Below are 72,089 nucleotides of genomic sequence, written 5' to 3' on the forward strand. Positions count from 1 at the left end.
AATTTCAAATTCAAGGGGTTGGATTTATAGTTAAATTCCTGTTTCTTTTTTTTTTGGTTTTGGGGGTAAATGTAGTGAGTAGCGACAGCAGATCACTACACCACTACATGGTAAAAAAAAGTAATTAACTACTCAAAACACTACTAAGATTTGAATTAAGTTTAGCTACCACCAAGCTACTGCAAAATGTATTTAAATTAATTGCATGTGATGTAGTGGAACTACTTCCCAACATTGCCAACAGAACATTTTCCAGATGAAAACACCACCAAATGGTCAGGTACATTGCAACTGGACACATTTCGACAGATATGACAATTGGCAATACAATGCCATACTGTGACTTGAAATGTATACTGGTGCTTCACAAATCATATGAGCCAAGAAGCTCTCAGCAGGCAGCACCCCAAACATCATGACAACAAACCATCAGTCATCTCCACACAAGCTGCTTTGCACACTTCTGTGTTTCCGGTTCTTACTGTGGGAAATGAGCAGGGCTAAACATGAAACAGGAGGAAATGTTCATCATTGCAGCAAACTGCCATATGTCTCTTCAAACATCAGACAAGACAGACACTAGCACTTTATGCTTTTAGCTCTTATATGCTCATCCAGCAACCAAATCTCTCAAATGTTCAGTGCATAAATGAATATGGTTAAAAGATTATTGTAGCGTAAGGCCTGGTTTAATTTGCATCTTGTTTGTCAGCATAGATTAACCAAAATACACCAAAGAATGTATTGATTTCGAGCTGCATAATGAAGTCATCGGGTGTTCTATCCTTCTTGAACAATCAATGCTGATCAACATGTGACATTTACGTTGATGACTACTGTGATTATAACTTCATTCATTAATTCGATGTGTTCCAGATGCAGAGGTGCAGTAGGTGACTCCCAGCAGGGATCTCCATTGCCAAGACACTTTCATCAGTGGCTTACCTTTTTTATTGTCACCGATCATCCTTAACTGGAATGCATTTAAAATGCAATAGATCTTGATAATGTAATGCTGTAATATGACAGTAACAGTTGTATAGGATTCAGGTAGTCAAATTTCCAAGATGGATGACTTGTAGCAGGTGAGTTATAATCCATCTACCTGAGTGATGCTCAAGCTCTGTTCCACTTGAGTGAGCGGACAAATAAATAAAACCCATAAAGGTGACACAGGAAATTGATACTTAAGAAGCCTCTTGAGCAACAAGCACCTGGAAAGAGCCATGAACAGTGGGATTACTGCTGTGGAGAAGTGAGTAGAGGTTTATAAGGTTAACAGTTATAAAATGCACAAGATTAGCTAAAGGCCACCTGTGAAGTTTAGCATCTTGTTTATCATTGAAAGAGCAGAGTACAATACAGTATATACAGTATACTTACACAAATACATACAATGGTCTAAAATCAGCCTAAAGCAAATCTAAGAACATTATGGGCAGGGAGAGTCACCAAACAGGATCTCAATGGGAGCTTTATGGTCTGTTAAAAAGTTTCTGTATTGATGTAATGATAATGAGGAAATAGCTGTATAACATTGTATAACACAAGCATAAAGCATAATTCTGTGTTATCTTGAATAACTGAATGTTTAGGTAGGCCATGGAGCATCCTATTCTCCCCTCTCTGATCGTGGGCCAAGCCTCATGTAATGCTCTGTATTACTACCATAAATCAAGTCTGCTCAGCCGGCACACTCAAGAAGTAAAGAATCCAATGCTGCCTGCATCTAGTCTCTCAATCTCTCTCTCTCTCTCTCTCTCTCTCTCGTTCTTTCTTTCAAGTCCCTGTGAAGAAACTTTCTTCCTGATCAATAGCTAGTGTTTGCATCTTTGAGGTTAAATGTAGGACAGACAGGCATACTGCAATATCCGTGGGGGTTAAAGGGATAGTTGATTATCTTTTGTGACTATTTGTGTCTAACCTGTTGTTGGTAAATCCAGACATTTTGTAAATCCATTAATATTAAGCAATGTACTGCATCTCCCTGTTAGGATTTTAGCAATGCTATCAAAACCAGTATGGAACAGCTTGTGTGCAAACTGCCCCCTACTGTTTCCACTAGCACTGCCAACTGGTAGAGAGGAGGGGACATTGCTAAATATCTATCCAATGGATTTGAATTGTCTGGATGAATTGATAACATCCTATAAGTCACAAAACCCCATATAGAGTGAACTAAGCTATGCTACTCTTTAACTTTTCCATTGAAGGGTCATTACTGTTTCATGCCAAGTCATCTTTACGTGTGAGGCAACTGACATACAATAACCAACCAATGCAAAACAGTACTGTACAGGTTTTGGTTGAACTTAATCATGTCATGGGTCAGAACACTTGTTTGTTACCAATGTTTAATGACTGTGACGTTATCTGTTAAGACAAAATTTCATTTTAATAGCAATGTTCTATGAGAGCAATTAGCACTTAGGAATTTGAAACCAGACCAAAGTACAGTACTAAGCAATACATTACATATTTCCATTGCCTTCTCATAACAGTGACATTATTCAGCGCCAGAATTACAAAAAAAGTTGTTCTCATAGCCTGAACAACCTTTATGCTTTACAATAATGTTGGTTAGTATAATAGAAACCTATTAGCTTACACCACTGGTGCCCTGGCTTGAAATTACACATCTAACCTGCTAGTCCCAAAAAGAAGACTCTCTAACCTGCTAGACCCAAAAAGAAGACTCTCTAACCTGCTAGTCCCAAAAAGAAGACTCTCTAACCTGCTAGTCCCAAAAAGAAGACTCTCTAACCTGTTAGTCCCAGTTTGCAATTCTTGGATTTGCCAACTGAAAAGCAGAGGGTTAAGAAGGAGGCGGTAAGAGCTCTTGTTATGCGCCCAATGAGATGAGAGCTTGTGGTTGGATCGCTGGAAAGACTGCCTTGTCTGAATGATTAATGTTGGTTAACTTGGAGGCTGGAGCCAGGGAGAGGCTTGTGTGGCGAGATTGTGTAACATGAATACACAATATTGCAGAGATATATTGAATCTAGAGTGTGGGATTGTTCCAGAGATCTTATTCAGTTGTTGCTGGAAGATAATGTAATTATGGTAAGAAATGAGTAAGATAAACATGAAACAGATACATTTTCCAAAAATGCATTTATTAAGCATGTACTGTTAAGCATATGTTAAGCATGTACATCTCAATTAATCAAGAACAGTATCAAAGAGCTATTTTATGGGTTAATGCCTATGACAAAATATAACATCATTCAATATGAACATATGGCTTTGTGTTTCTCACACTTACAGTACACAGATTACACAACTGATCACAACATACAGTGCCTTCATGAAGTATTCAGACCCCTTCACTTTTTCCACATTTTGTTATGTTACAGTCTTATTCTAAAATGGATTAAATTATTTTTTTCCCTTATCAATCTACACACAATACCCCATAATGACAAAGCCCATTTTTGGGGGGGGGAAATCTTTGTTAATTTATTAAAAATAAAAAACTGATATATCACATTTACATAAGTATTCAGACCCTTTGCTATGACACTCGAAATTGAGCTCAGGTGCATCCTGTTTCCATTGATCATCCTTGAGATGTTTCTACGACTTGATTGGAGTCCATCTGTGGTAAATTCAATTGATTGGATATGATTTGGAACGGCACACACCTGTCTATATAAGGTCCCACAGTTGACAGTGCATGTCAGAGCAAAAACCAGGCCACAAGGTCGAAGGAATTGTCTGTAGACCTCCGAGACAGGATTGTGTCGAGGCACCGATCTGGGGAAGGGTACAAAAACATTTCTGCAGTATTGAAGGTCCCCAAGAACACAGTAGCCTCCATCATTCTTAAATGGAATAAGTTTGGAACCACCAAGACTCTTCCTAGAGCTGGCCGGGGGGAGAATGGGGAGAAGGGCCATCATCAAGGAGGTGACCAAGAACCCAAAGGTCACTCTGACAGAGCTCCAGAGTTCCTCTGTGGAGATGGGAGAACCTTCCAGAAGGACAAGCATCTCTGCAGCACTCCACCAATCAGGCCTTTATGGTAGAGTGGCCAGACGGAAGCAACTCCTCAGTAAAAAGCACATGACAGTGGAGTTTGCCAAAAGGCACCTAAAGGACTCCCAGAATATGAGAAACAAGATTCTCTTGTCTGATGAAACCAAGATTGAATTCTTTGGCCTGAATGCCAAGCGTCACGTCTGGAGGAAACCAGGCACCGCTCATCACCTGGCCAATACCATCCTTACAAGTGAAGCATGGTGGTGGCAGCATCATGCTGTGGGGATGTTTTTCAGCGGCAAGGACTGGGAGACTAGTCAGAATCGAGGGATAGATGAACGGAGCAAAGTACAGAGAGATCCTTGATGAAAACCTGCTCCAGAGCACTCAGGACCTCAAACTGGAGCAAAGGTTCACCTTCCAACAGGACAATGACCATAAGCACAAAGCCAAGACAATGCAGGAGTGGCTTCGGGACAAGTCTCTGAATGTCCTTGAGTGGCCAGCCAGAGCTCAGACTTGAACCCGATTGAACATCTCTGGAGAGACCTGAAAATAGCTGTGCACCGACCTTCCCCATCCAACCTGACAGAGCTTGAGAGGATCTGCAAAGAAGAATGGGAGAAACCCCCCAAATACAGGTGTGCCAAGCTTGGAGCGTCATCCCAAGAAGACTTGAGGCTGTAATCGCTGCCAAAGGTGCTTCAACGAAGTACTGAGTAAAGGGTCTAAATGTGATATTTCAGTTTTTTATTTTTAATAAATTAACATTTCAAAAACCTGTTTTGGCTTTGTCATTATCAGGTATTGTGTGTAGATTGATGAGGGGAAAAAATGAATTTAATCAATTTTAGAATAAGGCTGTAACATAACAAAATGTGGAAAAATTGAAGGGGCCTGAATATTTTCTGAATGCACTGTATACAAAGGAGGCCTAAATTGTGACATTTATAAACAAGTTAAATCATCTCCCTCTGTTTCATTTCAATAAGACATACTGTATGACAACCACCTGTCAATTAACACTTGAAAAGTTCTTAAAAATACAAAAAGGATAGCTAGTTTGTTTAAAACATGCATCAAACATGCAGAACAATACAACATTTATACATAACAGAATTTCTATGATGATTGTATTGCTCAATTACATAAATTATACACTAAATGGTGACTTGTGCGTGCATGGGGTATGTAATACCATGGCAAATGTGTCACATGGTGTAGCAGGCAGCCATGCTTTTTTCTTTGCACTATAGACCTAGATCCATAGTACCCAGTGATGGATAAGAATTGTCACTTCTTCAGTAAATCATAATCAAAATGTTGTATGAAACGCAGCCTCAAGTTGAGTTGATCTCATAGGATTATGCAACTCCTCTGACAGGATTTGAGGGGAGGCACACAGAAGATATGAAATAAAGTTATTGAGGAGAATCTTAGAACAGATGTGTTTTAGGGTTGTGTCATGCCCTCACAGGTGAGTAAGTGAATGGGGATCGAAGGGACAACTGTAACATTTGAAATGTGCATTGATGTCACCATAAGAGGTGAGGTGCGCATTATTGGGTTTGGAAAGACCAGTGGAATAATTACTGCTGTCTACAACAGTGAGGGATGACTGTGGACCATCTGCAACAGGTGCAGGTATGGTGGTCAGATGTGGGAGGTCCATGGGGGTAACACAAATATATTGACTGGTGGACTTACTGTGGGTACCCAGGTTAGAGGTATGATCATAACCCATGAAGAGGTTTGGGGAGGCAGTAGCTCTGACACCTCTGTATCCTTGGTATCCACCAGAGGAGCCGGGACTCAGGGAGTACATGAGTGTTTTAGAGCTGGGAGGTCCCTCCTTCACTTTGTCTTTGTGGTCCTTCTTGTACTTCATGCGGCGGTTCTGGAACCAGATCTTGATCTGGCGATCAGTAATCTTCAGCCCTGCTGCCATCTCCAGCCTCCGGGACCGACACAGGTAGGGGCTGAAATGGAACTCCTTCTCCAGCTCCACCAGTTGTGTGCTGGTGAATGCCGTCCGTTCTCGTCTCCCCGCGGCTTTGCCTCTACCTGGGAGAGTGGCCTCACCATGACTGCTGACTGGATTCCATAGGAAATTACATAAGGAACATGAGAAGGAACAGTCAGATGATATCTCATGAGGCTTGAGCTTCTCCTTTACTTTACATAATAGCTTCAATTGCTTTGGGTGTGACCAACCCAAGAGAAAACTATCCCTCCTCCAATTAGTCTAAGTGAAAAGACATTTAAGCCTGACTGTGTATGCAGACATGTATCTGCAAGTGTCTGAGCATCTTGTGTCACATCATTTTGTTTAGGGAAGCCCCCCCCCCCCCATTCCCCCTTTTAAAGACACAGTCTAGGGGAAACATCTGACACTGTGCATTAATCAAAGCCATACACTGCAGTGTACCTGTCAAATCCCCATCTCAGCCCCTTAAAGAGTATCTTGGGACCACCACTGAAAACAACCACCTCTACCTTTTACTGGTGACATACATATCAGTCCTCTTTCACATATTGAAAATAATCATGGAAAAGCTATTTTGGGGAGAGTTAACTAATACAATCATAGCTAATCTCTCTATGAACATGCAGTATTTCTTTTTTGGGATTGTTGCATGTGATCCATTTGAGAAATAGTTCATGTATATTTTAGGATTTATATGATGGACCTTGCATATATTGGGCTATTTTGCTTTAAGTAGGAGAACTGAAAAAGTTGCATTCACATTCCTGCATCTCAACTGAATAGACTGCCTCTTTCAAAGGTGAGAGTAGCATAATTTATCTGAAGTTAAAGTCAAAGAGGGGAGGGGGGCAATTATCCAATATATAAATGGATTAACTCACCAATATACTAAATCACTATTTCCAAATTGCAAAGCTGTAAAATGTGTATATAAATATGCAATCAGAACAGGGGCAAACATGCTTGTAAAAGTTTGAAAAGTTGTTTTTGGTTTTGTTCCGTCATACCGTCCACTTATTTTTGTAAACCGTCGTCTTTGGGTCATATAGAAAACTAAAAAATTATTATAAAATTATTATATACAATTATTAAATAAAATAAATTATATCTTACAATATCTTCATTATCATTTTGAAACTACATACATTCAACATCATATTTACCTAATTCGTTTGAAAAAGATGCCCTCTGGGTATGCCGCGATTCTCTCATCCAGGGGAAGAGTTGCTTCGATGAGAGGCAGAGGGTGGATGGACTGCAACTCTCACTTGTGATGACCGCTTTGCCCTTGCCATAGCCGGTATCCACAAGGTCCAGGTCGCTCCAAAATGCATCAGTCGGATATGACCTGCAAGTGACATGAGCAGAAGAGGTGACCGAAAAGTGGAAAAGTGGGCCTCCATTGTCTTCCGCGCTTAGTTTGGGGTCGTACCCAGGCTCGATAGCACGGCTGTCGCCCTGCAGATGGCATGTAAGGGATTGGTAGTGGTCCATAGACCTTGGGTGCTGTTCATCAATTACAGTTTTCTGGAAAATAATAACAATGAATGGGCCTATGCCCTAGGTGTTTCGAAGCTTCAGAATTAAGCTAAATGTAACGAATGCTTTGATGCAATAGACTTTGAGTAAACATTTACAATGTGTTCAATAACATTACAAGAGGGGTACCTTGGAGTCACGTGGGACCATCCTCCAATAATTGCACGCTTGAGTTCCCAACAGTCCTAACACAACTTAATGGCGCCCGAAGAACCCTCTCCGATTCTTCAGACAGCTTTGCAATGTGCATACACTTCTTCACCTACGGATAAAACAATTAGAATATGAATCGTGAGATAGGAATAGCATTACCTAATCAGTAGCTTATACCATTTTAGAGAGAAAGAACGAGACATGGAGAGCTGAAGAAAGGGACAGAGAGAGGTGGGGAGAGAGAAAGACTGAGCGCATCATCTGGAACTAAATGTTTATTTCTAATAATTGTTACAATGCACCTCATATGGTAGCATATTTGAAAGGAAGGTCCGGCGCTTGAATGTTACTTCGTCTTTTGAACTTTCATGGTAGGTTCTATGAAATACACTTCCCTATGGGGAGACTTTGTTGTGTCTTTAATTGAGTTCGGCTGTGATGCTATACCGGGATAGCATCGATGCTATCAGAAGAAAGACTGTTGTAAATATGTTTTTCGTGGATGTATTATTTGTACATACAGTGTAGTGTGTGTGCTGAAAATGTATCACGACATTAAACATAATGATGACTAATGATTCGAATGGTATTCTTATGTTCTGCACTTGGGCTTGGGTATACAACGCAATGTCTATACATTTGTTAATGAATTGTTGTTGTTGGTTTTTTTACGTGATAAAGCATTTAATTTACAGTGAGTGTATGCCCAGACTCTCAATAGAGGAATTACTTAAACTGGTCGGCTCCCGTACTTATTTAGCCTATGCCCAAAGTAAACGACTTCAAACACGATTCAATGGGAGTGGTCAAACAAAGGGTTTTGACAATCATTGCCACACAAAGACAATGAGAACATCACAAAAGAATCTTCCTCACCACGAACATACAGTATTTTTGAATCAGATATATAAGCTATCTCTAATCAACTAGTCAACACTGATGTGTTTACTTTGTCAAGCAACATTCGATTAATAAGTCATTATCGAGTAATTTTCGATAGAAAAAAATCCATCTGGTTATTCTAAGATATGGTCACACAAACAAAGACAAAGGGAAATGGCATTCTGTAAGCCCTATATGGACTGCGGCTGTTAAAATCCAACATGGACCGCAGGAACTTGTTAGTGTTAAGCTTGTAGGCGTGATATTGCAATAATAGCCTATAATAATAATATAATTGCCTTGCCTATATTTGTTTACGCGCTGCTGCCCCCCATCATGCATGGGACATGACAACGGACAGTTTCCGTACTAAGGCTGAAAAAATGAACTCTTATGGAAAAGTTCATCTGAAATATGACATGATTCACACAAGTATCAATTTTGACCATGTGTAACGATGTAATAACCAATTTCATTAAATGTGCATAAACACTTAATATATTCGCGCATTTTGGAAATAGTCAGCCCAAATGGGCCTGCCGAAATAACGTGTGGCTAATGGTGCCATTATTTAATTATATGCATTTCGAAATGATGAATGAATTATACCAAATAGGCCTTTACGTTTCTAGCAGTGTTTCTTTAAACCAATGCAACAAAGCTGTTGGGTGAATCCTCCATAGATGTCTTTCAGCAGTGATGGATGATGCACTCTGGATGGCATAGCTGGGACGACCCAGTTTCTTCTCTCTCAGACATAATCCCAATTCCGTTTACTCTCCCATTGCTGCCATAAGGGTAGACTTACACCCTCGATGAATATACTGCCACAAATAAATGATAATCCCATATAAATAATGTTCTCAATTGGCTTGGCTATCATCATAAAAGGAAATCCAGGACATCCATGTGATCCGTTTTTAAAAACTAGGAATAAAATGTGTGTTAGATGCTGTTTGAAGTTTTGTTTTGGTTAGCATGAAGTGATGATCAAGATAAACAAATTACTCCATCTTGAATTTCAGATAAATGAAGTTATGGGGCGCACAAGAGAGTTCAAGTAATATTGGAGCCTGGGAGGATTACCTGACGCGTCAGAATAAACATGCTTATTGCAGGCTTAGATTCCAGTGTAATATATAATAGCCTACAGCTAGTAGGCCTACGTTAAAACCACTTTTACGATAACACGTGTTAAAACAATAAACTACCAAGGAATACAGCTGCGTGCCTTTTAGTTACAACAATTATATTCCTACATTATATTCCATACAGCCTACTTCATTTGAAAAGCGGCAGGCTTACTGATTCACAATTAAATAGACAAATCATACAGCGTTAATCAAAGGATAGATTATCGAGAGGACACTCGTGCCCTCATACCCTTTCTAATTGTACTTCCGAAATCAATCTTATTTTAAGAACGATTTGTTATTTAGAGTTCAGTGAATTGCTGTCACAAAGCTTGTCAAACAGAGGCATTCCGTATGCATATTGTAGGTCCGGTATCAGCCCAGCTGCAGTGCCATTTACATGACATATTACTTCTTTTGAGTGTGCAGTGAATGCGATGAGATTCACTCTATAACCTGGAATAAATTAACACATGAGTAAATGATACTGGATGAACTCAATAGTCGATGTTCATGCATGTGAATATAAACTATTTGATGTTGAACTGTGATGTTTGATGATTATGTGTATTAGACATCATGCTCTTTCACTTCTTAAAACAAACAAAAACACATGTTTTGTCAATCAATGCATTGACAATCATGTTTAGTTATCCTTGTTATCATTATTAGCTATAATCATTCGCATATAGACTAGCCTGCCTGTAGCATTGGACACCCCTTTTAGCCTTGAAAGAAATGAAAGAAAGTAATTAAATTGAGTTTGTTTTCCTTGCCTCAAACCGTTGAACACACTCACTGAATTGGAGATAGAATCTATGATATACTAGCTCAGCAAGACCATAATTTAGCTCCTCCGCGCCTATACCACAATTCTCCGTGAACTCTGTTTGAACCGCCTCGGTGGCAATAAATCATTTTTCTCTCTCTCACAAAAGCGCGCCGGTCGCTCTGGGTGTCAACCCTTTTACAATTCCTCCTTACCTTCTGCGCTCTCTTGGTTGCTGACAAAGCTGAGGAAAACATCAATAAAATACACGCAAAACCGATGTTTAATATAAGATAAGCCTATCAATATGAGAGGCAAAATATGGGAATGTTATAATAAAGATAGTGAAAATGCAGAAAAAGACGAAACACAGCACTGCCATTTCCACTGATTTGGACTTTTTATATGCAGACCGCTCTGAGTTTTATTTTATTATTCTCTCCACTTTTTGCCAAAGCTACATTGGTTGGCTTTTCCTCCACGAAAGCATGGATCTGTTAATGTATTTTCAGGGGACAGAGCTGGACAGATAAGAGGAGTCCGAGAGAGCTCGGGAGAGGACGTTAATGGGCAGAGGATGTTGTCGGTTAAAACGGTGCATACAAATGGCCCTGTCTCGGCAGAGCAGGGAGAAGATTTATGGCCACAGTGCCCTATATTGCTGTAAACAATGCAGAGTGAAATGAAAGGACTGGAGTTTGCAGGCTGCACTTCATAAGTGAGGAAAAGACACACATTGTCAATTTCCCAAACGCATGTGTTCTCGTCTTGACCTTCGAATTAGGCCTATTTCGAAGTCAAAGGCCACATGAATGTTTACTTAACTCTCTACTACGATCGAGGAAGCTTTCAAAACAGAGGTCCACTTGAATTCTTGTCTCCTTTAGTCAATGATCAAATTGTATATGTTATCCAAACATATTAGCTTTCATTTGAAAAGATCGTTCACCAACAACTGAACACCAAGCAAGTGTTTGGTGTGAACTACATTATGTCCCACCTCTCAAAACGCACGTGTCAACGCAAACGCAAGTGTCAACGCAACACATTTACAGCACTGTCTGCAACAACTCTCCAGTTAGGCATATTAAATACATACTCATCGCACCGTCCCCGTGTTTCTCAGGAAGAGCAATACACATCAATAATGAGTCAACTGTTTCCTCGCTCTCTGAATATCTGAATATAATATTGTGGTCAATAGAACCCATCGGGTTGTGCGATGTCAGTGTGTATCATGCAGATATCAAACTTAGGTTTGTAGCATGCAAATAGTAATTCAGCAGGAGAAGATGAGGGACAATGAGATAGAATCAAACTGCATGGAATAAGACAGCAAGTATAGTCTTCAGCACACCTTCAGTTCCAGTCAAGACCTGATGGACGTCGTCGTAGCAAACAACACCTTGAATAAATGCGAACACATTGTTGCTGAAGCTGGTCAAATTCAATCAAATTCTATTCAAATTCGATATTTCCAAAATTATCTAAATACTGCAGACAATAACTTGTGAATAGTAAATAACTAACCAATCTCTCACCTCTACATCCCCTCACACTGACACTTGCGGCTTACAAAGCAGAGAAAATAAAGGTAACACTTTGTATAAAGGTACACGAAGTAGGCTATGCTTCATAAGAATGCAGTGCTAAATATGTACCGGTCATGAATGCAATATTTCTTTTTGAGTATCATTTTGGGAAGCACCACAATGTCAGACTAGCACCAAAATGTCAGTCTAGCAGTCAGGTCGTTTTCTACCTATTTTATTATATGTAGGCTAAATTATTTAGAAATAATTACGACATTGAATTATTGATCCTAGAAACTTGAAACTGTAGTGTACTGCGGATATTAACAACAGTATGTTCACCTAATCGTCATGCACTTTTGTGTTGGTGAATTTTGTGAATCTATTTTGGTGCCAATACAGGTGCCGAAGTTCTTCAGCAACATCTCTCTCGCTCTCTCTCTCTCTCTGTGTACACACACACGCACACACACACACACGCGCGCCCAGAAGCAGACATGGTGCATCTGCTCTCTCCTGGGGTGAACCGATGGGAGAGTAGATTTACGGGTTTATGACACACCCACCTCTGGTCAACGCGAGAGCCGCCCTGTCCCTGGAAAATAGCAATGTGACCCCTGTTTCAACTCAGCGCCTTTATGCAGCTGCCATGGTTGCCGTTTAAACAGACTAGGCCATAACAATGCTCTGATCTGAGAACTTTCGTTAAGAACCAAATTAGTTAAAGAAAACACTCATCTTAGACAATGGGAACATCTTATAACATAAACCTACAATTAGCAACACAGCATAGTTCACTGTATAAGTATAGCAGTATATGAAGGTCGTCTTCTCACGATTCGATGGGAGTTTGTATATGAGTTTATATCTCAACCAAGAGAGATTCATTGGCAGAGGCGAGCCATAGCCTAAATCAATGTACTAGAGTGGAATGTCAGCTGGAAGTGGAAACATTTTAAACAAATACTATTCTACAAGATGTATAAACTGTATTTGTTTGCAGATACATCACACCAAATGAAAATCACGATAAAGGATGAAAATAATACTGAGAGAAAACTCTCGCCTGACGCATGTCCGTATTGGCCTGGAGCGGCATGCAAGACACCTAAAATAACATATTTCAAATTGCCTTTAAGGGTCCTGATAATTCTCATACTTTGTATCTACATTCAGCACATACTATTTAGATTAGCAAGGCCTATTATATGTAGTATGAAATACTCCAAATATATTTTTTGCATGAAAATATAGTTTTGAAAAGTTGGAAGTGTAACCATCGATGTCAAAACGCACGTGCTGAAAGTCGTCATGACCAGGGGTGTAGTATTTCCACACTAGGGGTGCAATATTTCCTATTTGACTGTTCTGCAGCTAAACGATGATGCTGATGATTTCCTCTTACTGCAGTTCCCTTTTCAGCGAAAATAAACTATCCATGGGAAACGATATGGTCATAATTAATTAATTAGGCCTACATAAAATGAACTGTGTCTACCAGAAATAATATTTTTTTTGTAATTGTTAAGGCCAACTCATATAGAAGATGTTGGACAACCAATTAATGAATGACGAGTAGAAAGATCCTGTGCTTTGTATTTGTTTAGTTCCTAATATCTTCTGGAATGTCAGTGAGGTAACCAATGCTGTAACTCGCAAGTCTAATCGACGGTCACCTGCTTAATGGCAAATGCCACATATAAGAGCGGAACATTTCAGACGAGGAGATTAAGCATTGTATATTTTAACCCAATGCAGACGTAAAGCGATATAAAAATGAAAAAAAAATGAAAAATGAAAAAAATGACATTGTGTTTAATATCCACCCAAGGAATACAGGAAAGAAGGCCTCCTTCTTTTACCTTTCATTTTCGATTTCTGCTGACAGGTAAAATACAATGAAAAAGAAATCAGAAATGGGAACACATGCTACGACGGATTATCTTTCATTGTGGTGTTTGACTCCAGATTAAATGTGCATATTATGCCAACTGAAACTTGAATATTGGAGTTTTAAACAAACAATAGGTTATCATTGGAAAGTTTCCAAATGTTACCTTTTGCCACTTGATGTTATATATATATATGTTGTTGTGCTATAAAGTGTGCACCTGTAAGTAGGACATATGTGCAACAGACATTAGGCCTAGATTTTATATATCTCATATCTGAAAGCAGTGCATTATATCATCAAAACATATTTGGAACGTCATCTCAAGGAGTCCAAATACAGCTCGTATTAGCCTAATTACACACATACAGTATAATACTAACCAGGTGAATTACATAGATTAAGTAACAGATAAATCTGCGAAAATATGAAAAATATGTATATATCACCAAGGGGAACCCTGTAATATTTTATGGAACCCCCATGATATGTTGGTGGTGAGAGGGCTGAGTCAATTTTGTGGTCGAAAACTGTTATACGGCTACCTGTACAAAGGTGTTATATACAATAGGATTAAATCACATGATGCCGTCATTCAACTTTAGAGACTACACACTGTCTGTCCCTCGCAGTTCTGAAATAAACAACCACAAACAAATTCTGACATGAAAACCTTGTCCCAAGGAGCACCCAAATGATCCCCTCACTGGAGACGTGAAGTAAATCATAAAATACTGCCATAATGCGAAATGTATGCTTCAAAGCCAGTTGTGCTTTTTCTGAATCTGAATATCTGGTCAAGTCTCTTCATATTAGAAGACACTAAACAGGACACTAAACCAACCAAACACTTACACAGGCTTAAATGGATCTAATGTCGTGCTAAACACATTTCTAATAGGCTAACTGCTTTCTTGTTTTTAATTGTAAAAAAACAAAAACATCAAAATACATTTGAAATAGACTCAACTCGAATAGGCCCATAATCCGTAATCCTTGATTTTATTAATTTATTTATTTATTTATTAATTAATTCTGCTAATAGTCGACATGAGTAACACTCACATGCATATCAGTTGCTCCAATGCCACCAATTGGAAGTCCCTCAGATTTGTAGGATGTCCTACAAGGGGTTCAGGGCGCGCAATAGAAGAGAATTGCCCGACAGTTCACCGCTTTTTCGGGTCACCACAGAGAGCAACAAAGGAGTAACACATTCAGAGGTGCCCTTCCACAGGCCCATCAATAGGCCCATCGCAGAAAAACCCACAAAGAAAGCGAGAGCACTGACGAGGCCAAGGGGGACTTACGAGGGCACTCACAGAAGGTACACGCATAGAGAGCCAGTCAGGTCACGGGGTTGGAAAGGTCGGCCATCCCGACTGAAATGAACCTAATGGGACAGAAAATGTGCCCTCGGAGTGAACTCGGCCTTCTCGCGGTTCGCTCGAAACTTCAATAAAGTACCTTTTCAGCCTCGCGACATGGAGGCGACAGGACCTAGAAAGAGATCGGAGGGATGCTGCGACTGTGGCGTGCACATTCATTTCTCTCATCTGTCCAGCCACATAAAGGCTTCTGAGTTTTGTTCTCATCTTAGCGCCGTTTCAACGCCATTCCAACACTATACCAAAGTCATGTCCAAGTCAATGCAAAGTTTCACTTCTGGATCTGGTAATCCATACGCTCCCAGTTTTAACTTTTCGAATACAATTCTTTGTCAAAGGGGCTGTTGCTAAATTGATAGGCCTTAGCCTATTCAAGGCCAAATCATTCTTACTCTGCCGCACAAGATTAATGGTCTAGAATACCTCTCCCCTTTGTGCTCGTCTGCCCCCCACCTAGCAAGCCGTTTTATAATTTACATTCAAGTCACACCGTTTAATAATCTATCAAATTCATGCGCGCTTTTAAGACATGTTTTCATATAATGTTGAGCAAAATAAGAGTCAGATATTATTAGTACTAGGCCTACTGAGGCCTGTAATAAGATTGCATGGGAAAACGGTTGACTGAATAGTCTGTTTCATGCAGTTTGTAATAAGGATTCCATGAGAGTAAATACATTGTGTCATGTTTTCTTACACGTCTGGATGGTGACAAAACTTTTCGAAAAGCCTTTGCCATACCTCTGCAGGCAGTGTAGGCCTACCTACTTACCAAACGCAGAGGAGACGATGACGTTGCCTCGAGACATAATCGCGCGGCACTTTTTAAAAGCATGATGTTCAAAGAGGTCTCGGGTCTCTAGAGGATGACCCAAACCTGATCTTAAACTGACAACTTTGTGAACATCTGACATAACTACGATTTTTTAGATAGCATGTTTTCACTTAATGCAAATTGCTGCATAACACAGATTACCAATGTGATTTTAGCTCGTTAGTGGACTGCTGCAGGAAATGTTATTGATCTCCAGTAGGCTATGTGTAAAGCGGCAACACACCCTTAATAGCCTTGTCGTGGAATAAACGAGAAGTCCTAGGCCGAAATAAAAATATAGTTTTCATCTCCTTGCATGACAACAATGGTTCGTATATTACCCATAGAGATAGATGTGTTCAATATCTACGATATTCTCAATTATTATTCACTCTTTTGTGACATCTTTCATATCAACTTTGCATAAGACATAGACTACATTTGAAAAGTCGCATCGTGTTAAAGACTAAAGCAGAGCAACCAATTAGGATAAAATGAATTGAATATGTAGCAATATTTAATCAAAAGGGATGAAAGCCTTGTTATTCATTCTGACAACATTGATTTGAAAGGTATCCGCAGCTATAGGTTGGAGTCAGTTTGAGCAGGAAGCTGTAGCTGAGGGCCTTGCTTTTTAATTGAATGCCCTTGAGACTAATGAGGTAGCACGTAGGATACATGTTATATCTTAGCAATGTTTCATTCAGTCCGTGTTCTTATAATTGTGGATTATATAGGCTGTATAACAAGGGGCCCATTGCTCAAAAGAACCACAGGCCTTTATACTTCAAAAGATTCTGAAGGAACATTGCAAACAAACAGTGTCAGATTGGATATAATAAAACTCAAAAGCTCTTAACTCTGCCAGGCAGTGTATTTATATTCACATTGGTAAAGTAAAGATGATGAATGAGTTGCAACGATTCCGTAACATAAACATAGAAACGTAAACACTGTACTTGGCAAAATACCATCATTATATTTTAAGATACCCACACACTCCAAACGTGTATAAAACTAATGGACACTCACTGTTTTATTGATCAATATGATTATCACAAATACACTAAACTCCGTTTATTGCATTTCACAATAACCTGCTTTTAACAGCCTAAACACAACGTCAACACCACAAAACTAAATTTTAATTCAAAATCCGGTTTTGAAATATGCGAGGTAAGGTTATTCACATACTCCTTGTTATTATCCTAAACATACATGTTCAAGATCAATTTCTTATTGTATGCTCCATCTGTTTTACCAAAAATAACTATGATATAGGCTAATAATGATATCCTTCCAGTGTTGTTTGAAATAAATAAATTGTGCATTTCACCTTGGGCAACAGGGGCAAAAGAATGGCCCACAATAACATTTAGATAAAATGTACATCTTTTCCTTCATTCAAAACATTTTTTCATAAAAAAACATCATCTTGATTCAGTCTTAAATAAATTAAACCCTGTGTCGCGTAAAAATAATCCATCGGTATTCGCATTAATCCATGCTATATAACATGCATTTTATATAACTTTGGACTTAAAGGAAACCGCACAAGATACCTACGAAAACAAAATATATAATATTCTATAAATAATCAGTCATTTCTCTCTCCCCCATCTTGAAGTGATTTGTTCTTATAACCTTGTAATATCCTCTCCATGCTCTGCTCCGGAAAGTTCATCGGGAGAAGCCACAGCGTTTGTGGCCGAGGCAGCGGCGACAGTGCCGGCAGATGAGGTTGTGTTGGACCCGGAGGATATGCCCGTGGAGGAGGAAGAGGAGGATCTGACTTTGGTGTTAGGAAGCCTATGGTCTTTTTTCCACTTCATCCTGCGATTTTGAAACCAAATTTTGATTTGCCTTTCAGAGAGAACCAAAGTATGAGCTATCTCGATGCGCCTTCGCCGAGTTAAATAGCGATTATAGTGGAATTCCTTCTCCAATTCTAAGACCTGCTGTCGAGTGTATGCTGTCCTAGACCGCTTGGCATCCACTCCATTGTAATTCGGGTTAGCTGGAAAGAGGAGAAGTAAAGAGACAGGGGGAAAATGAGGAAATGAGGGGTAAACAAGAGCGTGCTCAACTGAGATATGCTGGCTAGGCTATGGGCAAGGAATTGTTAAATTATGGTGTTAGAATGATCTAAATTGGGATTTAAGAACTTGTCTATCTCTCCGTAATGAGGGGGACACTCACATCCAACTATTCGCTAAATTATTAATGCAAGATTACAAAGCGCAGTCTTTTTTGTTCATCTCTCCCCCTCTCTCCATCGCGCACATACATAACAGCAGAAGCCACATGGTGATACGGCTGCCCAGAGTATACCTCGGCTATAAAATTTATGGTGGGTGTAATTACCAATGCCGAGTCGTAAATCCGCCTCAATTGTGCCATTTCAAAGGCTTCTCCCCTATCGTAGCAGGGGCTGGGAAGGAGATGAGGGTAAGAGGGACTGATAAAGGGAGGGAACGGGAGAGAGGAGTAAGAGAGCAGGAGAGTGCAGAGAGACAAACACACAAGTTGCCTACCGGTGCTGACGTGAATTTTCTTCATCCATGGGTATACCACGGGCTGCTTGGAGGAGGTTGTGCTGTTCCTGTGATGCTCCGGTGTAGCTTGGTTGCAGGCGGATGATGCAGCCGGTGGTGTGGAGGGGGACATGGATAACTGTGGGGTCTCACATGAGGCAGGTTGCCCTTTCCCTGCAAGCAGGTGCGCAGAATGGGGTAGTCCATGTCCCCTTGGCGTGTCAGGTTCAGGGATGCTTGCACAGTTATATTGGCGCTCTTGGTAGCTCGCCCGCGGAGGATATAACTCCTGATGGTGATGCTGGTAGCCAGGGTCCCTTGCGCGGCTGTAATATTCGGGACTGTGTTCTGGGATGTAGCTATTTTGCGAATATTCCTCACATGGAGGAAATTTCGGATCAATGTAGCTAGAGTCCATCAAATACGAGCTCATGATCATTAATTTCTGGAGTGGAAAATAATTTTTCTAGCTTTGTCGTTTTTCTGCTTCATAAAGCCCTCCTACTTGCGAGCAACCCTGTAAAGTTACTTTTACCACGTGACCCCACGGCCCAATAGCAGAGTAAGAGGTAGTCCCCGGATAAGGAACCAAAGGTTTCAAACATAGCCTACCTTCAGTCGCCATTGTAGGCATTCTCTCTCTCTCTCTCTCTCTCTCTCTCTCTCTCTCTCTCTCTCTCTGTGTGTGTTAACAAGGCAAGTGATCTGAAAGCGCTAACTAAGCAAATAATGCAACCCAAACCCAGTATACTTAAATTATATAGTATCATAGTACTATTATTATTATTATTATTATTATTATTATTATTATTATTATCATCAGTGTTACATCAGTCTGTGACATTAATGAATATATTGATGCTACCATATCTCGATTAAAAAACAATTCAAGACTAAGTAGGGGCTAAATCCTAACCTGAAAAATGATGGGTAACTTGAACTTTCGTTTAAAGTAATGCATGTGCGTCAGAGTTCGAATTCCACGAGCGTTTCTGAAGTTAAAATGCAAGCTGAACACCAGATAAACAGCAGACCAGAGTTGAATAGCATTTGAGGACACTTGTAATATTCTTAATATTTTGGAGTCCATGTACAAAATAAATGAGTATTTCAGAGGCTTGCTTTCTTGAAAACATATCTCTTTTCAAAACTGGGTCAAACAGACATACTTTTCAACACATTTTGTAAATGTGTAGGCCTACAGGGATTTTTCAAATGCCTTCAACTACTTTGATCTTTAACTTGTTGTGTCAATGGCATTGTGAAGGCTAGCCTATTATTAACATTGTATATGAAATTAATAGCGATTCTTCCCCCTTCCATTTCTCTGAATGCCAATACCTAATCAGACTGAAATAGTGATCAACATATATAACAAATATTACATAGTTACTGTGATGTCTCAAGGGAATGATTTATTCAATTGGTTCATCTTATTCATCACAAGGGAATGTCTATAACTGCAATCATTTGACACCAAACATCATCAATCCTACTGCATTCAGAAAAGGAAGTAATTGCTGTCATTTCCGAATGGCATATCACTTGCTACAAATGTTTGCAATTGTAATACTACTACTACTGCTGCTACTGCTACTGTTACTGCTACTACTACTACTATTGCTACTACTACTAGGCCTACTAATAATAATAATAATAATAATAATAATGATAATAATAGACTAGGCTAATAACAATAATATTAATAATGTATATATATTTTATTTTTTATTTTTTATTTTTTTGTTAAGAAGGTACTGTGGCTAAAGCAGCAGTCATGATAGAAGTCAATCATCTGTCAGGCAGCACCAAAATTCGAGGTAGTGGTCATTTTTCTGTCATATGTCTCTATAATATTGTGAAAATGACATAAAAGGGCAGATGTTTATGGTTTGTTTATGTGTAGAGCACGCCCGCCATTTCTATTACTTTTGGCAAGGATGTTTGAGGCGTTTTATAGGGCAATAAAAGCTGTAAATCAGTCGGTTTAAACGACCGCTGGTCTCTTACATGTTTTACTGTTCCGACTAGTAGCCCCTTGCCAGATAGTGTATAATATACAATCATATGGGAGTCATGACAGTGCCTACTTCGAGATATTATCATTGCATTGTTTGTCTGTGGACACACATGTTCGACACTGCTAATTTTGTCCGTGTCCCTCTGCATGCAACACTTACAGGCTGTTACCCATTGGCCTACTGTATAGGCTATGGAATGGAAGCGAGAGAGAAAGCCGACGATTCACTTGACTGGCGTGGTATTTCAGTCGCCCATGTATTCCTGTAGAGACGTATTTGCGATTGTTAGTAATTAACACAAATTCGGTTCTACAGGGTACATATAGACGACTAATGAGTTTTGCATTAGGGCTGGAAAGGAGAGCTCTAACTAGGGCAACATTTTCTAAGTTGTAAATGAATGTCCGTAACGGAAATGCAAAGTAGGTTAATTACATCACCAGAAACTTAAAACAAGCCTGTAGAAGTAGCCTATACTTTGTATTGACTGAATGGAAAACAATCAAACTGCTTTTTGTTATTTCTTATCACCAACATTTCAAAACTTGCTTACAACTATTTGTAATCCAGTTTCTTTTTGAAATATAGGTTTCTGGAAGGCACAGATATTTGACATGTTATAGCAGCACATGAACATACGAGGAGGAGGTCTGTATGTATTCTGACAAGACTACTGACACACACACACACACACACACACACACACACACACACACACACGGACAGAGTAAGATCTCTTTCTCCATATTCTATCAAATCCTTGCCTTTGAGGTGGCGCCCAAACTATGAATATTCAGTCACAAACACGGTGGGTACAAAGCGCCCGCGTGACAGCATAGATGAAAAATAAGTTTGTATTGTTCCCAACGATTCCTTGTGCTCGACATTACCATACTGACCGCTCGGTAACCTTTCTGCCTGCCATTCTAGGAAGTTAATGAGAAGACCCTGGATGAAAAATGTAATATCATGCATGGTGTGACATGTTTCAATGTTATCAAAATGAGCTATCACACTGAAATGGTAAATATATTCAACTGAATAGTCTCGAAAATGCATTGAAATTTCACGATTGTATCCATATCTACTAAAAAATTAAATGTTCACCTAACCTTATATAAGGAAAGCCTAGTCTACGTATGTCATGCGTTTTGTTTATCTGTGATTATTTCGCCCTGATTGGAGAGCATACAAGATGAGAATTACCTTGGTACCCAGAGGAAACACACGAAGAAATACGTGAAATGAAACACTTGCTCATAGCATCTGCACATCTCAATGTGTGATTGGGATTTTTCTTCACCCCCACCGGCCTGAAAGAGCCCCACGCCCCCAACTCCCCTCTCACCCCAGCGCTAGTGTTGTGGACGCATTTTCATATTAGTTAGACAGCCTGACCTGCGTTTCACCTCTCGCGTTTGACTGGTTCCAATAGTTCACTGCCAAGGATTATTGATGGGGAAACAGCAATGAATTCTTTCCCCCCACAAATGGCTTTTGCACCTAGTTCAATAACTAGTTATAATGTAGAACTACCAAAAAATAAGGCCCGTAGGCGAACTAATTTTATGTTTCATTTGTTCCTAGGAAAAAGTGTTAACCTTCTGCTTTCTTGCACAAAAACGCATTTACACACACAAAGAACACCTATAGCCTACATGTAGTAGTGGGTTAGTTGTTCTATCAATTCCATTATTGTTTGAGACCATGTGATCAGGCAATGTGAAATAGGTAAACATTTGAGAAATATAGAACTACTTCCTATTCAATTTAATATTTCCCACAAGCTTTCACATATGTTGAAAGTAATTCTGACATGGAATGTGAGCAAGGATTGGAAGGACAAGCTGAGACCACTTTTTACCAACTAAACCATTATAGTAACTGGTCATGTAAATAATGAAATAATGGCCTCCAAATCAAATGCGAATTACCATTCCCATTCCTATAGATTAAGACAAAAGGGTGCTAACTGCTTGAACTGAGCTTCATGGTACAACACCTGTTTATATGGCTACATGTCACTCACTCTAACTTTAACTTTTAAACATTTGCTAGATTAATCGATTAATCTCTACAGCCCTAGTCATTTTAGGACTAAATGTTTGCTCTAAGAGTACCGTAGGGTAGCAGGGCGTTACATTAAAACCTTCACAGGTCAAACATGAAAAAAATATTTTGACAGAAATCCGATGTATGCAAGTAAAGGTAATTGAAATTCACATTAATGGAAATGTTTTGATTGGCATGGAAATATATAATAACTGAACAGGGTAAAACGTAGATGCAGAAGTGTGCTCATGGGTCAAAATGTTGGAGTGGTTGGCCATGTCAGTGCATGTAACATTTAAAATATATTTTTGTACAACATAAAAAGATTTAAACATGTAATTTGAACACGCTGAGTTAAGTTATTGGTTTGTTAAAAAGCGATTTAAAAAAAAAAAAAACTTTATAAAATAGGTGTTTTTGCCACGAAGGAAACGATACATTGATTGACTGGATTTATCAGGTGTGCCACATTGCAGTTTGCCAGTATCCCCTCCCAAAAGCAGTCCCCTAGCCTCGCCACTATCAGGGAACACTGCCCTCTCTGTCCACTCTGTACACAGGACGGGGTAGGTATGGAAAAATAAAATAAATAAAAAGAGAGATGCACTCACTGATGAAGCTATGCTCCCAGACATTTCACCAGTCCTAGATACGTTGTCTGCAAAATAGAAAGAAAATATGAAATTAGATCAGGAGTGGAATAATGACCAATCTAAGTATTTACCCCTTACTTTGAGAAATACTTTGAAAACATCCACACATATTGAATTAGAACTACTTATAAAAATAACCGAAATATAATCGGCGACATTGGCGAGTTAGACAAAAACATTACTGTGAATATATGTGAAGTAGCCTGGTATAGCTACAACGTTTTATAACCACAGATTGTTTTTGAATGTAATGCCAATGTAATGATTTTTTTTTCTATTATCATCGCATCATCTTATAATCATGTCGTTGAAATAAGCACAATGAAATTGTAGACATAGGCATTCGGATTATCGGATTCAATCAATTGCCTACTAAAAATAACCCACGATAGCAGGTTTGAATAAAGAAAATAAAGACGTGATTTGAAACTGAAAATCAATGGACACAAATCATGGCATGACACAAATTCTCATTGCCTCTGATGACATTCATGAAAAGCCAACACAATTCTAAACATATCCATATCTATTTGTTGTGGGAATTGTTACTTTAATTACCCCCCCCCCCCTCCACTCCCCCTAAAGGAAGTAAGGTGTCCCAGAAAAAGTTCTCACAAGTGTGTGATCCTCCCTAACTGGGACTGAGTAGATATTTAGGACAGGTCATTTTTCGACCGTTAAACTGGAGTATTAGTGTCATTAGTATTATAGTATTATTAAGTATTTGGCATTTCCTTGGGCCAAAGTTATATGCATAGAAGTCCCTCGACTGAATAATGTTCAGTGGTTAAAATCAAGATTTTGTCCTCACATTGGAAAGTATATTCAAACATCAAACACAAGTAAACGTAGGCTATGCTATTATGTAAACGTATATTATGTAAACGTATTATGAAACGTGTGCATTCGTATTTCTATTTTAAGTTATATGTTTAAGTATTTAAAAACGATGGCTATACCGAAAACCTTCTGTCAATGCTCATCTTGAAAACACTGATCATTCTCATTCGAAAAAGGACCGTGGAGTCAAAGAAATGTTGCTCCATTAAGGTCACCAATAAGGTTTGGGGAATATGCTCAAATAACCAATGGGCTTCATCTGCAAGCTCTGGTGAAATAGTTATCCAAAACGGTTTCATTTTGTTTGTATTCTTTAACATAATGAAAAGAAATACGTTGATGATGAGATACATTTAAATGCTATATAAGGAGAAAATATCACCCCAAAGTCAAGAGTACAACATCGTCTTGCAGAAAGTGCACAATTAAACCAACACGTCTGATAACAATCACATTAAATTAATGCTTTGTTCCATTTGAATGCAATTAAAAAAAAACTACCTTTAATCAACCAACTAGCCACAATAGGCTTCATACTATTAGGCTGTGTTTTTGGCAGGCATACATTTTCGGTACTCATTATAGTGCTGTTTTCCAATGCCTGCAATAGAGGATTCAATTTAAAATAAATCAGTCCTTTAACTAACACAAATGAGTGAAATAGTAAGTTATGGCAACAATAAAATATTCATCATGATTCAATCCTTTTAATCTATATATTAACATCAGTATAGTGAAGCATTACGTTTTTACAGAACATTTTTCAATGTTTTTGCAGCTGTTAAAAAAAACGTGATAATGTTCTTCCAAAATACTGACATGCTTAGCTAAAGGACAGTGAAGAACATAGATGCAAATGCACTGTAAATGAAAGAATCTGAGCGTCCCTTATATAGAGGAAGAGAGTGTTACACAGCACCCCCTATTGGGTACTGTTCATTCTCCTCTCCCTCTAACAGAAAGCATGGAGTTGATGCTATCTATACACAGGGTTTCTTGCTGGCTGGATTTTTTAGACAATGATTAAGTCTTCTCCTGGACTAATGGATATTATCAATTAAATTTGCTGTTAAATCAAGGACTAGACTTCATCTGAGATCCGGAAATCATGCAGCCCTATAATGCAACATAGACAACAAGGCCGTCTGACAGAAAACTAGACACACCAGACAAAGGACCCCTTTCCAAAGGCACTCTTACAAACCTAAGAGATAGAGCATACCTTGTTACTGTGAAAAAAACAATAACACATTCAGGTTAGGCTTTTAAGGAAAGCAAATCCCAACCAGTGGCATCCACAGATCTAATGAAACACCATGTAGGCCTATCAGTCTAATACAAATAATATACAAATAATAATACAAAAGTATGCATACTCAATAACCATGTTGGTATAAATTGATTGTTTTGATCTCTGAAGACTTGTATACCAACATGAAAAGAACATGCAAAATATGTGTATTGGATGACTTTAGCTTGGACTGCCTAAGATATGTATCAACTGGACTGCCCTGTAAAGTAAAAAGTTTAAGCATTGAGCTGCAAATGTGACATCCATTCATCAGACTCTGATGACATTGACACATTCAGCAATATCTCCCTCTGGGCCTACGCACAGAGCCATAATTTGGTTGTTGGGTTAATTCTAAAAAAATACAAATAAATAATTCATGAACACTACTGAGGACAGCAGCAACAACAGAACACAGTAACTTCTGAGTTCAGTGAAAGTATATTTCATCTCCACCTACTTGTTAAAGGAAAATATGCATTATCTGGCAGCTGTGGTCAACTCCTAAAGGGGATAGCCTACTAGCTAAAAGTAAAACAAATAAAATAAAATAAAATAAAAAGTTGTAGTAGGCCCATAATATTAGTTTTCGGCCTAAAATGTTTAACATTATGGTTGTAACGTTAATTAAGCATCGCCTAATGTACAAGAGTCGACTTCATTTTTTCTCTTGCAAAGGTCAATAGAAGTGATCAGCTAAACTTTAAGTACCGCAAATGCAAACTCCAAAGGTCGAACAATACCCTTGCACGCAAGACTGTGCGCAAGGACCGTCACACGATGCATACACAGGTTTATAATCTCCTATAAACAAGTTTACATTCATCGTAAAAGAGCAATACGAGGTATGAACGAATAAACAACCCATATGATGCACCCTATTAAACCCTATTAAAACATAGCAGGAAATACATAAGCAACAATTCTATCAGAGGCAGATACTTTCATATTGGGACTATATAAAGATGATCAAACTTACTGAATCAGTTCAGGATCCATATGTGAGAGCCCTACGCGATGCAGCAGGACTTAGAGTCCGGGCAGAGGTAATCCACACTAACTGCCACATAACCCTTTCTTCCTCAGATAAGAGAAGCCAGGAGCTGCGATTCCGGACAGTTAAGATTATATATGATGTGTATATATCGAAGGTTTGTCAGCTCTTCCAGGCCATAAAACCCACTTTAATGACACCACGTGCTTCCTATGCACCATTCACAGGCCCTGCTTGAGGCACTTGGCATAAATAACCTTCAAAACTTTAAAATAGGCTAAGAAAGAGACAGAAAGGGGAATTCAATACATATAGTAAACGTAGGGTTTAGGCCCGACAGTGCCCATAATAGCAGGCAGGGAAACCAGACTGCTATTGTGGGTTTATGAGAACTGCCATGGGAATAGTAATTTGCAACTACAAGTCTGCGAGGTGAGTGAAATATATTTTTTAAGTGGGGCTACCGTGGAGTTATAAGTGGCTTCAGATTTCAGAGATGAAATGGAATCTCAATAGACTAGTCCCCCTTGTAAACGTATATATTCTTATTTTTAATAATCAATCATTATTATACAATAGTACTGGTAGGCCAATTGTCATTTATCACCGTGGATTAGATACAGAATAATAGAGAGTTACAATGTTTCAACTGGTTTTGTGTAGAAACAAACACATACAGCAGAGTAGCATTGATTAGCTTATGACAAAATATTGCGTTAGGCTTATTAGTCAGCCTTTATAACGTAATGTAAAGAAGTCCCATTGAGGTCAAAGACCAATTTCTCAAACGAGACCTGGCCAAGAAAGCATATACATATGACTGACCTCTCGATATAAAAACAGCAAGATAGTCAACGTTTTGTTTTTCAAATTTGATTTGTCCTGCTACAGTATGACATCAGAAGAGATTATTCTTAGACTTTAGCATTATACACAGCCAGCTTTGAATATGGCCTGTGAATGAAGCCACAGAAAAATCAACAGAAGGCAAGATGGCTTCTCAGTTGGACGTGAGATGACATACACAATGTTATCGTGGTAACTGTAATCGTGGTTCCTCTTTAGCCCACACTCTTAAACAGGAAACATTTCTCTATCTGTGGTGGAGGGGTGGAAACAGGGTAATAACATTTTATTAGGGCCTTCAAGTTTTATGGGCGCTTCTTAATGATACTGTAAATGACTTAAATCAACGACGTGGGGGAGAGTAAAGAGTCAAACAGAGACGTTATAGGTCGATATCGAGTAAAAATGTGTTTAAATGTCATCGCATAACAAATGAGAACCACAAATGTGAAGGTTAAACGGTAGGAAGTTTATTTCCTTTTATCTATCAGTTATATAATATTTTAATCACAATCAAAGCTTAGCTTATCAATAATTCTACAGTAGGCCATCTGTGAACATCTAAGTCTTAGCATAAGGCTAGTGGATAAGTGCATGACAGATGGTTCAATATGGACACTGCAACGACTTTATCACAGACCTATACATAGTGGAATGGACACACGTGGGTAATAAGCGTGTACATAAATACTGTCTTCAAATATTTCCAAAAAAAGCCTGACATAAGCTGATTGGACATGACAAAAAACAGTTTCCCAACGTGTTTCTAATGAGAAGGTTATAATTATATTTCTTTACAGTATAGACAACAAATTAAGTTCGAAAATGTACAATCACGGAGCGAATGAAATTCCACAAAGTATCAAACATGGAATAAGCAAAAAGCCATGACACATAATTGGTGCTGAAGACGACCTTTCACGTTTGATGATTTTAATCTTATTTGATTCTTAGTGCAGTTCAACTCAAGATCAGACAGCAACTCGATGATTACATGGAATCCTTTACTTTCAGCTTTGAATCCTTCTTCCACTTCATGCGTCGATTCTGGAACCATATTTTAATTTGCCTCTCATTCAGACAGAGGTTATTGGCGATCTCAATGCGCCTGCGACGAGTGAGGTACCGGTTGAAATGGAATTCTTTCTCCAACTCCAGTGTCTGGAAGCGGGTGTAACTGGTCCTTGATCGTTTACCGTCAGATTCTGAAGTTTAAGAAAATGTGTTATAGCTTTAAATAATTCAGAATTAACGGAATAGGCCTGCTATACAATACTGAATGCATAATTCCCACAGAAGTGCATTGAGATCAATAGATGACGTGAATATGAGGATACTGTCTAATTTAGGAAACCAGTTACCATGATTGCGATAGGCATTGGTGAAATGTTCAACGTGACAGAACCCAAAGTGAAACGTTTGAAATCAAGGTTAATTTAAATGTTTTCGGAAATAATGGAAATGAAATAAATGAATAAATTATTGTTTCTTAAATCCAATCTTATTAAGAGCAGAAGCTTCCTCAGACGATTTGCCTATAGCCCAATAATCTAAATGAATTGGACATTGTATAAGCAACAGCTCAATGTTATGCGGAGAGCGTTTGCAACATTCAGTAGCAAAAATATTTATGGGACACTTTTTCAGATATACTACAGTTGGCCTACTCGTGTAATACAGGCCTATATACTCTAAGCAACTGGTGGTTTATCCCAAGACATGAATTTTAAACAATATTTGGAGCTCTGCAAGGTGAAAAGTTCACATTGAGGTCAAGGCATTGATTTCCCCCCATGAGAGTTCAACTTTAGGCTACTCATAGAGAAACATAGCCTTTAGCCTAAAAAGCGAAAAGCGCTTTCAGCCTGACAAAACGTTGGCAGTATCAATAATACTACATAACACGCGTTCATATAGATTTCTTCCATTTTTGTTTCTCTTATGCAATTATGCCGCAATAAATCTTGTCACAGATCACCTCTTCACAGTAACAGAGCAGGTTTACGAGCAATAGATGCCTTTGTCATAAAATTTATGACCGCGAGTTTTATTATTTCCTGCGTTTGGCCTATAAAACTCAAGAGGAAAACTGTGAATGGACAAAAGAACTATTGCTAGCGAATGAGTGAATGAAGACAGTATAGGCTACTCAAAAGGTTAATACTTAGAAAATAACTTTACCATGGCCCATATGTAGTTTTGTCATCCATGGATATATCTGCGGCTGCTGTTGACTGTCTTGAAGCTGGTTCAAATTATGTTGTCGTTTGTGCGTAGTTTCAACTTTCGTCTTGTTTTCTTCACTCTTGCCGCTGGATTTTTCAATCAGCTCCATTTCCCTGTCGATCCCTTTGTCTAGCAGCTCATTACTGCAACACTTACGCCCGTTAGCGTCTACGGAGCTGCTGGAGCCAACAGCTAAGTCTGAATGTGGTTGTGGCGGTAGAGGAGTATCCGTATTGCCACGCAGACTAGTTTTCTCCCCCCATTTAAGAGAGTTCGCGGGGGCAGGAGGAGTGAATGTTCCGTTGAAATTAAGACCTCCGCATCCATGATTGGATTGATGGAGCTCAGACAGAGAGCCAAAATAGTTCCCAAAACTATGCATTGTGTAAGATGATTCCTCGTGCGTTTCTTTAAAAAAAAAAAAAAGAAGTGTTTCCTACCTATGAGCTCATTTTCAAACAACGGTTCAGATGAGATTCATGCAAACTAAAAGTAGGCCTTTCGGAATTATTTCATCTGACAGACTGGGCTAGATATTTTGCTGTTGTGTTGTTGTTGATTGCATTTCTTAGAAGCTCTTTGGAAGTTCAAGGGGTATGCATACCAAAAAAATCCAGGATTTATAGGTGTGGGGGGTTCATATCTAGTTTTTTTTTATTCGACGCGCATTGCCCAAATATGGCGTATTTGAATAGGATCACGTGCAAATGTTGGCCAGTCATAAATTGGCTTGATACGCCAGGGGATATTGATGAATAGGAGAAACGTGTCCGGTAAACTTTGAGCTGGTGGCTGTGAGGACCATCTTGAGGTCTTGGCGGAAAGGGGCGAGACAGTAAGACAAGAGCGTCATCTGGTGTCTGGTACAGGGCAGGGCGGTCATATATGGCCACTTCATTTTGGCCATGCATCTACACCTCTTTGGTGAGGGTGGGTGCCCCATAGAGGCTATATGAAGAAAACGCTCATTCAATTCAAGCAATAGCCTTGCATTTGATGGCAAATACTGTAACGGCTAACAATAAAAATAACAATCATAATCATCATCATCATCATCATGATAAACTACAACAATAGTTATTATAGTCTATTGTATAGTCTATTTTAATCGTGAGCGATTCGAAGAGCCCAGTTACATTGGATGATTGGGTTCAAACGTAGTTGTTTGTGAATCTAGATGCCCCGGAAAAAGGGGTCAGTGTGAACGTTAATTGCTCAGCAAAACAAAGGGTCACTAAACTCTCATGGCGTGAACCGATATAGCCTACTTTATAAGCGCCTTATGACTGACATGAATAAGTAAAATCGTTTGTTGAATTGTTAAACGTCATTTAATTGAGTTTCCATTGCTATAAGCCTACTTCATTTGTAAATTGGGATAAACGTAGCTAAACCTACAACTAAAAGTGGTGATGTGTAGTAATAGGCCTATTATGAACTTTGTCATTATCACCTGAAGCATATATAACAAGATAAGAACGGAACTTTTGAAACATTTTATTTCATGATACACAATTATGACAAAACATGAATCACAACCCGAAAAAGTGAACGATTGCTTTTCTTCCTAGGTAGTCTTGTGTCATAGGTGACCAAAAAGGGCTATTCAACAGTGCTAAGTGCAATGTATAGAGAGCGTCCATTAGAGCGGCAAAATGCGCATAAGCCCTGATATATATATATATATATACATATATATATATATATATATATATATATATAGGCTTACATAAAATATATACAGGCATATCTACAATTTAGGTAGTATTGTTCATCCCGTGGAAGCTTTCAGGGTGTTTGCAAGAGTAGTGTGGTGCGGGAACATATTCAAGTATTGTAACAATATAAGTGTGCATTCAATCCTTTCATTCACATCTGTCATCAGTATGACCTTGTGTTTGCAAACCTGGTTATAACTGTTTCAAGGAGGCTCAAATTGTAATGGTGTAATGTGTGAATAGAAGGACTTGTTTTCTGCTGGGAAATGGTGAAATTATAGGCTAGTCAATGTTCATTTCACAATACAAGTATAACATTACATGACAAAGCACATTATCATAATTTCATTATCCTACGCAGTCAATAAAAAGTCATTAATAGTCTATAGGCTTATTTCCAACCAAAATAATGTATTGTTTTTTACGCGCGTGTGTGTTTGTGAGCTAGGAGAGGGTGAGCGGCAGAACATATCATGCAGTGGATACTGTGGTCTTGGATTACGGTGGAGTTTCATGTTAGTTTATAATTTCTTCTTTCTTCTTTCCCTCATCCTTTTCCTCTTCAACACCATCGCCTTCCTCCTCAAGACAGACTCCGGTCGATTCACTTCCCGTCACTGTAGACGTTAGATTGCTCTCCTTTTTCCATTTCATACGGCGGTTCTGGAACCATATTTTGATTTGGCGTTCTGTTAAACAGAGAGCGTTCGCAATTTCAATACGTCTACGCCTGGTCAAATAGCGATTGAAATGGAATTCCTTCTCCAGCTCCAGTGTTTGGTAACGAGAGTATATTTGACGTCCTCTGCGTCTGTCTGATCCATACCCGACTCCTGTGCAGAGAAAGCAAATAAGATATAGCAAAGTCATGGATTAATCTCTCATAACACCATTATTTGTATTGCTCTTACATGATGATGATGATGGCAATTTAATGAATTTAGATATAGTCAACTCCACAACGGCACTGTATAATTAGGTTAGCCTAATTCATTTACAAAATATATTTGCATCATATTTACATAGCTGGGTAAAAAGAACTGGCATTGATTCAGGGGAAATAAACCCTCAATTCACCTTTCCCTGTTCTCAAGCTTAATCTGCACGAGTCTTGTTTGATATACTTTGCAATGCAAAAATGTTTCTTAACCTCTCACTTATTTTGGTAATTGTTACAAAAAAACACGGGGTTGTTGTTAGCCTGCACATGAAAGAAGGCCTTTCTACGGGAGAGACGATACAGTAATGGTTTATGGGGCCGTAAAAAGTAACTTGCTCTGTTGCTAAGACAAATCGTAAAACTGGCCCATTTCGTTAATTTATTTGAAGTAGTAAAACTCACCGCTGTGAGAGTTCATTCGCTGCATCCACGGGTAGATTTGGATGTTGCCTTTCTGCTCCTGCGATCCTGCTCTTGCTTGGTCCAAGCTGTACTCCTGAGCAATGTGGCTTTGTGCATTGAGTCCCATGCTTGTTTGTCTGCAACTGGGGAGCACATCCTTGTCTTGGAGAAATACATTAGATCCATACTCATATGGTGCCCTGCTCGACCCAAAAACAACATTATCTTGGGGAGAATAGAAAGGAGATGCGTATATCCGATTTTGGGTCACAGCAGCACCGTACGACGAAAAATGTCTGACTGTGTCATAGGTGGTGGAATTTAGGGGCACGTTGGGCAAAACGTCTTGACTACCGGATAAATGGCAGGAGAGCGACGGGTTTGCGAAATACGAATTCATACCTTGTTTGCACCCTCTCTGCAACTCTCCCACTTCTTCAAGGTTTACTACACCACTCTGTAAATGCACTCTGTCTTTCTCTGTATCCTACTATAAACACACTCTAGCAAAGACCTCCTCTTCCACTTTCTCTGCTTCTTTCAATTGACGTTCCTTGAGGTTTCAATATTATTAATTTCCAATCTCCGGTAAGACGCACAAACCCGAGTGTTATAGCTGGGGCTTGGCTCCGAGAGGGACAATATGACAATGTCAGCTGACCATTCTCCACCAATTGAGAGCAAGGAGTTAAGAGGAAACTGTAGCTTTTAGCTTGCTAGTTAGCAAAGTAGAAAAAATGCAGATAGAAAACGCATGTATGGAAAGTTTGAGTTACATACAGAAGAAAACAATAGAGTAGAAAAAACGGTAGTTTATCTATAAGTGAGATCTGTGTCTGTCAGCAATATCTGATGCCGGTCCACAACTACAATTATTTGTGCTGTCAAATACATTGTATCTCAATGAAGGCCAGTTTTTACAATATTGCAGTTAATTATTTGTTAACTATGTGACTTTTTACCTGACATGTGGCACAATGGTATAAGCGTGTGTGTGTGTGTGTGTGTGTGTGTGCGTGTGCGTGTGCGTGTGCGTGTGCGTGTGTGTGTGTGTGTGTGTGTGTGTGTGTGTGTGTGTGTGTGCGTGCGTGCGTGCGAGCGTGTCTGTGTGTGAATGTTTGCCTTAATTGTGAATATCCCTAATCATCCGATTAAATAAGTAAGTTATCGTTTAATAGTCTATAACCTCCAGCTCCAATTTATACATTCAGTGTTGAGATGTTTATTCACTTGTACTCACATATAATTACTATCGCCGCGAGTATTAGCTAGGAAAGCATTTCTTACATTCTTTCCATGTTTTACATGATATATGAAATGCATTACAAGACATGTGGGTCATTATCGTGCCTCTGAACTGAACTGGTAATTCCGATTGTTAGGGGGGAAGGGTGGAGGTGGTAAGAATGCGCTCAGGGTCTTCACTGTGAAGGCAATAAAACCAAGTGACGTTTGCCAGCTCACCAACAATTAACTCTAAGGGATGGCGAGCCTTTAAAAGGAGAAATCTCAAGCATCTGAAATGAAAGCATTGAATAGGCAATGCGCATGGGGAAGTAAGCTAAACAAAAGAGAAATAAGTATTCCAAGTTACTTGCGTACATGGCTGATGATTTTCAGGCACCTGAAAACCCAGAAATACACCATGAGCATTGATCAGGCAGAGGACATATATCCACACATCATGCTCACGGAGACGGTGATTTACGTAACACAGTCTTCGCAAATTATAACAAGGTACCTGTTGACATATAGGCCTAACTGAATTTGAGAAATTCTCGTATAGGCTATGTAAATGTTCGAAGCTTTAAACAATGATCAAGAATAATATTTCCGTATTAGTATCGGCAGTATGATCTCAATTGTAAACAGAGGTGGATATTTTGAAATAGTACTATGCCTAATTGTCTTTAATGCATGGCATGTGCTCAAATGCACAAGGCAGCAAATAGCGGGAAATAAGAAGTATTCTCTTTACGTGACAGGTTATTTCATTAAACATAGACCTATGGGTGAAATCCGTCTTCTTCGAACAGTAAATATTCTACATTGAATTCACTCTCCGAGTGTGTGTGTGTGTGTGTGTGTGTGTGTGTGTGTGTGTGTGTGTGTGTGTGTGTGTGTGTGTGTGTGTGTGTGTGTGTGTGAGTGTGTGCACTTGCATGTAGGCAAAGTTGACTATATGTATTCAAATAATCGTTATTTAAGGTTCGTTATAAATAAGCTATTCAAATGTAGTGTATTGAAAAAGGGAATAATGTATAGGTCTACCGACAGTCTCCAGTGTGTTATTGATATATTTTATGCATTATGAATCCTTCACGTGCAGACATATTTTTTCTGGGCTCTTGTTTTGGATCCTGAATAGCCAATAAAAGAGAGAAGTACAAAGAGGAGGAAGTTGGTGGTGCAATAAATGTTTCCCAATGGATTCGCGGCCGTATGTGACATCCGCATAGCTTAGCCTACAGAGAAATATGACTCATCGGCTACTCGAACTGATACTCACCGCAATAATATGTCATCGTTACACTAAAGTAAAATTTGTATATAGCCTAAGAGAGGTTTACATGTTCAATGTGGTGTTAACCATTTGAGGAAATGTTAGGCCATAAGCTACAGCCTATGCTATAGGCTACATAGTTGGCTTAATTACTACGTTTTAAACAATATATCTTATTGAATCTAACCACATGGCCTAGTTAGACAACCAATGATTAGGCTACGTGTTGCATATTTGTTTTCTCCACCTACAAAGAGAACACAAACAGTTGGACTAAAGTATATGGCTAACTTGTAATGCTCCATAAGCTAGACTGCTTACATTTGATGAGCTACTCCAAACCGTACAACCGAATTCAGCAGCAGTGAATTATTCATAATATTCATCACTATCACTTACATCAATATATATTAATAATAAATTAATCAATACTATATGTGTGTAAATATATATATATATACCAATATGATGGGGAAGGCTTATGTTGAGAGTAGGCTAGGTGCAGGCTAGGTGTTTACAACTGATGTGATGGAGAAAGAGATTTAGGTCTATAGACCCTGTGTTTTTATTGCAGCCCTTAGGCACTTAGGAATCACATGGGTTCGTCCCAGCTTTTGAAGCAGACGTGAAAAAAAACAGTTTGGCCAGTATTTCCCTGAAAACTAAAGTCCTTTCGGATCTTTAGCGGTTTCTTTTAGCGCATGCTAAACCCTAGGCTACTAGGTCGGCCTACTACTAGCAATAAAAACAATTAAAATAATAATAATTAGTTCTTATTATAATAATAATAACAACTAATAAGAATGATAATAATAATAGGAATAATAATAATAATATATATATATATATATATAGGAGGACGTATTGCACAAGTGACATTTTAGTAGGCCTAAGCTATAGGTTATCTTATATTAATACAAGCTCAGTGGCAAAAGGACCAAGCGTGAATGTGAACACTATCAGAAAACCATGGGTTTGATGCTTGAAGTCTTTGATTTAGTTAATCTTCCAATCTTCTTCTTCTTAATCTTCCAGAGAACTTCATTTTACATGGTTTTAAATACAATTATTTGCTTACTATGTCTATCAATGAAAGTTTTTGCTATTCAAAACGGAAAATGTTAGCTTTGCCGCTTTCGTATTAAGCCCTTGAATTATTTAAAAATAATATGATTTGTTAATGATCTATTTTCCAAAGCAATACTAAAACAACCCGCAATAGTCCAAGCCATTGTGGTAGCCTAATAGGCCTATAACCTCTCACTATATGGTCTGGGTTCAATTACTCCGCTCAGTAGACTAGGCCTATTGTTTGAAACAGGCTACGCACTTCCCGTAGTAGGCCCATATTTTTGTCTTTCATCTCACACACTAATAGGCTACATCTTACATCTTCGAAGTCATTTAACCTGAAGGAAGTATCCCTTTTTACATTTGTCTTTAAGCAGTCATTCATAACATCCATTTGCTATCCATCACCATTTCAACATCTTCAACGAGAAAAATGTAATGAGTTTGAGCTCTTGCATGATCAGGGGTGGCTTTATCGAAAGATTCGCGTCGTGAAGTGTCCTCGTTAAGTTTACTGTACGCTAAGATGTGTTTACCGCAAACCCTGTGTAGACAACTTTGTTTCATTCTTTAATCAACTAGGGACCCAGGCCACTGGTAGTGCAAAGAGCTTCGTTAGGTGAATTTCGCTCTCCCACATCTCTTTATACACTGACAATTGACCAAGTCCCATTAGTTAAATTATTTAAATGTTTTGAATGAAGCTAAGTTTGCGCAAACACACTGAAAGCGAAGACTATCTTGAGTTAAGAAATGTTTACATTAGGCTATTTTACAACCCATCGTTGAGTTCTGCACAAGGCTATGTGATGTCCTTAAATCGTCTCAATGTTGACATGTATGCTAGGCCTAAGTTAAAATTTGTAGAACTGGTCCAGTGCACGTTCTTGGAATACATAGGGTTAACTCTCTCTCTCTCTCTCTCTCTCTCTCTCTCTAGGGTAGAGGAAGGCCAACATGCAGTGCAAGAAGAGTATAAGCACGTTGTATGAAGAGAGCCATCAGGAGAAACAAGGACTGGCTGTTACAAATAGTCATACAACTGCAACGCACCTGCATGTTTTAAAATACAATTTGAACCGGTTATTATTAGGCTATATAATAGCAAATTAGACCATTTTCACTTTGGGCCAACACACGTACGCACGTACGCACGTACACACACACACACACACACACACACACACATACCACAACCACCACCACCACCACCACACAAGCACAAAGAAACATTTAGATTTGAGCATGGAGGTTAAATCGACTGATTTGTCGACTTTTATATCATACAGTATCAACATACGTAGCCTATATTTAGTAAAAAACAAACAATGAATGTATAAGTGTTTGCTATGTGTACGTAAACAAATCCTGATGATGACGATGACGTGGATGATGACGAGGATGATGGTGATACAGCAATGATGATCCACTGTTACTTTATTAAAATTATAACCATGACCTAGTGTTTCTTGCTATTGATGGTGTTCAAATAAAATCGTGGATCTTTCGTGCGCAACCTAGTCATTATCTCATTGGGAAGTATAAAAGGTTCCTTCCGTACATTGCATGGCGATTCAGTCATTTAGCTTTCGGATAATTTCAGCCACCACCCTTTGGACATTTGGGCACACGGGGGCACTGTTAGTTGTAATAAACGTGTGTGTGTGTGTGTGTGTGTGTGTGTGTGTGTGTGTGTGTGTGTGTGTGTGTGTGTGTGTGTGTGCGTGTTACTTACGATGAGTGCGAATATAGACTAAAGGCAAAGCTACAGAATGAGAGAACAGGGACATTTAAAAACCTAGGCTAGGCCTAACTGTATGCTGCATGTCTTTGAACCTGTGAAGAGGGCCTAAAACAGTTAAATGTAATATCTTACTGATCTGTAAGGAAACATTAAAAGTTCAAGACCCAAAACGAACGCACCACAAAGCCACAATAAGTTCTCCGGTGGGTTATTATTTCACAGGGCTAAACCATTCACCAGTCATCAACATGTCTCCATTAAGCAAACCACACCCTTTGGTTCGTTATTAATATATGGTGTGTCCGTGATTATTGCAAAAGTAGGCAACCTATATCAATATATAGGTTACAAGGTGTTACAGCCTATAGTCTACAGGTCAGGTCACCAGTAGCCTATACATAGTGCACAAAATCAACTGCAGTTATTCAATAGCACATGCATATTCAGTGTCATCGTGCTTGATAGCACATAGCCATATAGCATAATACATAAAACCTCTCTTAGAATATGGTGCATTGCATACACATTCAAGCCAGTGAGAATCAGGAAACCGTTCTCTTACCAGAGTCTGCGTTCTAGGTATTATTTGTAGTGATGTAGGTTTGGTCCAGCAAAACGATACGTAGTGATGATGGTGAGGGGACATATGCACCGCGTATAGCACACGTCCCAAAATCTTGCAACATATCAAAGACGATAGCGCAATTTGATTATACGGTAACATAGCCATTTACAGCCCGCGGTTCTCCCTCTCTGCACCGCTCGGTCATTTCCCCTCTGGGGGATACCGTAGACAGAACTGGTAGAGGCGGCGACAGTCGTGAAGCCATTTCTGTCGGCGAGGAACGAGGAGGTCGGTAATGGGATGCACCACAGCAGCGTTCCATTAGAACTCCAAAAGCAAACTATGCCTCAGTTGATGAAAAAAATAATAATATTGGGAATATAACTTCTATATGCCAAAGCGGAGACTGCTGCTGATATAACGTGAGGTCCGAGGAAAAGACAACAGCATAAAGTTCATGTTCATGGAGCGTGTGCCACGTGGCTCGCAGCAACCAATCCCAGAATGGATTCAGTCGTAAACTTTTATTACTCAGCTGTAAATTTCTCCCCTAAACAACTAGGAATGTGTTGCACCCCTCTCTTTCGCTCTTTCTCTCGTTCTCTAGACGAATATTGCGAAATATTATATTACAGGCGTATGTCTATTTGATGTCTTGATCATCAAATTTGCAATATATGTCTGCTTCCTTTCAACGATATATATTATATAAATATATAAAACAATAATCACAATATATCATTGTAGCCTACATTGCACAATAAGGCAGGCCCATTATAGCCATAGAGTTTTTAATATTACCACACACACACACACACACACATACACACACACACGCACAGATAGTTTGCTCCGCTCTCAAAAATATGGGCTAGTAACCAACATATTAGTATAGCTGAGACTAGATGTCCGCGTACATTTCACCTTTTGACTTCCAAGAAAACTTTTTAAGACGAATGTAGGCCTGCGCAGATGTTTAAATAAACATAATTAGCCTATCAGGCTTCATAAGGTTTGAATAGTCGGAAAATCCATTGCGAAAAGCGACGGGCACCTTCTTCATGAACTTGTTTGTGTTTTCATGAAGTTGTATGTCTTAACAGTATGTCTGTCTTAACTGCATTTCAGGACGATTGTGTTTTCTTATTAGGCATAGGCAAAACAAATGTATGTCTAGGAAGATGATGGAGTTCTTTTCGATATAAGGCCTATTCGTTTTGAGGTAGCCTATTGTAGCACCTGAGAAGAAATATACATATTCGATTCTAGACGTCCTCTATTTAAGACTATATTGTAATATCATAATATCATTGTATGTTTTATATCTAAAGCATGTCGTCAGCCACTGGACATTCCTTGCTGGATCTCAGCCTTTCTTTGACAGTTGAGAGAAAAGGTGGACGCCCAGTGAAAAATGAAAGATAATATTTTGAATTCCAATGCGGCGATAAAGATGTAGGCTACATAGATTATATGGACAAGATGTAGCTTGTCCACACAGGCTGTTTCCCTCACAGAATGAGCCGCTTTGCTCATAAAAAAAAGAGAAAGACCCCGTTTCCGGACAAGCCGAATTTATACCACCAATAAAGTTTACTGCAGGTATAAGCCGACTCAACTTAATTGGGAATGTCAGCCCCCTGTTATAACCTGGGATAATTATTAGAATAATGAAATAATTATCACGTGCACAGAAACTTCCTTTAATGTAATTTTAAGATATGCTGAATAGTTTTAAATGAACTAACGTCAATTAATGGAGGGACATTATTACCGCATTCTTCTGCAATTTCAGAAGAATAATATGGGTAGGCTTTAAGTTAGACCTGGGTTTTGACTCCATCCTATACGATATAAGTAAAATCCATAAAATCCATTATTGCCTTTAAGTAGAATTTCCAAATGAAATCGAACGTAGATCCGATAGTTTCGAGTTCTAAGATGTCCACAGACATGTAAACACTGAACAAATAGTGAAGTAGTTATAGCTACCTCCAAATATGCATTTACATCATGTGGACGCCTACTTTTAGTCATATCTTCACTTCGGGTTTGTACTGGTGTACTCGTTTGAATGTAATATTTGTTGAAATGTATATTATGCGATTAGTAGGGCTAAGTAAAGAAGTGGCGAATCAATCTGTCAACGTCTTCATTATGATTAAATGTGGAGGCTGACTTCGACAAAATTATTACCTATTCAATTGCATTATACCTATAAAAACAGAGGAATGCTTTTGGGATGGCAAATTCTTTCACTATAATTTCAGAAGCCTGTGCTGGAGAAAATGGTGTGGTCGATTGGCTCCAAACGGATATGTTTCCGTCCCATATAACTCAATTGGTAAAATAAATGAAACTCATGCACTCTAGTACTTTCATCATAATTTCCTTGGTTATACACATTCCCCCAACAAACTCTAAATTAGTTTTATGTCCTTACTAATAACATCTTCTTCATCTGACACACACTAGATATATTACATTATGGAAAAAGGTTGTTTAACCAGAGTGAATCAAAATTACAGAGGTTTAATTGTGCTGTAATGCAACATGTTCCAGTCTCAACAAAGTAATTATATGAATTCATAATGATGGAGAAAAGAAATACCAAATTCTCAGGTCCGCCAAGGTGCATAATCTACATGAAAAGCCTAAACGTTTGATTTCATAAAAATTGCAATTCACTTTCCAGTGAAATAGACAGTAATAGGTCTGGGTTATAACAGCACCACAAATGTGCAGGAAGAGAAGGGTTCCGTATCTCCCCAGACGTTGTCAAAGTTGTGCAGTGGATCAAAGTACTATCAAAGACAAAACTGAGAGCCAGTTTAGATTTATAGAACAGTATTGACAATTAGGAGTTCATGGAATATTGGAACAACAATGGCAGAGCCTCAAAACCTACCTCCTAACCAACCACTGTTACTGAAATATTGGATACCCCTCTGGCTGAGGTAATACTCCCCCTACTCCTGATATAACCTCCGCATGTACAATACTGATGTAAAGGCTAATATCTTCCTACTTTCCTTTTTTCTTGTAGAAAATGAAAGTAGGGCAGTTAATGTTTCATGAAAGCAAAGAGGGAACAGAATGCCGTTGTTCCACATGACAATAGCATGAGCAGGTTTGTTCTTTGGAGAGGTTGACACCAGCTGAAGCATACCTACAATAAGGAAACAGGACCTCTGTGCCCCCCCCCCCTGACAACACTGCAGTGTTATATGACTCATTCACTTCTTACACTGATGCACTGACAAACAAAGAATATTCAACAGGTTCTGCAGTCATCACATTCATATCTATGTGGGCTTTCATCAACACCCCAATAACCGCAAAGCAAATAATTACAATTCTCAGTGTGTAGCCAGTCACTGTCATCTCCATGAAGGCGCTTCTTGTTCATGTGGTTATGAACCTACTTGTCTATCGTGAGGAACAGTCTGAAACACCTTACCTCTGTTGAACATGGTGACACCTTTCTTGTAACTTGAACGGAAATAGGTAGGCCACACTGGCCAATCCAAACTGCTGACTTGCACTGCCTAATGGCACAGCTATAATGCATTCTCATTAGAAAGCGGCCCCCTACGATCCCTCTCCACGATCATGCCTGAATCCCTCCACTTATTAGGAATATGATTCCTATCATTCCTTGGTGCCATAGAGTTATTATTAATACAAACTCCAAAAAGCCATCACAAAAGTCTATGAAATGATTTGGAACCATCCATATGATAGCCTTATATGATCGATTCCAGCATTACTAAGTGTTTTGAGATAGTAAAATCTATGTTGGATTGTGTCAAATATAATTCATAAAGTGAAGTTATGATTAGTTTCAGGGATTCTTTCACAGGGTCTCCTTTTTTCACCAGGTCTAAACAATGCTTCATATGGTCGGCCTATCAGATGCACACGTGTACATATCCATAAACAGGTTATGTTAAAGAGTACATACAGTAGAGCAGAATGTGAAATCATGAATATTTTTTCTCTAATCTTGCGCCGTCAGCAATATTTTCAAACATTTGAAATAATCAAATATGCAGGTTGATTATTACTAAATACCTCAATGAGAGAAGAGCCATCTTACCTTATTATAACCAGACCAACAATTACATACTGGATTGTTTATGTTCTGTTTTTTGGGGGGGTTTTGCAATAGGACACTTCATGTCTTAACAAATAAAAAGTTATGCTGCTCTAATTAAATTATATTCTTTGAGCACTAAAGATATGTTACAGCAATCGAGTGATATTTGCATGTGAAAATGTATTTGCTACATTGTTTACATTTTGTTGGTGACATCATGGTGATATTACTGAGTGGGGCGTTAAGTTGCCCAACAACTCCATTTATATGGTGATAATAGTGTCAGCATATGTAACTGCGTCGTAATATGATGATATAATATCTATAATGATATAGAAATATGGCCTGTTTCTTCTATTATGTGAGAGGAGCAAGTCAAGTGTAGGCTTAATCATGTCACTCATCAGCAGCTGTAGTAGTAGGCTACGGAAGCCTAATTAGCTTCTGATCATCAAAGTAGAAGTATTAGGCCTATAAGAACAACTTAATGTCAGATGTTACCATGAGAAAAGTGTCTTAAGTTAAGTGTCTTACTGACTTTAGTCAGTACTGATCTGGTGTCCGAGGCCTATTGGCACATTTCTCGATAGTGTAGGCTATTATGCACGTAGCTTTGAGGATATTTCCTGTTCATGGGTGGTTGTTCCCTCCCTGTCGTGGAGGACCACCGTAGAATCAGTAGCTATGTTCAGGGAACAAGTTCTTCCAGCAATAAAAAAGGGGAGCGATTGTGAACCATCTTGTTTATTCGTTTTTTAACGTCAACAACAATGGCGGGGACACACAATTCCGTCTTTCACATGAGAAACACCAGCAAACGAGCATACTGTTAACATCAAGGTATAACAAGACGTACATAAAGGTTATATTCAGTGCAAAAAAACTACGCTATAACACCAGCACATTAAAATAACACTCCTTACTTTAAAATCCTTGTAATTGTTGCAAGTATTAACATACACAGTCGTGTGCGTTTTCTATAGGCAGTTTTAGTTGTTGGGGAAATACATTTCAATCAAAACAAAGCAATGCCATTATTAGTATGAAATACAAATTCTTTAAAGGCAATGCTCTGTTTAGTTAGGTAGTGCCGTGGTACAATCTCGCCAAATCAGTAGCTTGGCTTCCCTAAATTGTCTTTAACAAGTGTATACTGTCTATTGGGTAAATAATATATAACTTAGTGATACGCTGATATAATACTATAAAACAACAATACCAAATGAAATCTCTATCAAGAAATCTCTATTGCAATTTCCCACGGTTTAGGTAGCATCAACGGATTTGAAACGATTGCATTTCCCTGGTAATCCTAACAAAAATTAAGAAGAACTATATAGGTTTTACTTGTCTTAACCATTCACCACATTAAAATGAAGTCAAATTAAGAAAACAATAATGTGTTTTTTTGTTGTTGTTTTTTTACATATGCACCCACTATTTTCTCCAGGAGTGACACTGCTGTGATGGCGTTGAACTATACATTTTGTTTACAATCGCAAGTGTTTCGCAAAGGTCCATACATCGTTTTGAATTTGGTGTCTATTTACAAAATAGTTTGACATTGGTCAAGTGTGTTGTGTTGATACTCTTTTGATAACGTAGACGATTACATTGAATCAGGTAAAATAAAACCCATCTAAAGGTAGCCTGTAACCTGTTAAACATGCGTTTATTAACGTTAGCCCAGAGATCACACATGTAGCATACCATATGTTACTTTTTCAAAATATGATATTGCCACATGTGTATGTTACTCGTATGGAAAAGTCCTAATGACTGAATTACAAATTCTTATCCGAATAATGCTGCGTGAAGAGGGAGAAATTATGACAGCAATATATATAGGATTCTTTCCCTTGTCGACTCAATAAAACGGTGGTCATAAAGTTGGCACTCTCTGCCTCCTTCTCTCTCATCGTCATTATGGGACCTCTTTTTCTCTTTTTCAGCCATAAAACCATAAAAAGACCATAAAATCACTCCTTAGTCTCCCCTTTCTCTTCCGCTTCTTTCTCTTCACCTTCTTCCCCTTCACCGTCCTCGTTGCCCTCTTCGTTGCCCTCCTCCTCGGCCTCGGCCTCGGCCTCCCCTCTCTGCCCCGGAAACTTGTCTTTGTTGTTTTCTTTTTTCCACTTCATTCGCCGATTTTGAAACCAGATCTTTACCTGCCTTTCAGTAAGACTCAGGGCATGGGATACCTCGATCCGTCGCTTACGTGTAAGGTAAGGGTTGAAGAGAAACTCCTTCTCCAACTCAAGAGTTTGGTAGCGACTGTAGGTTTGCCTTCCATTCCGTCTCCCTGGAACTTAAATGACATTTTTAGGTTAGCTTATAGGGTATAATATCCTTCAAACTATTCTGATCACTGCCTATATGAGGCCAACGTGGATTTTAAGGAGCAATAATCCCTGTCAGTATGTGTTGTGTGTGTTTGCAAGATTGTTTTATTTGCACGACCAGAAATCCAGACAATTCAATCAACAAACCAATGTTCCAAAATAGGATTGCATCTTGATAAATGGTTGATTACCTTTATTTCGTATGATTTGGTCTGATGCTGAATAGGTAGGCATATACTTCTATAATTTGCTTCCACTAAGTGAAACGTAGGCTAATCTACACGGAACTATTTTTAATGGTGACATAATGGTTACAACAACAAATGCACCCCTTTTCTTACATGTTATTTTATGTGGGAGGCTTATATATTTTTGTGACATGATACAGATGGTTAATATGTTTATGGACTATTATAACATAAACCTTTCAATAATGATACTGTGCACACACACACACACACACACACACACACACACACACACACACAAACACACACTACTGACTGTGGAGGAGAGACAAGCAAATAACCTCTATTATTTTGCTTTAAGTTTCAAACATCTACGTAATCATCAAATAAGGTCTTAAAACAAGAAACTAGATACTGGGAATTAATGATAAGGGATCCATATCCACACAGCAAGTGACAGTACTACTAGTCATTTATTGTTAACTGGGCCTATTTAGGTCATAAAATCCTTAGGCCTGTGCTTTACATCACAACAGTAGTTGCTAGCCCTAAGTTACTAGACCTATAGGATGGCAGTAGATAGGGACACGTTTTGGGGCTTTTATGCAAGTCTTTTGCGTCTGGTACGTTAACCAACACAAATTCATTAGGAACTAAAGCACTGTCAAATTAACCATTACCGTGACTGGCGAATCATTACATAGAACATTAGTTTTAGGAAGCTGTTTTGTGCCATAGTGGCCATCAGTTTTCTGATCAACATGTTGTGTTTTTTAAGATAAACTTGAAATATGAAAATATCTTATCTGAAATATCTAATCTGCTCTAGTAAAATGCAATGAATAAAGGCTCAATCACATTTATTTTGGTTTGCTTTCTCACTCTATTACACACACAAACACACACACACACACACACACACGCACGCACGCACGCACGCACGCACACACACACACACACACACACACACACACACACACACACACACACACACACACACACACACACACACGGGAAAAATAACACAAAATAATTCTAACCGTGGGGTCTCATCCAAGGAAACACAAGACTGGGAGAGGAGTTTTGATTTAAGTGGCCTTGTCCTTCTCCGGGGTTAGAGCTGTTGGAGGATTTACAGTCTGGGTATTGCGCGAGGCTTGCCTCTTGCTGGGTACCATAAAGCGCTTGCCTCGGAAGGGCTTCATATCCATAAAATTTCGTTGCGTCTCCATGGCAAGCCAAAGCACAGGGGTTTTGCTGGTATCCAGGGTTGGTGATACCCGTCGTCCCGTGGTGGAAAAAGTCCTGTACATGATGGGACGGGTGTTGAAAGCCCGGTGCAGCTGCTCCGGGTCCGTACACCAGCGTGTGGCTACGGGCAACGCTTTGTGGAAACCTGCAATCGTAGTAAGTTGGCTCCAATGATTCGCCGCCTTTGTACTTGGAGAAAAGAGGGTTAACAAAATAGGAGCTCATGTTTAGTTTGCATTAAACAGACAGGTTTTTCTTTGTAGAATATATCCCTGTTGGATAGCAGCAGCCTTTTGTTAAGGTCCCAACTCGCACACAGCACAGACAGACAAACCGGAACTAGATGGAGAAACGCTGCCCCTTTGGACAATCTCAGGCAGCTCTCTTTCGCTCCAGCACTCTTCTCATCTAGTCTCTCTCAAAATCTTCAGTCTTTTCCCTTTTTGCAGCCTCAAATCCGGCTTATGGCGTGTGCTTTGGATGTGTGTTAAGGTTCAAGCTGGCTTGCTCCGCCGGCACAGTCACTGGCGTTTCTCTTTTTTTTTTTTCTGGATTCCCACCCAACCACCCCCACCACAACCCCCCCCCTCCCAACAACCAACACCCCCCCTCTCCCCCTTCCCTCTCCTCCTCATCTTTCCACAGGCGGGCAGACGTCTACACCTTGACTGGCAACCTGCGCTTAACATTATATTATAATTACCAATGTTTCGATGTAGGCCATGCATGTGATGATTTTGTGAAAAATAAACAACTCTCAAGACGCGTTGTACTATTCAATAGATTCTGGCACGTGCATGCATTACACCGACATGTCAACGAATAAAGCTAACATCCTTTGTTCTTTATGTAATTCAAATTCAGTGTTTCCTTAATGGCATATTTGGAAATATGGGCCTATTTCTCACAGCATACAGCGTCTGGATGGTCAAATGTGATGCCACAACAACAATCTAATAGATATAGAGCTGTGGGCCCATCTATTATCAATAAATGCACTGTAACAAAACATCGTAATAACCATGTTATGATAATGATAATAACATCAGTAATAAAGAACACAAATATAAAAACTCTAATAATTAGGTCAATAGTATATTTCACTACACGCCTTACACGCGCTGTGAAACACCAACTATATAAACACGACCTGTGAATAGCCGACTGCCTTTCCTGACCCCGTTAAACCTATGAGGAAAAGTAGTAAATCTGCCGCGTGGAGTTAATAACATTTTGCATTAGATGTCTCGTTATATCAGCAGACATATTGATGGCCCAATGTTTATTTCAGCTGGGCTAAGTTGCAGGCCTCTCCCTAAATATGTTCGTGTGGTTTTTGTGGTGCTACTGACGATTTTTACACATCATCGTAAAATATGGAAGGCATACTGAGACAATTTATAGACTTGTCTCGGTCTATAAATATGCAGATTGCTGGTCATTGCACTACTACTACACTACTGTGGAAATGTAAACTGGTTTTACAAACAGAAAATGTTTTACAAGCCTCAACAATTTTTCATTCGTCTACTATCAAGTCTAACTGTGTACAATCTCTGGTATATTCATTATTATTATTATTATTATTATTATTATTATTATTATTATTATTATTATTATCAACAGACTTCCATTTTGTTGTTGTTGTTGTTGTTGTTATTATTATTATTATTCGTAGTAGTAGAAGTATAATTATCATCATCATCATCCTTACTACTACTGTTATTTGTTTTGTTGTTGTTGTTGTTAATTAATTGTCAAGCATGAGAACATTTTATTTTTCATAAACTAGTTATGTCTAGTCATTCCCCGTAACTTAGCTTTTACTGAAATGTCTTCTTTCCCTGTAATTTCTGTGACCTTACACAAAGCCTGCAACATCGGACCGAGGAACGGCCCCGCAAAGGAACAATACTGCCAGATTTCAAAATAGAAATAGTGATAGTCAGTTGCACCTAACATTATATTTTAAATTGTTACAAGGACAAACAGTCGAAATGAATGTAGATGCAGATATTCATGAATCTAATTAATGTTAGCCCAGATCAATGTTAGCCCAACCTCGAAGAATGAGGAAATTGAAAATGTTTGTCTGATTGTTTTCAACGTGAACAGAGCGAATCATTCTGTTTTTAACGATGAATACATTGTGTTTGAACATCAAGGTTATGGAATGTGAGGTGTGTTCAAGAAAATTGATACAATTGTAAAAAATAAATAAAAAAATACACAACACGGTCAACAGAGTCGTGTGCCAATCTAGGCCTGTACCTATATCCCTACACAAAACCAGTCTATTATCTTCCATAGTTTTTAACCTTATGTTCATAACATGTGACGAATGACCAAACCGGCTATTCTTTCATGGTTATGGGCTACTCCTTATTTTTGATCCCGACAACAAGACCATAGCGCTAGAGCTCAAAGCATGGATCAACAGCGTCATCTAGTGTTGATTTAGATCACCAACATTCATCTACACCTGGGTACCATGTCTATGAAATCTATGTTGCTAAAGTAAATGCACGGTGCCAATAAACATAGCTTAATGAAAAAAAGGTAAATTAAGGTCACGTTATATTTCCTAATGATGTTTCCTACGTTGCTTCCGCTTTTATTTCAGGGGGCAACACAATAGTTACTGGTCTTCATCATTCTCTTGTCGGCTATCTTATTTCAAGAGATAACATGACCACATCGCAATCGCCTGTGTCGCTTTTGACTTTACCATTATGTTGCGGTTATAGGCCTACTCTCATGTGCTTTGAGGTACAGGCGAGAGCAAGTTTGCGGTGAGACCAAAATACAAAATAGCTCGAGTAAGTCCCCTTTGAACGAGTCCACCACCTACGTCCATTAACGCCATAAAGTAATTTAGCCCAGACGTCTAGCCAGTAAGTTGGGTTTGCTTTGTTCGTCTGCATTTGAGACAAACAACTGAGCCCTAACAGTGCGCTTTGTCCTGTGCGGAAATGCACTGGATTGGGCTTTGAAATGACAGCATCCTGTCCGTATTGTTTGCCACCACAAAAAGGCAATTTAGGAAGATCCCAGGAAACAAATGCTAGACATGGGAATTTGTTGTATAGGCCGACTACTTTTAAGTCAGTTCTATTTCACACGTTCACATTACGATTACAGATCGAATTGGTTTAAGATAAATAGAGAGTTAATTACAATTAGAATACCCCATACTATTATTATTTTTATTTTTTTAAATACGCACAATACAGTTTTAAGCACATTATAGGCCTATAAGTGTCTCGTCGTAAAGACAGGCCTACATATTCATTTCTGCATAAAATGATATTAGGGCTTTCTTGCTGTTTATAGAATCGCAGGCCTACATGTCGACACACAAATGAGCATGACGATTACCATTTTTTTGCCATAACAGTCTAACTCGCAATTATCGCTATGATCACAGAAAATGTCTCATATGTACATTAGATAGGGTATTTCGGTTTAGGCATCAGGTGCCTATCGCCCTAGCATAGTAGGCCTAAGCAATGTATATTTAGGCTACTTCAATTGTATTTCATATGTATTTGATTTCAGATATCATGTGTGTTTTCTTGTATAGTTCTTGTATAGTGATGGCATGTCAAATGGGAACCTTGTTTAACATCTTGTACAACCTTGTACAAAAATACCATTAAAAAATCTCCATAAACCCTTATTACAACACTGTGTTGTTGAGCTACTTTTACGCTGGAAATCACCCACTTTAGGTGCACTTTGAAACTCTGCTTAGCCTGCAAACACTCATTAGCACAGGGACTTAGTAACTTTCCATCTGCTTTCAATATTCCTCATTGCGCACAGGCCATAGCTATTTCATCTCCAATATTTCTCTCCTGATTAACAGAATCCGGTGTGCGTGCATGTCTCTCTCTCTGTGTGTGTGTGTGTGTGTGTGTGTGTGTGTGTGTGTGTGTGTGTGTGTGTATGTGTGTGTGCGTCTGTGCTGACTTCAATACAGACATTGGACGTGGCACAATATTGTCTCAATATATTGCTGTATTCATAGCCCAATGTTTGTTACTTGTGATTTTGTTTTCATTAAAAGACATACAGAAAACACAAGAGCCTCGTGATTATGTTTGTAGGCTGTATTTGAATAGGCCTGTATCTACACTCTATAATGAAACGTATCTATACAATCAAAATCATATTTAATGCACAAATAAGTACACACAACGACTACGTTACCACTAGACACAAGACAGACTTTTTTAGACAGCAGATATTCTGTTTCTGTACAAAATACTACACCTGCACAATACATAAAAGCAACAAATGTGAAAGAAACATTCACACGGACATCATAAATTATGAACTGAAGAAATTAAAAAGAATTCAAGTATTCTCTTTCTTATACTTCGGGCAGTTTTTAATTTATCCAAAAATCGCATTAGTGTATTCTTCCCTTATGCAAAGAAACATAAATGTATAATCGAAATAACTGCAGAATGTTTTTTTTTTCTAAAACTGGGCAAAGAAAGGTGCACACTGACAAAACATATTTAGCATCAAACATAAAAGTTGAGGTCAATAGAAAATCTGACAAAGGGATAAATATTAAGAAGTGAGCATCATGTATTTTGGTTTACATTTGTTGTCCATGTGACAATAGTGGTTATTTAATTGTTGTCTAAATCTCCTTTTGTCCATTACTTTGTAACTAGCCTATTCATTTGGCTACAATTATTGTTCTTTTCTGTCGCTCCTTTCCTTGTTCATTTTCTTCATCTTCATCCGTCGGTTCTGAAACCAGATTTTAACTTGCCGCTCAGTTAGATTTAGAACTCTGGCAACCTCATATCGTCGGTCTCTGGTAAGGTACATATTGAACAAAAACTCCTTTTCGAGTTCAAGAGTCTGGTATTTTGTGTAGGGGCATCGTTTCTTCCTTGTAGACCGCGCGTGTATCCAGTTTGCCACTGGGTTATCTGCAAATCATCAGATAAAAAGAAAAAGAAACGATCAGCCTGAGTCAGCAATATCAAACATGAGGCAATGACAAATGATACAATGATCCTATAGCCCCATAGGATAGGATAGTGGAGCACCACAGCCTGTAATATAGCCCAATTTAAATGTGATAATCCCTCAGTTGTATAAGGTAATTAAATACAACAGAAAACCAACGTCAAATGTAACTATTGACTTTATAGCAACAATTTCATTTAGTGATGCTTTTCCAGTTTTTCCTTTCTTAGACTTCTGAGAATTGCCGTCGTAAAATACTCAATGCTCTTATTCGCTTTATAGGCCCATAAACTCGGCCTGTGGTTCAAGCCTTTACAGGTCGGCAGTGAAAGTCCCGAATATGTCCTTAACATTCCTCAAGCTGTCTGTGGGAGTTATCTGAATTTGAAGTCAGTTGTAATTGAATAAGATAACAACAACAAAAACATAACAGACAACATAAACACACCACGTGCATATATGTGTTTATCATAGTTTCTATTTGCTATATCTCTCTTGCTATTCCAAATCTAATTATGTGGATATACTTGTTATAGCCTATGTCAAAGCAATGAGGTCTGAAGTAGCCTCATTATATAAGATTAGATGATAGATAGTATTCATGTTTTTTTTATATCCTATTTGTAGGAAATCCCAAATTCGTAAACGTATTTGGCTTATAGAAACCCATTCGCTTCAGTCGGACATGTTGTGGTGCATGGTGTCCCTCCAAATTCACAGCCTCCCTATCAACAGACTTGTTTTTCGAGTCCATTTTTATAACCCGCTTCTCGTTTTATAGCCCTATCCAACTAGCGTTTGTCTTTTATAGTTCCTAAAGGTAGCCTCCTAGCAGAGAGGATTCAGTCGAGGATAGAAAGGGGGATGAAAGAACGTATCATCACATTTTATGGAAGACACAATCCTACCTCTAAGCAAATGCAATTAACCCCATCCAAACAACTCCTATACCCGGTTGTAAAAGAAAAGGGCTTGAACTTACTCGGGTCTAGCTCTGGCTTCTCGTCTTTATGCTTCCCGGAAGCCAGGAGCTCCGACTCGGGAGAAGGGATGTTCTGCTGCGTCTTCTCTCGGATGTCAGCGGAGGAGCAGTAGAGATAATCCGTGTAGGTGCGTCCGTTTGAGCCAAGGCATTCACCGGCTCTATGCTCCTGGAAGGCGTCGGGCTTCAGCCCATAGTGCCTGTTGGCTGGGTAGCCAGGGAAGGGCATGGCACCAGATATCGGCTCCAGCCATGACCGCACATACCTCGAGTCCGTTCCTAAATGAGGTTGATGGCTGTATGGATGGTAGACCACTGGGGACTGGGAGTGAACAGGGGCCCAAGAGGTAGTAAAAACGGGTGGTTTCGGGGCGAAGCTGCAGGAGGGATAGTCAGCACACTCCGGTAAGAGAGACGTCGGACGAGGTCCGGTGGGGTGCGAACCAGGAGCCGAGAATCGAGTCGCAAGAACATCCTCGTTTTCATGGTTTATCAAGGAATCCACATAATAATTACTTATGGGACCCGTGGTCGACATGTCGATGCTTCCCGTCTCTTTTACATGCATCCGATTATTATGGAGTGTATGTGTACTTTTTTATCTACCCATAGAACAATCAAGGCAGGTAATTATTTCTCAAAGCTTCGCTAGCTGCTATTGGCTGCCTTACCAACACGTGATTATATTTACCCCCACAAAAATTGCACAGTGGATCAATGCGCGAGTTATCCTGGGATAGCAATGCTATGGGATTATAGAATATTCTGATGTTTTTCCCCAGGAGGCATTAGAGGTAAATTCAACAATATTTGTATAACTGTCCATGCGTTCATGAATTATCAGTAAAATTACTCAAATAAAGTCTACCTAACTGGTCATATCACAGACTTGCGCTGGCAGTGTTCGAAATCATGCAAGGCACTATTTGTTAGTGTAATCAATCTCTGTCTATCGTAATCTTCCAGTGGCACAGTTAGGTGCGTAGGTTTAGTATTTTAAAAGTTCATGAAATCTCGTAATATATTACCCGTTTTATTCTTGTCCATGTTTCACTTTACGGTACGTCTATTTATTTCAATAGTCTAGTACACGTTGTCTGTTTTTCTTTTAGGCTACAACGAGCAGCCTAGATACTAACTAGCCTACCATTGCGCCAAAATTCTGAATGGACAAAGCATAAAGTTGGCACGGGTCACAAATGGGCATAATTTAGATATCTTTCCTAAATGGAATTTGTAAAGATAGGAGAGTGGGGAATACTCAGATACTTGAAAACTTGCCCACTACAGCGGCTATATTCGGCAAGTGGCCGTGCATGTTTTTATGTCCTTCAATAAATTTTTACGAGGACCATTTGATTGTTCATAAACGTGTCGTTAATAAAACTGAAGTTAAGTTCCTAGCTTTACATAAAACCAACACTGTGCACGTGAGACAAGTCTCATCAAACAGGAACGTTGAGGACAGCAACGACAGCGAGACTGCTGAGGAGAGGAGGTAAAAAGGCTAGGTTAAAGAATGATCAGATTTCGAAGGCTTGCACCACAATGAACACAGGTTATTGTTTTGAATAATACGTTATTAGCTGGGTAGTGGTTCAAATAAGACTTGTGTAACCCATATAGGCCAATGGATATCGAAAAAGTAGGCCTATGGGTATTCAGTACCGCAAATTATGATATGATATGATATAGTCTATATGATTATGCGGACGGCTACTGATACAGAATATGACACTTGTGTACTCAGAATATGTATATTTCACATCTCAGCCACTTGTATTTGTTGTTAATATTGTGCGTATGTGCGTCAGTGGCTGCCTAGTTACTGCTGCTGTAGATTTTCTGTATACTGAAGTTCAGTAAAATATTTTTTTATGCTGCCGCCTTCCTTTGCCTTTTCCCTTTCATTGATATTGATATAAACGTGACTTCACAAGCAATTCTAACCATGAAGGACAGCGTATTGAGATTGAGACTTGAGAGTTGACATTAATGAGGCTTTTCGCAGTTGCAGTCAATGCACAACATGTTCAAGACGTTCCATTTTAGTTTTTATTGTCTAGAAATGGTTGAAAACGTGATTTAATTGAAATTGCACTCATAATGTTGCCATATAATCACAAAGAGCTGTCTATAAGATAACCCTTTACTTTTCTATTAGATTTGTTGGACATTAGTCTAGAGTATTGTAGGTGGACTCTTCGACATTGTCATTGCCGAATAAAAAAATAGTGTTGTGATCAGTGATCATTCAGCCAGTTTTGAGTAATGCGTTTATGATAGAGAATATGATAGGTCTACTTTTTCATTTTGATTTCCTAACAAACTCATAACTGGCCATACTGCTGCCTGTGGCATCCTAAAGTGAGTTTCTCTGTCATGGCTCTTGGGTTCAGATGCAATCATGGAATGTAACCAACCAGTATATACCTTTAGAATAGCAGTAGCCTAATTGTGTGAAATTTGAGGGCTAGTTTAATGTGATGTTGAAAAGGGTCTTGCAAGGTGTATTAGCCATGCTATTTTCCATTGTGTCATAATTTTTATTGAAAACTTGTTCGATTGATAACACTACAAATATATTTCTTCAAATACATCATGAGATTAATTACAGAGTCAATTCAATCAAGAAATGTCAAATACTGTAATAGCACTTATACGCTATTTCCATTTAGGACCTATGAGAGCATCAGTTCCTTTTTTGATATCAAACACATCAAATCTGAAATGTATAATGGCCAAAATGATATTTCAATAAAAGTCACAGCTACATATAAGTTAAATCACGCAACAATTATTTGAAATCATACACATCTCAGAGGAAGACATATTGATTGACATGTAGCCTATCGTTTGATGTTGATATAGGCTAACCCAACTCTTTTTGCATGGAGACTTTTTTGTATTGATGAAAAGAAAGTATATTCTTTGTCATTCACGATTTTATTGCTTGAAGTTTCAAACATTTCTTACACACCGTTTCTATGTCTACGAACACAGGCTTGAGACAGTGCTTGCCTCAGATGAAAATAGGTAGGCTAATTGATAGGTTAACATAATGATACAGCCTAAGATATATGATCACATATGAAACCATTGTCCTTGTCTGTACACTATTGTATTTGTATTTGTGCCTGAATGTATTGATTTTGGTTTTGTCTGATGTTAGATAATAAAAAAGAGAAGATCCGAATAATCTTGTTTTTTCTAGTTGTCTCTTACCGCACTTTCTGTGTCACCAAAAGCCATGATACAAGAATACGGAAATATGTAAACAGTATATAAAGTTTGGTAATGTGTTGATTTACATCCTAGCATACACAATGTCTTTATTGTAAAACCATTACGATTCCAGCAACAACAACAAATGTCCACCAACATCCATCCCTACAACATGATCTATTTCTAGCCTATTTTTTTGCTATTATTCCTACCTATGGTCCTTAGGAATAAGCGGACCTCTTATAGGAAAATCCACAGAGAAGATTCAAGACGAATACAGCGAGACAATAGGGGGAGGCTAATCATCGAGATTCTGTTGGAAGATAGTGGAGATATTGGTTTCTTACTTTACTGGATACTCGCGTGTAGCCTAATTGAATGGAATCCCATACAATCTGTTAACTATCATCTTACCTACAATAACAGGTATGGCTATGCTAAATGCCCCAAAAATGTTGTGCTTTTCAAACCTGTTATGTTATTTCATTAGACAGAACAGATTATTTTGATAGACCTACTCTGAATCTTCTCTGCATTTACGTGACCATCACCTTGTGGTCATTTTAGAGCAATAGCATTGTAATTACTTATCAGAATATCGAGTGAACAAGGCCTGAAACTGTCACATTATGGCTCGTTTGTTGAATAGACCTAGACATACACTAAGTAGGCATTATAATTATAGCCATATGTATCAAGTCTGAAGGTGATAGATGCATTATGTATGTGATCGAAATATGCTCTCCTCTCAGTAATGGCTAAGTGTTACAAATGTATAGACGCTCTTAATTTCATCTAGATATACATGTTGACACATATTTTAACTAATGAATGACCTTACCAATAGCTTTAACGTATAGGGCTACACATTCGTAAGTCTAAGATAGCCTACAAGCCATTAACAAAAAAATAAGGTAAAAATGTTGGTGTACGGCATAAGTAAAAAGCTAGGTGCTATCACATTGCGCATTAAGATGTTTGTTACAATGATAATAATCATATATATCAGAGGCATGGTGAGATAGCATACCTGCATGCAGTAAGATTGTATACTTTTGGATACGTTTTATAGGATATTCCAATTTATACAAGGATTAGCATTAGAAATTAACAAAGTTGTTTTGGCAGCAAATACGTGGATAAATAATATCAAAATGAAGAGAGCAGAGAACTCAAATTCTCTTCGTTCAATATGTCATGGCACCTAACTCGCACAATCCACCCACATTCTGAAGTAAATCTCTCTTGACAAATTAATGATTAATATAGATAGACTAGCTATTTTCATATTTATGAATAAGAAATCGACCTGGTTTCGTTCCATCAAAATCAAATTTTAGTCTATGGTCATTGATTAGGCGTACAGTTAGAAATGAGCTGGCCTTTAACAGTAGATTAGATTGGGCCTATTAAAAATCTCTAGGAATGAATGACGAAATGAGGATTCATTTCATATTCACAAATGTATGGTAATATTTTGTTACAGCAATATTTTGTTGTCCTATATGTAAAGTTTTTTTTCTGGACTTTATTTGAACAGAAATCAATGCAATTCTACTTTTGGACATTTCCGTACGTACTCACGCGCCCACACACACACACACACACACACACACACACACACACACACACACACACACACACACACACACATTCACACACAAACACCACTTATGCAAGATCGACAAATCCTACACACATCTTATATACATTGTGTCTACCATGATCACAATTATCTGTGATCTAAAGAGGGAATAACATAGTACGTGGTAGTACGTGCGCTCGCGAGTTTGTTTCATGCAACAATTCACATGTACATCATGAGTTGGCATTGAGTTGCTCATAAACAACAAGCACTCCCTTTGATGCTCAGTTACAGAGTTGCAACCACAAATATCCAACTTTGAGGCCAACCAATTGCCATTCAATTCTTTTCGCACCCCACCTGTTTGGAGTGGTCAAATAGGTTGGTCGAATGCTATTGTTCTGTTTATGACAGTATATTGTAGGCTATTGCCATTGCTAGGCCTATATATAGCCTAATATGAGAGGATATCTGGTTGCTTCTGATTATATTGTTATCTGATTAGCTATTCTTACATTCAATGGTGACGAAATATATTCTTTTTTTGCGCAGTTGTGTTTTAGAACACATTTGCGTTATTTCAGTGTTGTGTAAAGCAATCTGTGTTGTGTGGGGGCCATTTCAAGTGCTGTAAACTCTTTGTCAGTGATGCATTCCAGAGAAGACCCCATTCACTCAACTGAATGAAAATGACTTTGGATTCCAGACTGTCTCCTCCAGTTGCACTACTGCTGAAGGGAGGGGGGTTGAGAAAACGGGAAAGGGGAAATGGCGAGCAAATATAAACACTGCTCTCCAATGAAAGAGCAGGGACTTTGACTCTGCCATATGAAAACACACTGCCTAAACAACAAAGATGTTTTGTGTAAGAAATATCCTAAACCAAATAGCCAACCTCTTTGGGGAACTTTTTGTTATTCAGTAAAAACTCATTCTTAACAAAGATAATTGAAATTAACATAAATCACGCGTACTACCATGTTATAACCTTACTTGAATGACTGCGATATATAAGGCAGATATGCTAATTACATCTATTTCTAAATAATTCTATATGAATATGGCAAAATACACATGAAAGATTTTCATGTGTGATCTCTCTGCTTTCATACTTACATACATTCCATTATTTTCAATTGAAATTGAACATAATTGCAAATGCATTCGAGGAGCAAAAAAGTATCAAACATATGGCGGAGAGTTGACTTGGCTAAATCACAGGCATGGTCACAACAATACATATACGGGATTCCATAAAGTATGCAACCCCTATTGATGACTAAGCAAGATTGCATATATACAGTAGGCCTATTCTTATATAAGCCATTCTAAGGTCTATAAGTTAAACAGAAATCCACACCGTGCACACATTTGAGGAAAAAGAAAACTCATCAGTTTTTAAAGCCCCTCCATTCAGCAATCACTATGCTGAGCAATGTCACGAAAGTAATTCACTAGCATATATTGAACAGTGAATAATAATGTAAAACAAGTTGTAATCCAAGGTTATAGAGACTATGCCTACTCCTTTTCATGAGAAAAATCAAATCAGCGGTTGACTATTTTCAAATATAATTCAAATATGTCTGTGTCCCTGTTCGACTCTGTCTGTCTGTCTGTCTGTCTGTCTGTCTGTCTGTCTGCCTGCATGCCTGTCTGCCTGTATGTCTGTCTGTCTGTCTGTCTGTGTGTGTTTGTCTGTCTGTCTGTCTATCTATTTATCTATCTATCTATACATGTCTGTCTGTCTGTCTGTCTGTCTGTCTGTTTGTCTATCTGCCATTTAATTTGACATCGATTAGATGGAAAAACTGCAACAAAACCAGAAACCATCAGCAAAACGAGAGGCAATACAAAGCGGTAGAAGTTTACCCCATGTTGTTTACAACCCATTCTCCATCTGAGAGCCTAAGTACGTTTTACAACCCGCCACAAAAATAAGAGCAAAGGAGAAAAAGTCTCCGTCCCGGCTATTACAGCTCAGTTCATTTACAATGCCATTTGCGAGGACTTCAGTGCCTAGGGTGTAATTTAACGGAAATTGTCGCCCTTGATGAAGACGAACTGACGTAATCAAGACAGTTTCTTGTTGCCGAGCCAGGAAGCGAATCCCAACAACATGAAACTACCTAAACCACGCTTCAGCTGCGCGCAACGGGGTAATCCACTGGGAAGGACAAGCAAACAACAAACATTCAAACCCAAGTAAGGATTTTATGTGTCTACCACATAGCCACTACCAACATAATAAAACACACAGTAATCGTTGATTATTTTCAAGACGATGTCTTGTTAGGCCTGTCGTGAGTAATCGTGTCAGACGTAAACTAGGCTATGACCTGTCCTAAAAAAATCGCTATATAAACACCGCAGAATAGGACAGACTATATCGTTCGATTTATCAAATGTAAAATATTAAATGGTAAAGCTCTTTAAGAGCATAGACTAAACAGCAGCTAACCATGTGACCTTACTTCTTCAAAAATGACAACCATATAGGCTAGCCAAAACGGAATAAAATAATGAAAAAGGCATAAACAGCAGTCGCAAAGCAGGAATAACAAGACCAACAGCATAACATCGGCTGCACATTACCAAAAGAATGACAAATCAATTGCTTGGAAAGGACAAAATATGCATTTAAGCGTGCTCAAGAGAGCTGTCAAACAAGCCCCATTGACAGTCATGTACTCTCCCAATCATGAGAAGTAATAATAGATTTGGTCCTACCTTGAATTTCCCCGTAGATAATCTTTCCGGTCCTTATTTATCCATGTATTTCTTGTTGTTGCTGTTGTTGCTGTTGCTGTTGTTGTTGTTGTTGTTGTTGCTGTTTTCATCAATTATCATGTTCGTTTATATATGATGAGATTGAGCTCCATTATCCTATGTAGAAGGTTGCCGCTTCCAAAACAGAGAGACCCATGGAGCGCGTCGGTGAATCCAGCACGTTGCAGTCTGGACTATGAGGATTAGCCCTCCTCCACACACCTTTAAGCGCATCTTTACTGCAGCAGCACATTATATTTGCAGATCATAAAATCCACCCCCAGCGCTTTCCAGGACGAACCTGACATTACAATTTTATGACCTTGACGTACTGTGGTCACCTGGATAATATTTAAATCAACGTTATGGTCTCACTTATATTAAAACTGCCATGGTCTCCCTCTGTCACCCGCAGTCTCTCTTTCTCCCTATCTTTCTCACAGTATAAGAGTGCCAGAAAGGATAATCAGGGGGAGGACAGCCAGTTAACATATTTCCAAATCCCCTAGTTTATTCTATGTTTAGAACAGTTTTCCTTTAGAATCATCATATGATTTCATATGAAGCAACAATGTGCATCCAAATCACAGTGCATGATTATCAAATAGCAAAATATTGAACGCAAAAGATGAACACCCCAAATTATATAGCATAGAAGGAGAGAACATTCTCTTCACAACTAAGTAAATCTACTTTAATGGCAGCAGTCATATAAACTACTTGAATGTCCAATTCAGGCCTTCACATTTATTTTGCTTCATAAGGCCAGGGCAATGTGGTACATTATTCAGTGCTCAAGTGTTGAATTGCAAAGTCAAGTGTTCCGAAACCAAGTCCCTCATCTCCAGCATCGTTGAAATCGTGTCCTTGTAGGCACCCTGTGTGTGTGTGTGTGTGTGTGTGTGTGTGTGTGTGTGTGTGTGTGTGTGTGTGTGTGTGTGTGTGTGTGTGTGTGTGTGTGTGTGTGTGTGTGTGCGTGTGTGGGTGGGTGTGTGTAATTGGATGTGTGGGATGTTTTAAAGGAGTGTAAAAAGTTCAGGTGAAGTTGTAGACTGGCGTGAGCTCCCGGCCACGACACTCCCTATTTAGCTTCTTCAGCTTCATCCTACGATTTTGAAACCATATCTTGACCTGCCTATCCGTCAGATTAATACTCTTGCTGATCTCCAGGCGGCGCTCGCGAGACAAATACATGTTAAACAAGAACTCCTTCTCCAGCTCAAGCGTCTGGTACTTTGTGTACGGGCATCTCTTCTTCCGTCCAGTTTTGGCTTTTAACCAGTTTCCCGGTGCATTTTCCGATGTGAAACCATCTGTGGGTATACAAATGCCAATATTAAGCTTTCTCAATCATTGATAGGTTATATCTTCATTCAAGGGAGGCAACCGGCCTGTTATTCCAGGTCTGCACTGTTGCGCATCAATGTCTGCCTCTGTGCAATCCATGATCTCAGATACACACTCAAGAACTTGAGGTTGAATTAGATTAGATTCTTTCTTTGAAAGAATATGTGTAAAGACATCCAAAGATGAACCATGACATTGGTATTTGTGTTGCAGCGATTGTATGACATTGATATATCATTTAACTAACCGTAATCTATTTTGTATTATTATTGCGGCATTATTGGCTATAGCTATGCCTATGTGAACTTCGAGCGTATGTTTAGAGCTACACGGCAATTCTACATAATTTGTGATGGTCTCATACCTGATAGGCTGGGGCAATAGAATCAGGGTATGTGGATAACATGTGCGGTTAGTATTTAGCTTCGATTATCTTAAATATGTATTAAATGTTGAAACGAAATGGTAAATCGTTGTCAAATAATTTGGCATTGAGGAAACTACGAGTTACTATGCGTCTGATTCGTGTGGATAAGGGTTATAATCCTTGGTTTTATTTCCTCACAAAAGACAATCCAAAATAATGGAAAAATAGTGGTGGGATGATATTAATAGTTATATTGTAGGCCGATATGATTGACGGTTAGATTAACACTTTCATAGGTCTACGTTTGAACATAGTCTACCGTTGCTCTGTCAATATATTGCTTCAACAAACTTTAGTTTTTAGTTTTATGTTTTAAGCCAAATGAGGGATACTTTGAAATAAACAAAATAAACTAAAGCCCATGTTCATATATGTCAGCTCAAACATCAAATTCGTTTTTGACAAAATCAACTAAATCCCATGTTATACGACATAAATACAATTATAATAAAAATGATAACATAAAAATATAATTGAAAATAATTATAGTAATAACAATACTACTACTAGTCTTCTACTATTACTGCTACAACAACAACTACTACTACTACTAATAATAATAATAATTACAAAAAAAATACAAAAAAATAATTATAATATAACAATATTAGTAATGATAATAGGTTGGTAAATATGTCATTATAAGACCACCCTTACATCTAGTACCCTGGATCTCTTTGGATCACTGTTGAATTCGTCGGCGGGTTATCAGCTCGTCATTAAAATGTTAAAGAGAATATGACAATTATTCCGTTTTAGATAGAAAATTCACGGACAAAAAAGTAACATGAACAGATCCTCCAACAGTCAAGCAAAGAAATTTGATTTAATCTGCATTATGGTATTGCATTTCCAAGTGAGACGCTTTCCAAAAAATGTTTAGTGTACCATAGGTTATTTTATAAGGTACATTAAACTGAGACATGATTTACACGCGTTATTCTGCTTGATAAAATGTAGGATATAATGTTTGTAATTGCGCCATTATGGTGCATATAACGGCGCTGTTACAATAGACTACTTCTTTACATATATTTGAAATGGCCCATGTAGTGTGTGTGTGTGTGTGTGTGTGTGTGTGTGTGTGTGTGTGTGTGTGTGTGTGTGTGTGTGTGTGTGTGTGTGTGTGTGTGTGTGTGTGTGTGTGTTGTAAGCGCGCGTATGGCTGTGAGCGTGTTTATTTCAATGATAACTGCCCATCTCACATTCTCACATGAATAGAAAGGCGTTAAATACCATGGCCACTATAACCCCTGCTATGCAAGGCCGTCAAATGTGTTTTCAGAACTGTGTGTGTGTGTCTGTGTATGTGTGTGTGTGTGTGTGTGTGTGTGTGTGTGTGTGTGTGTGTGTGTGTGTGTGTGTGTGTGTGTGTGTGTGCGTGCGTGCGTGTGCGTGCGTGTGCGTGGTGCGTGTGTGTTTGTGTGCCTGTGTGTGTGGGGGGGGCGGGGGGGGGGAGAGGGAGAGAGAAAGAGAGATGGGGGAAAGGGGGGCTTTTTGGGTTACCTTTCAATTCGCCGTCGGAGTTATCAGAACAACTGTCCGTCTTGGCATTCTCCTCCTTGTTCACTTCCTCACTAACCGAGTCCTGGCTCGATTTGTTGATATTAACCGTTGGCTCTGTTGGTGATTCAACAGATGTCGCCACCTGGGCCAAAGCAAAGCTTGACCCGAACTGATCCTCTCGCTCTACCCTCTCTCTAGTGTACACCTGGTTCACTTGGAAACTCTCGGGCGCCGAGACAGGATCAGGCTGGCTGCTATTGTCCCCAAGCCGGATGTAAGTAGTTGACTCTGTTGTGTCTTTAGCCCTGCCACTGTCACCCTGATACAGACAACAAAACGCCTCCTCTTTGACGTTGCCCGCTGGAAACGAGCAAGGTTGTAAAGACTGGGCAACAGGTTGCTCGTCCCTATTACTTTTGGATCCCGTGTCCCAAGTGCCCAGCTGTGAGGACAGATAATGCGCATCTTGGTAGGTGCTGAGAGACAGACTGCTCGGCGGAACATCGTATTTTTTGGAGTGGGATGATCCAACTACGCCGACATTTCTCACCATTGAACATCCATACTCAGCAGCTGTATGGATGTACATTCCAGGGTTGCTGGAGTAGCCTTCGCTTCTGTAGGAAGATGATCCTCCCATCAAAGAATCCATAAGGAAATTACCGGCTGATATGTTATTCGGGCATGCCATTTTTATAATCTGTTGATATAATCTAGTTCTTTTGTGTTCCAGTTGTAGGGGTTTTCTCGAGGAGAATAAGGACAGTAGGACGCTGACATCTTTTGGGGGGCAAAAATATCAGCAACATAATTATGGATGCTAGGAGTCATGTCATGTGATTTTCAGACCAATAGCGATGTGGAAGTGGCCTTGATGCTCCAGACTAAACTGACGTCATCGCGGTCAAGTTGGTAAGAAAATGAGGTTTTACACGGAGCAAGGGCGCCATCTAGCCGAAATATTTAGGTAAAGACAGCTACAGCAAGGAACAAAGAGCGTTGAAAACATTTTGCAACCCCATTACGTGGCTCTTGCCGCATTGAAATCTAATCATACGTTTATAAATCAAAAGCAAATAATTTGATGAAGGTAGCCTAATTCACTTTTGGGATTATCTGCCATGCTTTTTCGTTTTTGGTCATTAAACCTTAACATAATCCAGTGGACAAATGTAGTTTTTTTCAGTATGCTGGGAATACTATAGGGTAGGCCCACATTTGTTAAGATCATATCCATGAGAAGTAGACATTGCATTAACATTTACTTTAGTAGTGGTTGTGGCACCTGTCCTTGCAAATGAATATTAGTTTAATTGTAATGTAATCAAAGGTCCACCTATTTGAATAGGCTATTCTAAAGAAATCGTTTTCAATTACGTAGGAAGCGCTCATATTTAATAATATAGCTAAAGATCCAACATGGTGCCTGCCTATAAGATTCACCCTATTCAACCTATTCACACCCCAGTGAAGGTATTCCGCTAGGACTATGAGGTGCATTTGCAAGATTTCAAGGAGGATGTATTTTCACAAACGCATTTGACAATCGGGTTATCGCGTATTTTCAATTAGAAGCTATACACTAAACTGAATGGGGCTATTCAGTAATGGGTAAGAAATCGAATTGACTGATATGTAATTGTCAATGGGGAAGTTACATTTACTCTTTAACTAATATTGTTGTTGGTGTCATTATGTTATCTTTTCCCGCTCGTATGTAAGGTATAGTTGACATTTGAGTATACATGAAGGCATGATCTCAAAAAGAGAGAAATGTTACCACATTTGAGCTAGGCCTACTTATTGATACATTCATTTGTTAAAGTAATGTTAATACAACTCGTGTGCTGGCCGGAAAATGCTCTATCTTACGAAAATAACATTGTCTCCCAATTAGCCTCAGTTTAACTTATAATGCATCGCGAAATACAAAAAGCATACCGTTGATTTTGTCGTCGTCTCAGCGTTGGAACGGCCTAGTTGCTTTTAATCATCAGCAGCCTATAGGTGTACGTTTCCTCTAGACACAAATAGGCCTATATGCTCTTGCAACTATTTTGTTATTGCAAAACAATAGAAGACCACAAAACACCTGTTTTAGCAGCGACTAATAACCTACAGATAGTTGAGATAATCAAGCGCTATTGCATTGCCATATGCCTATGCCAAACACGGCGCTTGAGAATTAAATATATCAGGGGCAAAATGTATCGAAAGTGACGCTGTCAGGCAGAAGTCTACTTCAAAATAATGCAACAAATTCTCGGAGTGGTAGGCTTGAGAGTTTAGAAAGGGAATCAGAATGAACATCGACGTTGAGGTGTTTAAATACTACCAACAGAAGACTAGCTAAGACGTTTGGACACTACCAAAACAATTTGGGTTGCTAATTATTTCGGCGAATTCAGGGCATCCTCATTGGTGTGGCACTAGTAAAAATCTGATCGTAAAAACAATAGATGGAAAAGGTAAGCAATTTGCTAATAAAATTAGAAATTAGACAAGCTTTCATTATGCCTAAGGGATGCCTTGCTGAGAGGTAATAATGGCAAGGCAGCTAACCAACTAACGCGGACCAATCAGCAGCAAAATGGTTTAAATCGCAAGTTAAAGTTGATGTAGGTCTACATTATTCAAAGTTATATCTTAGGCTACGGAATATAAATGTTGGCTGATTAGTTTCATTGACCTACTCAGTTCTTCTTGCGAGGATAGTGATTTCTATACCAACCATTTCAATAGTGTAATAACAGCTCACTGGACTGTTTTGATTGGTTTATTTCCCTGTCGATCACTTGTGGTCTTGTTTTAACCCATGGAGTACAGGCCTTCTGCTTTGATTGTAACAAAGGTTCTATTCATTCAATTTAAGATATTTCTGTATATTTTCGTGTTCGCATGGTTCAACGGTAGACTATAGGCTATTTCAACAAGGAATCTAATTAATTTCTTCTTAATGAGTAACATCCAATATGTCATGTCCTTAATTGGCATAACACTCATTAGTTGAACCTTGATTGCGTTGTGATCACCCACAAACGACCTATTTTATTTCCAATTGTTATCTGTTTTAGTGTTGCTAATTCGCAAACAAGTGCGTAATTGTAAAAAGGAACTCGTGGGATGTAGTCTCATCTATCAGTTTTTCCTTGTTTTGGGTCAAACATGGGTTACGCTGAATTTGTGCGTAAAATTTAAGAAAAATAAAACATACAAATCGATGCATTGTTCTGTGATTTGTTGGAGGAAAATATGTAAAATAATGTAATGCAAATTAAAGTAGGACTTTATTTATAATGATTTACGTTTTACGGATATCCATAGCTTAATCTTGTGAGAATTAACGCAAGTAAGAGAGAGACAGAGAGAGAGAGAGAGAGAGAGAGAGAGCGAGAGCGAGAGCGAGAGAGCGCATGTCAATATTTTAAAAAGCCGTGTGTGAATATTGTTTCTGTGGGCACATCTGCCCCTGTTTAAACGGGAGGACTGGGTTGTTTGTTGCTGAAATAAACTAAAATATGGTCCAATGCCATTAGATAGGAGTGGGTTTTTGTACGTCGCATGCACAGACGTACTGGGCGCACAGACGCACGCGCACACACACACACACACACACACACACACACACACACACACACACACACACACACACACACACACACACAAACACACACACACGCACTATGTTGTTGAAAACATATATTTCAAAAATATAAACATGGCATAGACACATTTATGTTTTATTTATTAAACTGTATTCAGTAGGACTATAGGCTACAGGCCTTTAGCCTACAGTTGCCCAAGCTCAACATTTACCAACATGCCGCCCGTAATGGTTTGCATCAAAGAAAATTATATAACGCGTTGAAGGTAAAATAAAATGAGGTCCAATATTGCGGATTATGCTTATTTTACTTCCATTGCACCGGAGGACGGAGGACGTTTGAAGTAGCTTGCAAACTAACAGCCATTATGAATTATCTTTCCAATTTGATGAAACGAGGTTTAGCTCTTGGCTCCCCCTTGCAAGCAGCATCCGTCCACCCCATGCGCAACTGGACATTTATGGTTGCAACATGTAACGTCTTAAAGACAATTATAAATCAGAGAGTAGTACACGCAAAACACAGCAGTATTATATTAAATTCTAATATCACCAAAGACCGCACAAATGACTGCAATAGTCAGCTCCGTCATGGGCCTAGCCTATATTTACAGCTTTTCATCACGTCCAGAGGTGGGTAAGACACCTCAGTTTGCAGCATTGTTCTCATGTTAATATATTGATAGACACATGCACGTTTTGGGACTTTGAAACATTCTTTGTATTCAAAAAGTTTCAAATACAAATCCAGCTGGGAGAAACACGCATTTTAAAATCTAGGCTATACTATTTGCAGTTCAATTTTAGGCCTAGGAGTTCATTGTCTATGGGCAGAGGCTTATAATATCATGAAGATAGGCACCATGGCATATAAACTGACATACACATATTAAAAGGCTATCAGCTTTTAACTTGTGAAGAAAATAGCCCTGTTCAACACAGACTTTTTCTCTTTCACATTTCAAAAAATTCATTTTTATTGATCCTTTGACATGATTTAGATCTTTCAATGTAGGCTACATCAGCCCCAATTGATATCCAAATGATAACCAAAAAATATCCTACATATCACAAACGAATATTCTAAACACCACCATGATACATGCATTGAATAGATAGTAGTCATACACATACATAGTCACTAAAATAATGAAACATCACTAAATATGCTTGGATCGCACGAGATCAGGCGGTCTCATATGTGACATACCCGCCATTTTCTTCCCCAATGGTCAAAAGCGCAAGAGACCGAGTTTGACTGAACCCATGCACCCCGTATTGTATCCCTTTGTACGCCTTCATTGATATATCATGAATTACGATACACGCATTGAAATGAGTACACAATAAAATGTCTCTCAATCGAAAATCACATAGCGTTTATGCTATGCCATATCAATACAATTATTCATGTAACAAAAACGTTTCCAGATTCCTGTTGAGGACACCAAACTTTACTCTCCGATCGTGCTTTCAACCGAGAGAATCCTGGCCCCCTGTGGTTGATAGGCAGCAGTTTCAGGAGCCTCTGCAGCTTGATGATGGTGACGATGTGTAGAGAAATCCAACAAATTACCTACGTCATCGTCCCAGGGCCAAGGTTGGTGGGTGTGACAAGAGAAGTCTTCTAGCCTTGATCTCTGCCTGTGAGTATTTCCCTCCCCCTGTCACAACACCGCCAAGTCTGGAAGCTGTGCAGCAGCGAGAACACACACACACACACACGCGCACTCACACACATACACACACACACACACACACACACACACACACACACACACACACACACACGCTCTCTCTCTCTCTCTTTCTCTTTCTCAGTCTCTGTCTTTCTCTCTACTATTGTGTCATATCTGAATCCAAACGCACTTGGAAGCATGTATTGCAGTGTGCGGAGTCCTCTTTTTCTTTTTGTCTGAACATATCAGAATCCCCATTCTTCCGGAGCATTATCAAACATTATCAATACATTGACACAATAAACTGTGAAAATACTGTAGAAGTACCTGTTAAAGCCCATGACAACATGTTATTAAACTTTTCATGCGTGAAAACATATACATTTTACAAGGACAATAAAGTGTATTTACTGGGCGTGCTAAAGCTGGCAAAGTTACCTGCTGTAGTTTAATGTGAGGGGTCAAAGTTGAGCTCTCTACACATTCCTTTTTCCGTTCCCACTCACTCTCATTGGTTCATTCCCCTCCTGCACACATTTCCGGGCTAAAGGGGCTCCTTGATTCCACTTTATTGCAACGGGTTAAAGGTGGAGGCCTTGACATTATTGAAGTTCAAAGACTACTTTTAATTATAAATTGAAGTTAATACACACACGTGCAATCGTCATGCACATATGTTCGCGCGCGCGCCCGCGCACACACACACACACACACACACACACGATAAAATTGGTAAATCAGTAATATCTATGTCCTCTCCCCTATCATACATTTATAGATGTGGACAAGACAACAATTAGTTAAGAAACCGTTCGGGAAATGTGAGTGGACAACTTTGACCTAGCTTGCAATATCTAATTTTAGGGGTCCGTTTTAACAGAAATGCCGAAGGAATGGTGGAGGCCCAACTGTGTGTATGTGGAGGGGCCGGGGGTGGGGGAGGTTGACGTTGCGCACAGGCCCGAGTTCATGTTGAAACGTCTTGGCAAGTTTTTGTTCGTACAGCCAGTCTTACTTGTTTACTATTTACTGCGGAAGTGAACGCCATTCCCCCGAACAGACGGTGCAATTAAGAGAAAAAAAATAGCCATTTAGTGCCTCTGGCTTTATGGCAGTGTCTAGACTGCAAGAGTGGCGATTCCATTTAGTGGGCACTAAAGTAGGTTATCATTTCCTTCTCTTTCTCTACGTTTCTGAGATGTATAGTTTCTACATGTCGCTGCCTTATGTGTGCTCGAATAGTATTTGTATTTATCTATCTTCTAAGCATGCAAATATATGTAGCCAGTGTAGGCTACTCCTCTAAATCCCTCCCACTCCCACACCTTCGACGTTAACGTCAGAAGATGTGTTTGCGTTAAAAGCGTATCCATAAGGAAAACAGTAGATTAACAAAATAAATGAAATTGTTGACTTTGTACGCCAAATATAGGCTACAAATATTTACAACGATTTACAACGCATATGTGTACCCACTCTTAATTTGGCGTTATCAAAACAGTAGCCAAAACAGAACAATATCAGTCCCAAATAAATTAGCTTGACAATCATATAGGCCTGGTAGAACAATAATAAAATCAATGAAAAATCCAGTCCGTTTATTTTGCCTATATTTCTGTTTATTTCATAGGTATCTTTATATTAATGATACACAGGCCCAATGTCATCTTTTCCTCTTCTCTGAGAACAAAATACCTAGCAAATAATTTAAAGGAGTGTTAAACATTAAAGCTCTTAAAGTTGCTTGGGCAATGTAAAGAAAATAGCAGCAAGGAAAGGGGAAAGAAATTTAAAGTAAAATCATATTTACAGTCACGAATACATATTGCATAGTCTGTACAAGGAATACATTATTACATATTGTACATGTCACAGTTCAGATGGCAAAAATGTAGCCTGTAAATGTACTATTTTTGTGTTCATATTCTGGTCAAGAGGAGAATCAGTTTATGGTACACATATACAACGCCCAGAGAAAAAGGAAAGGTTAAAAGTTATTCAATATGGCTTCCAATTGTGTTGTAGCATTTAATATTCATCAAATAATACTGTGAAATGCACAATATAATAAACACAATTAAGATTCGTGATAAATAGCCTACACGGAAATTGTATTATTAACAGCACATGAATGATTATTCTAGATAATCATTTGTATCTGAACTACAAATTCCTGTCCGCAAGTAGGCTAGAGGAACATGGCGACTTATCCCCATATACCAGCCCCAATGTTCGAAAAAGATATAACCTCATCTCAACATTTTATTAGCATTGGTGCTGAACTGGGCTCCTTTTCAGACAAGTAACTTGACTTTGATTTCACTCGTGATGAGAATTCACTGAGAAAAGATTAGGCCATTGACCTACGAGTCATTGACCTATACTGACTTATCATTTTACCCTCCCGTTCACAATAGAGGGTTTCCAGAAAAATATTGCAAACGATCTCTACTTAATTTCTTTTCTTTCATTCTTCGATTCTGAAACCAGATTTTAACCTGTCTGTCGGTGAGATTTAGCATCCGGGATAGCTGCAGCCGTTTTTCTTTGTTGATGTAAACATTAAAGAAGAATTCCCGCTCCAGTTCTCGAATCTGAAATTTGGTGTATGGACATCTCTTCTTCCTTGTGCGAGGTGTACCTAGAGCAATCACAAAGGAAACGCGTGATCAGACCCATGCGATAATTTGTCATTTGCTCACATATATTCATATTATGATGGTATAGACCTATCCTCTGTTAGTGAATGCACTATTTTGAGAAGCATCAATTTGATGATAGGCCTACCAATTCTGTCAACGTCCAACACTGCAGTAATGTATCAGATAAGTCAGCCATTAAGAGTGTGTCAATGTCCCAACCGCTCAGAGCCCAAAAATATAAGCGACGTGTGTGTTTATCTGCTACACAATGTATATACTAAACGTATACCACCCCAATTAAATTCCTTTGGAAATAAACTAACAATTTAGACAATCATTTGGCGGCTGAAATGTATATGTTTATATTATATATGAACCCTCTCGTAAAGCTGAGATGGGTATCGGAATGAAGGAAAAAGGATTAAAAACATGTCCTCTGCAGTTACAGCTATTGAGCATCATTACACAGTTAGACTGGACGCCAATGGGCCTGTGTATGAATCGATACAGAATCAGGCATAACATATCCTACGTATAAAATTGAGAGGGCTCTCACCCCATATTGGCTTGGGCAAACTTAAACATAGTGTGCGAATAATTTATTTATTTTATTTAAGTACACATAGAGGAGATCAGTAATGGTAACCCAATGATGGCTGTACATTTAGCCAGAATGTGTTTTTGCGTAGAGAGCATGAATTGCAGACACATCTGGACACAAATACACTCAGCTCCACATATGGACACAAACACACACTTGTGTCTCAATGGCTGTGTTTTCAATTGGTCTTCCTGTTGTTGCAAGAAAATCACAACAATACTGAGCTAGATAGATAGATAGATAGATAGATAGATAGATAGATAGATAGATAGATAGATAGATAGATAGATATAGATTAATTGATTATAGCGATTTCATAATGCCTGTCAGAGGGACATTAGCCTATAGCTGATTGAGAACAGTATTTGCTTCCAAGTGTAT

General features: G+C 38.8%; 7 protein-coding genes across 7 annotated transcripts in view; all 7 read right to left on the minus strand.

Annotated features, from left to right (window-relative positions):
- Window positions 1-15,214: 15,214 nt before the first annotated feature.
- hoxc4a (homeobox C4a) lies at window positions 15,215-19,102 on the minus strand (the record flags this gene model as incomplete). The annotated part of the gene is made up of 3 exons (XM_083674527.1): window positions 18,604-19,102; window positions 17,714-18,086; window positions 15,215-15,260 (listed from the first exon to the last, which is right to left on the minus strand). The coding sequence occupies exons 1-3, from the start codon at window positions 19,040-19,042 to the stop codon at window positions 15,215-15,217; spliced, it is 858 nt and encodes a 285-aa protein (XP_083530653.1). The 5' UTR covers window positions 19,043-19,102.
- A 9,188-nt stretch (window positions 19,103-28,290) lies between these two features.
- hoxc5a (homeobox C5a) lies at window positions 28,291-31,759 on the minus strand (the record flags this gene model as incomplete). The annotated part of the gene is made up of 3 exons (XM_083675942.1): window positions 28,291-28,505; window positions 29,482-29,934; window positions 31,747-31,759. The coding sequence occupies 3 exons, from the start codon at window positions 31,757-31,759 to the stop codon at window positions 28,291-28,293; spliced, it is 681 nt and encodes a 226-aa protein (XP_083532068.1).
- Window positions 31,667-32,986, minus strand: LOC310807839 (homeobox protein Hox-C6a; the record flags this gene model as incomplete). Its single annotated transcript, XM_083674454.1, has 2 exons — window positions 31,667-32,077; window positions 32,587-32,986. The coding sequence occupies 2 exons, from the start codon at window positions 32,984-32,986 to the stop codon at window positions 31,761-31,763; spliced, it is 717 nt and encodes a 238-aa protein (XP_083530580.1). The 3' UTR covers window positions 31,667-31,760.
- An 11,561-nt stretch (window positions 32,987-44,547) lies between these two features.
- On the minus strand, window positions 44,548-46,574 carry hoxc8a (homeobox C8a; the record flags this gene model as incomplete). Its single annotated transcript, XM_083674401.1, has 2 exons — window positions 44,548-44,876; window positions 46,139-46,574. 2 exons carry the CDS (start codon window positions 46,572-46,574, stop codon window positions 44,548-44,550), a joined length of 765 nt encoding a protein of 254 aa, XP_083530527.1.
- A 4,482-nt stretch (window positions 46,575-51,056) lies between these two features.
- LOC310807792 (homeobox protein Hox-C9) lies at window positions 51,057-52,891 on the minus strand (the record flags this gene model as incomplete). The annotated part of the gene is made up of 2 exons (XM_083674395.1): window positions 51,057-51,301; window positions 52,324-52,891. The coding sequence occupies 2 exons, from the start codon at window positions 52,889-52,891 to the stop codon at window positions 51,057-51,059; spliced, it is 813 nt and encodes a 270-aa protein (XP_083530521.1).
- An 8,046-nt stretch (window positions 52,892-60,937) lies between these two features.
- Window positions 60,938-63,994, minus strand: hoxc10a (homeobox C10a; the record flags this gene model as incomplete). The annotated part of the gene is made up of 2 exons (XM_083674714.1): window positions 63,183-63,994; window positions 60,938-61,215 (listed from the first exon to the last, which is right to left on the minus strand). Exons 1-2 carry the CDS (start codon window positions 63,871-63,873, stop codon window positions 60,938-60,940), a joined length of 969 nt encoding a protein of 322 aa, XP_083530840.1. The 5' UTR covers window positions 63,874-63,994.
- Window positions 63,995-70,873: 6,879 nt separating this feature from the next.
- Window positions 70,874-72,089, minus strand: part of hoxc11a (homeobox C11a) — a gene marked incomplete at both ends in the record, with an annotated part of 2,313 nt that continues 1,097 nt past the window's right edge. Inside the window, one exon of the mRNA XM_083674439.1 lies at window positions 70,874-71,106. Within this exon, the coding sequence (XP_083530565.1) occupies window positions 70,874-71,106 (233 nt within the window). The remainder of the gene's footprint in view (window positions 71,107-72,089) is intronic.

This window comes from Argentina silus (genome assembly GCF_951799395.1).
Source record: "Argentina silus genome assembly, chromosome: 8".
Lineage (NCBI taxonomy): Eukaryota > Metazoa > Chordata > Actinopteri > Argentiniformes > Argentinidae > Argentina > Argentina silus.